The following is a 72,089-nucleotide window of genomic DNA, read 5'->3' as shown; positions in this document are numbered from 1 at the left end:
TAGCATACATTGTGAATCTCCCAATGGACTGTTCTGAGTTTTTTGATAGATCATAGGTTAACAAATTGTAAGGGAGAATGCTCTGGAGGGGAACCTAGGCTTTTAGCAGTACGTCCAAAGCATAGAGAGATGGAGACTAAGAATCAGGACAACAATGAACCTATGAAACTGGGGGGTTTATGCAGCCCCTTAACTACAGATGAAGGAGATCAAAGGAGAATGTTGAATCTGTGTCTGTATTGTGGAAATACAGGGCATTTCGCTTGTGAGTGGGCTGCCAAACCTAAAGGGATTCAAAAAAGGTTGCTGTAATATCTGATTTAATACAGGAAAACTAAAGAATCCTGCTGATATAGGGGTCAACCAGTTGAATAAGGTCTTAGTGCAGACCTCCACTTTTTGGCAAACACTTCAAATACAGTTCTACAACATTTCATTATTTTTGACATCTTGATACTGTCAAATCAACTGCAGAAGGTATTACCTATACTTTTAGATTCTGGAGCGACAGAAAACTTTTGAGCTAGGATTAGCCAGGTCTTCTACATATACCTCATGTTAAGAAGAAAGAACCAGTTAGTGCTGTGAATGGTTCCAAGCTCTCTTCCAGAATCATTACACATGAAACTGTTCCTATCACTCTTGTGTGTGCGAATGGGTATTCAGAGTCTATGACCTATGACCTCATGGACACACCCAACTTTTGTATTATTTTAGGGATCCCTTGGCTTCAACATCACAATCCATTCATAGATTGGTCCTGTCGTCTTGCCACCCTGGATTCCAATTTTTGTCAAAAGTATTGTTATAAGGAGTCAGAGAAAGTTGTGTCTCCTTTAAGGTGTGCAGCATTAATTCAAAAATACACAGCTCAGATGCCTGTAGAATACCAGAATGTTCACTATGCTTTGATGAACAAAAGGCTATGCAATTACCTCCCCACAGATAAAGATAGCAGCATAGTTTAATTATTGTCACAATGATTCCTTGCCATTAACGTTATGCTCTCTCAGAGTCAGAGACAAAATACCTTAAAAAATATCTGGAAGAATTAATAGCCCTGGGATTCATCCACTATTCTACCTCTCCAGCATCGTCATCACTCTTTTTTGTATCCAAGAAGAATGGTGAGTTAAGGGTGTGCATAGACCATACGTCCCTGAATAAGGTTACAGTCAATAACAGATATCCATTGCCTCTCATGCCACTCATGCTCGACCAGGTTCAAAAGTCCACGGTGTACACTGAATTAGATCTGCGAGGCCCATATCGCTTCCTCCATTTAAAAAAAGGCTATGAGTGGAAGACAGTTTTTCAAGCCAAATTTGTTTTGTCTAAATATACAGACATGCCTTTTGGCTTAAGTAATGCTCCTGCTGCGTTCCTGTATTTTATAAAAGAGGTGATGAAAGACCTACTGGACATTTGTGTAGTTGTATGCCACAATGTCATTCTCCTTTACTCTCAAATCATGAGTGAGTATATAGAACAGTTCAGAAAGGCTGTTGGAGTGTGGTTTATTAGTAGGGGTTGGTAGGTACCTACAACTAGTAATAAGGCCACAATCACAATATAAGGTCCAGTCAAGGTCTCAGTAAATTAATCTGTTACTCAACCCTCAGTAGATTGCTTAACTCAGGAGGCAGGTGTGTAAAACATTTAAAATCACCAATACTTTAAATAAGAAAGACAAAACACAAATAAAAATCCAACACCAATTTATAACAATAGGAAATATTTGTATCTCTCAAATGACACCAAAACAACGAAAATCCAATGTAGGGAACCAGAGATATAATTTGTTAACAAATAAATTAAAAAATGTGCTTTCTAGTGCTTGAAAACAATAGAAACAACCAGAGACATCTGGCCGCGCTGGGGCAGGACCAAGTCGCAATTTGAGGCCGACTGCTATGGAGTCCGTTTTGGATACACTGAGCGGGAATTCTCTGTCAAAGTTTTACCTTTGAACTGAGTCCTTTTTCTGGAGTTTCTTTCGTCGTTGGAAAGGGCTCCTCGTCAGCCCAGAATTCAATGCAGTATTGTCGGCTTGGCTCAGTTCGGGCTCCCAGTCAACTCCTGGAAGTCTCATCGACTGGGAAAAGCTCCAGAACTCAGCGGGATAAACCTGAATTTCGGGCTGAGTCATGGTTTGACATCAGCGGCTTGACTCTTGCCAACGGGTTGGTCACCTTATGGAGCTTTTTTTAAAAATTCTTCAATCTTCTCCAGAAGTTCACAACAACATTCTAATGGTCTAGAAGCTCTGAGATGGACTTTGAGATGTTGGGACTTTGTTTCTCAGAATGCATCTGGCACATCCTCAAAAGTCCAAATAAAGGTGGTCAACTTGGTCCTTCTTGATGGGGATGTTGCAGGGGATTCTCTTTTAAACTGTTGCTTTCAGGGACTCCACCCCTTCACTCTCTTGAAGCCAGGCAAAGCCTTTAGAGAAATAATTCCTCAGTGTGCATCAGGTGCAGTCATACTGTCATTCCCTCTTTCAGGACCAGTTAGGCTACCAAACCCTCTTCCTGCCTTTTGATCTGCAGTCTGCAGATCTCCACCCAAAACATGTCCCATTGCCTCAATGCTTGCTACATCACATCTCATTAAGGCACCTTGGCTTAGCCTGGCAGAGGCTGGCCAATCAGAGAAGGGTTATTAAAAGGCTGGATTTCGGCTTACAAAAATCAAAGCCCTATAACTTCTTTTCTGTGTTAGTTCTAACTATCGTTTTGAGTCCAAGCATTACATTTTTAGCTGTTTTCTAGCAATAGGTATCCTTTAATAAAGTATTCCCATTTTAGCCTTTGGAGCAAATGTACTCCAATGGGGAAAAATAAAATGGCAGTTTTTCCCTCACCAGGGCATTTAAAATATATTTTATAATGCGACTGCTTATAGCTACAAGGTCCCCTACTCTTGGGACATTTAGGGGAGACCTTAGGGATGACATATATAAAAAAAGGTAGTTTGAGACTTTGGCAGTACCTTTAATTCCAAAGTGGAATTTGCATATACAGTTCATTTAAAAGCAGGCTGAAAAGCAGAACTGGCTTTTAAGGTGACAGCATGCACAACAGTAGTACACACTTAAGTGCATTAAATCTGCTGGGCCTCTAAACCTACATGTTCTACCATAAACTGTGGACTCACGAGTAGGTTGCCTTGCCAAAATATAATTATGCTTACTTTGCATATACTTTTAATCAGAACCCAAGCCTTGGGTATGGTTAGCAGAGACCAGAGCACTCTCAGAGTCAGATGACCACCATCTAATAGTGTCAAATGGGGGCAAAAGGTAGGAGGGGGACAGCAAAAGAGCCCTAGTTTCTGGCACAACCGCCAAGGCAACAGACCAGGAGGTTCAGCCCAACCCTGGGAGAGTTTCCTTGGTCTGTCACGTGAGGAGGAAAGTGAAAAACACCAAGCTGTAAAATTGCATTGTCTACTCTGTCTTACATCCTCTTTCTGAGGTCACTTCCACCTGGAAGCTGATCAATCTCCACACTAATAGTACCCATTTTAAATTGAAACTTCCTCACAGCTGTTTCATTTCCTTCATCCCTGCTTAGTTTGGGTAGTGAGGTACCCACCTCGTTTATGCCTAACCTTGCTAAGGCAATGTCTAGCTTACCCACAGAGGTTACCCAACACTTGAGTAACCCCACCATGACCAACAGGGTCAGGAGGCCTAACTTACGTTTAGTCATGGGGTCTGCCTCCCATGCCAAGTACAGTGCTGCCATGAAGTCCAGCACCCAGCAGAGGCTTCGGACAGCTGTCATAATCCAGAACCACACCCTAAGCTCTCCACTGACATGTGGGTTTGCTGCTTTAGAGGTAACTGTGTGTTTCAGGAACCTCTCTTGCTTTTTAAAGTGTGGGGGCTACTGCATCCTGTGGCAGACCCCTTTCTTCCACTCTCCCTTCTGTCAGCACAGGGACAACACCCTGCTGCTGAACAGATAGCTGCCTGTCTGCTCCTGACTTCTATGTGGTCAAGTGAAGTCTCACCAGAGCCAACTTTGGGTTTCTCCCTTACTGAGACAGAAGACCCTTAGCACAATGGACCTCTCCTTAAGAGAGGCCTACTTTTCCTCTTCTTTGTTCCTTTCTTTTTGGACCCCACTCTCCTAACTGTAGGAGCTGGCTCTGCAGGATCTTTTTTGGGGGGGGGGTGCCCTGGGCGACCACCACATCTGGGATCAGACCAACGTCTTGGAGGTCATTGTCTGGAGTAAAACCCAAGGGGAGGTCAGAATTGACTACCACCTTATGATAGCTAAGGATACCATCCCTCTCCAGCGGCGCTATGGCTACATGCTTGGCTGTGACCTCACCTGGGGCCATCCTCACTCTTCTTGTTTCTCATGGCACATACTGATCTGGGGACACCAACCGGTCACTCACCATGGTGTAACTAGCACAGGTGTCTCTGAGGCCAGTGGTAGGAATCCCATTCACATGAATGGGGTGGAAGTGCCTCCTCCCACTCTCAGGTAACACCAGCTTACCATTTGGAACCCTTTCCAAGCACCATGCTATGAGGACCATTTCATCTGAGGATTCCTATTCCATGACTTCAATTGACAGCCCAGTGCTAACCACCCTCTTGGAACAGGTGGGGTCACCCCTGAAGTGACCTGACTGCTGACACTCAATACACAGCCTGTTACCCTAGTACCTTTTGATCCCTGGGTTCCCCTGCTTCTGCTTATCAGAACTGGGATGGGATCTACTCTCCTGATTTTTAGGGTTCCGTGCTAATGAACTAGTCTCTGTGGTGGGCCTACCACCTCCCTCCTTAGGATTTTGTAGGCTTAACCCCACTTCTTAGAGTCTCCCCCCTGGTAATGATGGGAAACCCGGGTTCTCATCCACTCATCAGCTGTCGTCCAGTGTTCGCCAGGACCAGACAACTTTGAGTTGACTAGGTACAGGTGCAACTTCTCTTGTACATAATGAATCAGGATGTGCTCTTTGAGAATGAAAATATACAGCCCCTCATATGTAATAACGTAACATACTAATGTGGTTACCTTTAATCGGTAGATGTATCACTAATACATCTACAGAGTCCTCCCATCACTGTGGGCTTAACTTTTGTGTGTCCCTGAACTTCACCGTATACTGTTCTTGGGTAAGACCAAATTTTTTGACTGGGCATTTTCTTATGTGTGGGTTCTGCTTCATCCCCCTCTAGGGTCAGGAGCCTAATCCTCCAAGCTAATAGAATAAACTCCCACAGAAGTGAACCCCAATATCTAAAGTGGACCTTCTCGTCCTAAAGGCCCTTTCAAATGCAATCAACCATTTGTCAATGTCTACATACATGGGAACTATTCACTTGGGAAGCCTGGGATCAAATTTGTAACCTCTTGGTATCTCAGCACCGTTTTTATTGTCATTGCTACCATTTCTTCTCTCTTCCTCTGTTGCCCACTTCTTGGCTGGTTCCAGTTTCTTCTTCTCTATAGCTATGGGTGCTAACTGAGCCTGAAGCTGTCTCTCCTCAAGGGACAGTTCTGGTTCCTCTGTGTGTGAGCCTCCCCTTCCTCCCCTAACTGAAAGTATGAACCTGGTACTGGAAGTATGGGACAGGTTGTCATCCTCTTCCTGCTGGAGGTTGTTGGAAGGGTCATCCTCTCTCTCCCCTTCATACTCTGGAGCTGTCTGCGTCCAGGCCTCAAGGGACTTAACTGCCTTCCTAATACCATTAGCAGCCGGTAGCCTCTTGGCCATACACTGTAACCTAAGCTCAACTATTGTGAGTTTGGACAGTCAAGCAAGATCCAGCTCCATAGTAACCCTCGTTTTGGGTCACTAGAAAAGGCACCAACTTGAACACAAATATTTTTTTTAGAAAAAGTACGTAATTAAAAACATTTGTCCAAATTTAAAAAATGTATGTAATTTAAACACAGCTATGTGTCCCACTGCCCCCCACAAATGTTGGAGAGTGGTTTATTAGTAGGTTGTGGTTGGTAGATACCCACCACTATTAGTAAGGCAACAATCACAATATAAGATCTAGTCAAATCTCAGTAAATTAACCCCCTGCTCAACCCCTGGCAGCTGACAATGAGCAGCCATGCTTAACATAGGAGACATGTTTAAAGAATTTAAAAACACCAATATATTATATAAGTAATACACAACACAGAATAACAATTTTAAGTATTTTTAATATTACACCAAAACAACAGAAATCCAGTGAAGCGAACCCGTAGATATGGATTTTTAAAGAATAAATAAAAAAAATGTGCCATCTAGTGCTTAAAAACCAATAGCACCAACTGGGGACATCTGGTCATGCTTGAATGGACCAAGTCACAATTTGAGGTTCAATTCAAAAGTCCATTTGAAGGTGGTCAGCTGCGTCTGTTTTGATAGAGATGTTGCAGGAGAAGATTTTTTTAAACTGTTGCTTTCAGGGAGCCCACACCTTCATTCTCTTGAAGCCAGGCAAAGTCCTTAGAGCTGTAGTTCCTCATTGTGCAGCAGATGCAATCATGCAGAATGGAGTCCTTTGGGGTGCAGGCTAGGTTTCCATCAGGGCAGCTCTTCTTCTCTTGTAGTTCAGGCAGTGATCTGCGTTGCTGGACAACGTTACTATGTTTTTCCAGTGTTCCTGGGCTGGCAGGCAGGGGGTACCCATGACCAGCGGGATGCAGGGTGCAACCCTCTGAGGTGACCGCTTCCTGCAAAGTGTGGCATAAATCAATACCAGGAAGCACTATTCTCCAAAGTCCAAGATGGAGAAACCCTCTCCTTAGGGTCAGGGTCTGGCTAAGAGATCCCACTGGTGTGGCCTCTTCTCCCTAACACTACCCTTCAAGCCCCTCTGTTAATCTAATTACTGGGGCTCACATCTGGCTGTGGTGACAGGATGTGGGGGTGAGCCCTGTTCTTAGCCTCTCATTCCCACTTTGAAGACCAGTTTGGCTACCCAGACGAATTCCTGCCTTTTGCTCTGCAGCTTGCAGATCTCCACCCACCAGATGTTCCATTGTCTAAATGCAGGCCACTTCACACCTCATTAGGGCAGCTGGGTGCAGCCTGGAAGAGGCTGGCAGATCAGAGAAGGGCTGCTGGAAGGCTGGATTTATTCTTTCATTTTGCGTCCAAGGAGGACATTTTAGCTCTTTTCTAGCAATAGGTATACTTTAATAAAGCACTCCTACGTTAGCCTGTGGAGCTACTGGAATAAAAATTAAATTGGCATGTGTTCCCTCACCAGGTAATATAAAACATATTTTATAATGTCACTGCTTATTGTTACAAGGCACCCTAACCCTGAGGCACTTAGGGGAGGCCTTATAGGTGACATATGTAACAATGAAGTAGTTTGAGACTTTGGAAGTGCCTTTAATTCCAAAGTCGACTTTTCAAATATATTTTATTTAAAAGCAGTCTGCATAGCAGAGTTTCCTTTTAAAGTGACAGCAGGCACCCCAGCAGTGCACAATTAAGTGTATTAGATCTGCTGGGCCCCTAAACCTGCATGCTTTAACATATACTACAATCTTACAGGTCGGTTGCCATGTCAATTATAATTATGCCTAATTCACAAATACTTTTAATCAGAGCACAGACCATGTGTCTGGTGAGCTGAGCCAAGGGCACCCTCAGGGACAGAAAACGGGTATCTAGTAGTTACAAATGGGGGGAAAATGTGGGGGGACAATGCAAAAATGCCCTGATTTCTCACAAAGGTACTGTGATGACTACAAGAAAATTACGTGTTTGTAAAACTGGACAAACGTAATTTCCACACAAAATCTGTTGAGTTCTTGGGATATTTCTTATTCACGTAAGATGTTTGCATGGATCAGAAATAGTTGCAGGCGAACTTGGATTAGCCAGCACCAACCTCAGTCAAAGATTTGCAAAGTTTTATGGGGTTTGCAAACTTTTACAGATGCTTTGTCACCTATTTCTCAGACATAGTAAACCCCGTAACCAGGCTTTTACAAAAAAAAGGTGCATTTTGTCTGGTCCCAGGAGGCCAATAATGCATTCAAACTACTCAAAGAGAAATTCACTACAACTCCGGTGCACAGACATCCAGATCACAATTTACCATACTTTATAGAGGCAGATGCCTCTCAGGTTGCCATAAGAGGTATTTTGTTACAACAAAACTGCATCATTGGACAAATGCATCCCATAGCCTTCTTTTAAATTTTTTTTCCATCTGAACAGATTAGATTAGATTTAAGGATTTATAGAGCGCATGGCTACCCGGAGGCTTCCCAGTTATAAAAGGTAGGTAAATCTCATATCAATGCCAAGGAGCTTCCTAAAAGGAAAATAGGAATGTCTTCAGTTTCTTACGAAAAGATAATTCTGAATGATCTTGACGAAATTTCGAAGGGAGAGTATTCCATAGGTATGCAGCTTTGACTGGAAAGGAATTGCCTCCACATCTAGTTTTCTTAAAGTGGAGCTTATGAGCAGAAGATCTAAGTGGCCTAGTCAGAACATAAAAGGACATACATTGACTAAGGAATCTGGGGCCCTTATTAAGCAAGGCTTTATGTCCCATGCAAAGAGCCTTAAAACTAACCTATTGCTTTATAGGAAGACAATGGAGGGAAATTAACGCAGGTTTGGCCGATGTATATCTAGGAGTATTTTTAAGTAGTCGTGCAGCAGCATTTTTCCCAACCTGCAGTCTCCTAATTACATAGCTTGGAGAGCTAAGGAAAAGGGAGTTGCCATAGCCTAAGTGAGACAATATTAAAGCTTGAATGAGGAGTCTTCTGGCCAAAAAAGGTAAAAGATTGATACTTTTCCTGAGGGTTCTTAATAAGCCAAAGCAGGATGCAGCAAGCTTTTTGGATTGGTGATCCATTGTGAGGCGAGGGTCTAACCCGAAGCCTAAGCTCTTTATATTATCCTTAGGGGGCAGAAGATATTTAGGGGCATATTTATACTCCGTTTGCGCCGAATGTGCGCCAAATATTTTGACGCACTTTCAGCGCAAACATTGCCCCATATTTAAACCCTGACGCCCGATCCGGCGCACCAGGAAAATGGCGCTATGTGCGCCAGTTTTTGGAAGCGGCACCCCGCCCTGCGTTAATGACATGCAGGGTAGGCGTTCCCGTCCAAAAACAGACGCACATAGCGGTGCGTGGTATTTATGCTTCAGAGCAAAAATCACTCCTGCGCGGCCGGCGGTGCAAAAAAATGGCGCAAAGCACGAATATCGTGAAATTTTAACGCCTGGGTCAGGGCAGGCGTTAAAATGGGGCAAACACACCTGTACTTAATCAGAACACACAGAACAAACAACAGAGCAGCAGAGCAGCAGAGCAGCAGAGCAGCAGAGCAGCAACAGGGAGACATGGAGGTGATTTTTCTTCAGCGTGCACGTAGACGCAGAGCTCTGCAGCAACAACAGCAGCCACAACAACAACAGCAGGGACCCCAAAGACAGCGCAGAAGGCAGGAGAGGATATTCCGCCCAAGAACAACCCTGCATGGCCTCAGGGAACGAGACATCATCCAGAGGTACCGGTTGAACTGGCAGGCCATTCAGCAGCTGCTGACAAATATTGAACAGCAATTGGCCCCCACTTTAGTGACTCCACGCACTATCCCAACAGAAACAAAGCTGCTTGCCGTACTTCACATGCTGGCAAGTGGCTCCTTTCAGACAACTGGTGCCCTGGTTGGTGGAATCTCACAACCATCTTTCTCCGCATTCCTGCCTAAAGTACTGGATGCCATCATTGGACTGACACCCCGCCACATCTGCTTCCCTAACACAGTGCAGAAGCAGCAGGAAACTAAACAGGGGTTCTACGCCATCAGTGGCTTTCCGCACGTCCTTGGTGCAATCGACTGCACACACGTACGCCTTGTGCCACCTGCTGCGAGTGAACACCTCTACCGCAACAGGAAGCACACACATTCCATCAACGTGCAGGCCATAGTCGATCACCAAGGACTGATCAGCAACATTGTGGCTAAATATCCTGGGAGTGTACATGACGCATTCATCTTCCGTCACAGCACCATCAACCAACACTTCCAGGATGGACGGTATGGCAATGGACTACTTGTTGGTAAGGACAAAAATCTACTTATATACTCACTGCACAGAAACCCTCTAGGATAAACAACCCATACACCACAATAGCAACACCTAGACAGGAACACACTGAGGTACTCACATCACTAGCCATGTTTCACAAGTCACCATTGAACCTCTCACACATTGGAATTTACTCTACAGCTTAGTGTGAAGACATTCATGACTGTGGTTGCCTAAATGTCACCTTGCAAATTGGAAGTCTCACAATAACCTGTACACTAATACAATGCATAACTTTTAAGGGATGGGATGGCCTGGGTATGTTCAATTTAACGTTTCTAATACACTTTCATGTTTCAACTCTGCATGGAACTATCATCACACCCCCAGTGAGGACACACGGACACCTGTGTCACAAGTCACAATGCAAGGGAGGGCACACTGTACTTGAGAAACTGATACATCCTGCTGACAAACAGTTAGCCAACAAACACTTGCTCAGCCAAGGAAAAAAAACAATGCCAAAGTTTCCACCAACAACCATAGGTTGTCACATTAGTGCACAAAATAGTCACAGACAACACAACACAACTACTTCCATCAAAGATACGTACAACAGTGCCTCCTACATCTAATTGATACCATTCTGTGTTTCTCTTTCAGCTGATCAGGGGTATGGCATCCAGCCTTGGATAATGACACCATATGGGAACCCAAATACTGCTGCTGAGCGGGCATACAATGACGCCCACAAGAGGACACGCAGCATTGTGGAGCGGACCTTTGGGATCCTAAAGTCAAGGTTCCGCTGCCTTGACATCACTGGCGGAAGCCTACTATACTCCCCAGAGATGGTCTGTAAGATCATACTCAATTGTGCCATATTACACAATATTTGTGTAAAAAGGAACATTCCCCTCCTTGAACCGGACCCAGACATGCCTGAGGATGATGATGAGGAGGATGCTGGCCTGCAACAGGAGGGGGAACAACCTAACACCGCAGCAGGAGTGCGTAGGCGCCAACAGCTTGTGAACAATTTTTTTACTTAAGTTATTATAATCACTTGTATTCCACACTTGTAAATAAACACAGATAACAAACACCACATCATGCTTTGGCCTATTCATTTCTGACCACCTTTAGTTTGAAATAGCTGAAGATGAATGTCGTCTCATTGATCAAGAATGCCATTAAAATTCATCACACCAAAAATAAACATCACAACTGTATGCACAGAGGGTAGGATGTGACATGATACATTACCATACACAGAGCCCAACAAGAGTACAAATGTGACAATTACACATGCCGGATCCAAACAACTGAAATAGTCTCTCATCCAGCCCAAAATTGGAGATCATTTGAAAGTCACATTACACGTGTTCAGAGACTGGGTGGGACCATCCATGTGTACGTGACCATGTCATCAATGGCTTCTCTCAAGTGTGTGATATGAGCAATACACAATAGCTACAACATCAGCTGCCACTAACTCAGGAGGAGACCTTGAAGTTACAGTGACAACATACACCCAGACAGGTGATAGTGGATCCACATTCCCACACACATGTACACATATGTCATACAATCAATCTAATATTTGAAAGTAGACCATCACAGTTGTGTCCCAGTCTGAACCTAGCAGGAAGATTGTAACATGACACTAAACCAGTTTATGCAGAAAGGGACACAGACAACCAAAATATTCTTCTCATTATCACATCGGGAACGCTGAGAGTCTTGCAAACATAGTCATAGGAAAATGGTATGCAAGTTTGCTCCAATTCATCATTACTGCAAACGTCAAATGGGCTAATGAGATCAATGAATGGTCAACAGTCATTCATACCATATGGCCTTACATTAGCCCGCTGCTGCAGGTTTGCCATGATATAATAAATATACTCCATGGATACAGTAGCTATTCTGGATGGTCAAATCCTAGGGTCCTGGGGGCCTAAGTCCACCTCTACCGCCCCCAAAACATACAAGAATCATGTACTTGTGAACTAAACACATGCATAAGGCACATGTGTGGCCTTCATGTCACAAGTCCAACACAAATCTGAAACACAAAATCATAATGGGACATGCTCAGCCCCATAAAAACTGAAAGTGACTCTCCCACTCCCTGTTAGGACTACAGATAAAAGCATCACCATCATAAATGTGGACACATTTTGGAGACGGAATACATAATGGTATCCCATCCATCATTTCAAAATAGCCATCAGCAATTACACCAAATATGTCGTCAAATATGGTCAATACATTAGTTAACGTATCCCAAACATTACAGTGTGAATGCCTTCTATACATAAAACAACGGACATGTGTCATATACAAACACATATGTGTATCACATCGCACCGTTTGACCATGACAAATCCCCTTTCCAAAGCTAAAAACATGAAGACATAAGGAAAAATTTGCTCCATATTCTACGCATACAGCATGGCCGTCATAATTTGTTCACGTACATGTGTGCACACAATGCAGAGTCAAATACAAATGTATCCAAAAGTGTCTTAATATTTTGCCAGCAAAGTATAATTTACATCCACAATATTTTTGACTCTGCATCATGTGCACTACTGTACGTGTAAAAAAAATGACGCCCATGCTGTATGCGTGGTAAAATTGACGCTACATGGACAATATGTTGGTCATCTCATGTACATTATAAAATATTAATATTCATATCATATTTTTTCACTCCGCATCATGTGCACTACTGTACGTGTAAAAAAAATGACGCCTATGCTGTATGCGTGGTAAAATTGACGCTACATGGACAATATGTTGGTCATCTCATGAACATTATAAAATATTAATATTCATATCATATTTTTTCACTCCGCATCATGTGCACTACTGTACGTGTAAAAAAAATGACGCCCATGCTGTATGCGTGGTAAAATTGACGCTACATGGACAATATGTTGGTCATCTCATGTACATTATAAAATATTAATATTCATATCATATTTTTTCACTCCGCATCATGTGCACTACTGTACGTGTAAAAAAAATGACGCCCATGCTGTATGCGTGGTAAAATTGACGCTACTTGGACAATATGTTGGTCAGCTCATGTACATTATAAAATATTAATAATCATCTCATATTTTTTCACTCTGCATCATGTGCACTGTAATGCGTCAAAAAAAAATGACGCACAACTGTGTATGCGTGAAAATATGACGCAAAACGGGAAAATAAAAAGGGCGGCCATTTTCTGCAGGAAGTGATGTAATAGGATATCCTGTTTACAAAATCTGTACTGGGAGTTAACTTTCACTTTCACTTTGCAGTCTCAGATTTATCTAGACTGTGTGGTTGTGTGAAAAGTGTTGTCCTGTGTTTTACTGCTTTTGTGTCCTGTGTGCCTTGTATTTTGTCTTAGTGTCAATCTATTATTGTTGTATAACATTGTCTCAGTCTGTTTAGTGTTATTTTGTCTATACCTGTGATAGTTTGTATTGTCAGTGGGAGTCTGTTGTGGGTAGCATAGTTTGGGGGGTTAGTTGGGCTATTTTTCTCCTTCTTCTTTTTCTTTCACACCTCTACCTTTCCCCATTTCCCACTTTTACTTTCATATTTATTTTGTCCAGCATTAGTCCTCTCAATATGTCAGGTAGGCCTCGCCTGTCCAGGATGGGTGAAGATGAATTGGGGGGGTTCCTATGGCTAGTAAGCCATTTCCTCCCACTAATGCTGGAAGCTGGGGGCCGTGTGATACAGGAGTATCACACGGAGGTGAGGAAAATCCGGTGGGAGAAGGTGCGCCATCACCTGGTCCGGGTCTACGGGAGTCTGAGAAATGTACACCAACTCAAGCACCGCTGGGCAGATCTGATCACCAGGGAACAGGACCTGCTGGACCACCTGGGACTCCGGATTGGTGGCCATGTTGGTGAGTAAAAATCTATTAAATGGGAATGATAGAAATCTGTGTGTGAACATGTGATGATTGTTAGCCAATCTGCAAAATAAGTAGCTGACTGTGTGTAATGCTAGGGAAACCTAGGCCCATGGTTATACACATAAATCCCCATATTTTGCAACACATGTACACGCAATAACAGCATTAAAATCCAACATCTATTTGTATTTTGCTAAGTCGCCCCCTCTCTGCGTCACAAAATGTTGCAAATGCTGCGCTACCAAGGTATACATATGTGTCCTAATGTGTATTTGTTGCAGAATGTGTATGAAGACCTATGCTACCAGTCCGATGGCTCATTTTTGCAACACATACCAGATGCCTGTAGCTGCATGTAATGTAGTGTTGCATTTGTGTCAGAAAAGCAACACGTGAACTGCTCTATTTGTACTCCACTGTTCATAATGGCCAGTGAGTAAGTCATGTAGAAACAACATACCTACATATGCAGACGCCATAGCTAGACAAAAAATTGGAAACACATGATGATGCTATATATGTGTGTTGCCTTCACGTCACATGAAGTTAGTCATGTTGTTCACACATATGTCACATGTGTGTCTGGTTGCTGTGTGTTGAACCTGTCCACATAGCCTGTTTGATTGTGAGTGGTCATGCAGTCCTCATGGAACCAGTTTTGGAATGTCTCTCTGGGATGCACATGCTGAGATGTATGGTTAACATTATTGTTGGGGCATACTAATGGAGGATTAACTTGGACGACACATGACTGTCCTGGCCACTGCATGAGTGTAGTAGGGTGTGACACTGGAGCAGGAGACTCATCCAATGATAATGTTGAATACAAAGTCATCCATGCAGGATGAGCATGTGTGAAAGTCTATCATTACCATGTCATATTCACACAGTGTCATTGTAACAGAAATTATTTGTCTGTTCACCCAGTCTGAGTATAATCTTTGTTTCATGCTTTACAGGTGGACCAGCCCCGTACACCGTGGGAGAGGTGGCCCATTTTGACGACCCGATACCTACAGTGAGTGTCGCCTGAGTGCTATTTACATTGTTTGGTAATAAAGCATGATGGATTACTGTGTGTTCAAGAGAATTCATGATTTGATGTGCTGGCCGTTCATTGGCTTTGTTGTTTTAGTGTGATATCAAGGCCCGTATTTAGGGGCATATTTATACTCCGTTTGCGCCGATTTTGCGCTCCCATGCCCCCAGGGACCCCCCTGCCACCCTTGCCCACCCCAGGAGGACACCCAAGGATGGAGGGACCCATCCCAGGGACATTCAGGTAAGTTCAGGTAAGTATAATTTTTTATTTTTTTTATATTTTTTTTTGGCATAGGGGGGCCTGATTTGTGCCCCCCTACATGCGTCAATGCCCAATGACCATGCCCAGGGGACATAAGTCCCCTGGGCATGGCCATTGGGCAAGGGGGCATGACTCCTGTCTTTACTAAGACAGGAGTCATGTAAATGGCGTCTGGGCGTCGTTAAAAATGGCGCAAATCGGGTGGAGGCGATTTTTTGGCGTCAACCTGACTTGCACCATTTTAAGACGCCCTAACGCCATTTTCCCCAACGCCGGCGCCGCCTGGTGTACGTGGTTTTTTTCCACGCACAGCAGGCAGCGCCGGTCTGCTAGCGCCGGGTAACGCCATTCAATAAATACGGCGCCCGCATGGCGCTTCAGAATGGCGTTAGCCGTCGCAAAACTTTTTGACGCTAAACTGCGTTAGCGCAGTTTAGCGTCAAAAAGTACAAGGCCCGTATTTATACTTTTTGACGCTAAACTGCGCTAACGCAGTTTAGCGTCAAAAAGTTTTGCGCCGGCTAACGCCATTCTGAAGCGCCATGCGGGCGCCATATTTATTGAATGGCGTTAGCCGGCGCTAGCAGACCGGCGCTGCCTGGTGTGCGTGTAAAAAAAACCACGTACACCAGGCAGCGCCGGCGTTGGGGAAAATGGCGTTAGGGCGTCTTAAAATGGTGCAAGTCAGGTTGACGCCAAAAAATCGCGTCCACCCGATTTGCGCCATTTTTAACGACGCCCAGACGCCATTTACATGACTCCTGTCTTAGTAAAGACAGGAGTCATGCCCCCTTGCCCAATGGCCATGCCCAGGGGACTTATGTCCCCTGGGCATGGTCATTGGGCATTGAGGCATGTAGGGGGGCACAAATCAGGCCCCCCATGCCAAAAAAAATATAACAAAAATTAAAAATTATACTTACCTGAACTTACCTGAATGTCCCTGGGATGGGTCCCTCCATCCTTGGGTGTCCTCCTGGGGTGGGCAAGGGTGGCAGGGGGGGTGCCTGGGGGCATGGGAGGGCAGCTGTGGGCTCAAAGGTCACTTAACGCCTGCCCTGACCCAGGCGCTAAAATCCGGCGCAAATGCGGGGTTTTTTGCCCCGCCCACTCCCGGGCGTGATTTTTGCCCGGGAGTATAAATACGACGCATTTGCGTCGCAGTCATTTTTTTAGACGGGAACGCCTACCTTGCATCTCATTAACGCAAGGAAGGCGTTCACGCAAAAAAATGACGCTCTTTCCTCATACTTTGGCGCTAGACGCGTCTAACGCCAAAGTATAAATATGGCGTTAGTTTTGCGCCGAATTTGCGTCGAAAAAAACGATGCAAATTCGGCGCAAACGGAGTATAAATATGCCCCCAAATTTGAATAATGTTTCTGTAAAGCAATACCTAGTCATCTCTCAGATTGAGGGGTTGTAGCCCATTCAATTAGGGCGGCAATTGGGAATGGTATGACTCATTTGGAATACACTGGTCAATGTTAGACTTGGTCAGGGACTTGCCATCAACTGAGTCTGCATATCAGACTGACAGTCTCCCAGATAGCTTAGGCACATGGATTTGATGACAAGTGTTTCTTCCTAGTTGAGGATGGACTGTGTACACTGTAGGTCGGATCTTCCAGGGCCATGTACTTCCACAAGGTGAACTCGAAGTGTATGTGACTTGAGTGCAATGGCCTAGGTGTTCAGTTGAATCATGTGAATGGGTGTTCTACCTCCTCTGTGTGTGTTGTTAACCATGCCTCACTAATAGTATGTTATGTTGGGCTAAGTCATATCATTTTGACATGTGTGGACCTGGGATGTGACAAGGTTGGGCTGACTACAACGTGTTGCTAGCCCTTCATAGTTGTTGTGTGTGAAGGCACATACTTGTTGAACTTTCTGTACACTCCTGGGTGTGCATTGAACATGGGATTGTTGGTTGTTCTTCCCACACCACCCACAAAGACTGGGATGTTACTGTGAAACAGGGTACCTAGGACTGTAGCAACCAGTATGTTACACGTACTTAGCACCTTTTGTGACTTGAGTTAGTACCTAGGGCCAGAGTGAGAAAAATGTCTACACGTTGCAAATGGCATAAATATATGTTTGTGATTTGCAAACGTCTGTTTCCTATTCCAAAATGTATTTGGTGGTCATGTACATATTAGGAAAATGCTTTTCAAAATGGAAATGATAAAGGGGTTTACCAGACCTACTTGCAAATCACAGTGGTAGGCAATCCCATTTGCAACCGAGTACGTGGTTGCAAAGTGAGTAGCTGTTATCATCCACTTGAAGTGGATGGTAACCAACTTGCTGACTGGAAGGGGTCCTCATTGTAAACCTTCACCTTTGTGAGTGGACCAAAATAATCCTGCACAAAACAGCCAGTGGTCTAAGGGACCAATAATTACCGTGAAAAATTCCTAGTTGAATTGTTGTGTTTTTAAACTAATTGCAGCTCATTTTCCTTTCAGGTAAACGGCCTACAGTTGGGGAAAAATTACTTGCTTCATTTAAAAGCAGTCACGTCTATGGATTTCTGCTGGTCCCAGCAGGCCTCCATCCCCGTGAGTGCCCATAGTCGCTACGGTGGGGCAACTTCGAACCCACATGATTGATGTTCATGAGGTGGGTTTTCGGGACCCCATAGCGACTCGCAGACGGTGTCAGAGACACCGTTCTGCTTTGCATAATTGCTAGTTGTTATTTCAAGATTCCTACATCTGACCCCTAGTGTGGACATATGATTCTGGGCCAGGGGTTCAATCTTAGCACACAACTAATTCCAAATGCCATTGAGTGAGGAGTGTGATTGTTATCACATAGAATGACATATGTAGTGAAGTCAGTATGCGGAAGAGCTGGTGCCATAATGTCTCATGCCTTAGGTATGATTTGGTTGAGTAGTTTAGGGTGATGTCATCCATCATGTAGAGACATGTATATGCTAGGTGTGATATGCCCTTAGGTATGCAGGATTCACATGTACTTCCTCTGAGCCTTTCCGTGAACTATGTTGTAACAATTGCTGCAAAAAATAAATTTCTAGTAATGGACAAATGACCCACGGTGGTATTCAACCCACTGTAAATTCAATGCTCAATATTTCCCTTTTCTCTTCACAGCTGCAAACCTGAGTGCCGCAGAGCGCAACCATTTCGAGCGCCGTGCAATGAGGTACAGCCACATCCTGCAGGTGCAGTGTGGGTATCGGAGGATGGCCCGCAGATATAATTCGGATCGGGCCTCCGGGGTGTGGTATGCCACACCACAGGCTCCCCCAACGGTGCCACCAACAACCACCGCCACTACATCCACCAGGTCTGCCCAAGGGGACACAGCAACGGACCAGGCATCTTCATCCAGACCTGGACCCAGCCGTGTGTTGGGAGCAGGGCTGTCAAGTGGCCACTCCACTCCAGCAACAACCTCCACCTCCACCGGCACCCAGACCAGCACTGACCCTCCTATTGACCCTGCAGACTTCCAGGCATTGTCCAGAAAATTGGACAGGTTGATCCGCAAGGTTGACAACCTTGCGGAGGACATGAATGAGGTGAAGAAGAAGGTGCGCTCCATCCGGCGCACACTACGGAGGGCAAAGCTGTAGTCATTTTGCCCTCCTGAACTTTTACCCCTCCCCTCTCACCTCTTTCCTTTTTCATACTGTTAGTTGGGTTTGGGGGGTTAGTTATAGGATAAGTATAGGAAATTAGCTTAGTTAGTGTTAGGTAAGAGGGTGGGGGGTCCTTATTCTTTCTATCTAATATTTTTGTGTGGGTGGGGGCAATGTTAGGATTCCTGTTTAATTAAAAAAATAAATAAAAAGGAAAAAAATTAAAAAAAAAAAAAATTAAAAAAAAATATATGTTTGTTTAGGATAGTATAGTATGTGTGTAGGTTAGTAAGTGTTGTCCTGCATGTGTCTTGTCTCTTAATGGTGGGTGGGGGGTTGATGTTTAGATCGTTTCGTTACATGTGTAGAGTAAGTTTAGCTTAGGTTAGTTAGGGACAGTTGTGGGTTAGTAGTAGTCAGGTTAGATCAGTGTAGGTTTACCTTTCCCTTAGTTGCCTCTTTTATTACTACTTTCAAATAAAAATTTTGTTAACCCTTTACCTGATGCGTTAGTTGCTACCTTTTCATAGCCTTGACATCAGTGTAGCAGAAAGTTTTAGTATGACATTTGTGTTCCATGCTCGCTATCCCCAGGCTAATGAGGTTTAACATGCCAGCTACCCGTGTGCTAACTTGGTAAGTATCCACCATGTGGGAGAGCCAACATTGGTAGTGTGCATTGATCATCAAGGTTTGGGGTTGGTATGTATCCTACTTCACAAAGAGTGCTTCCCGACTTGTTATTGTAGGTAAATAGATAGGTCGGACAGCATTGTGAAGTTCTGGGAGAGCTTTGTAGATGAGGATTTGTTCACACTCTTGTCTTGTTGCTGTCATTGCTGACCTACATCATGTGTGTACTGATTCAGCATGACTTTCCTTCATGGAAGTATACGCCGTAAGGGTGATTGATGCAGTGTAATTTGCTTATCATTCCTTTCATTTTACAGCATAATTTCCAATTTTAGTATCGCATGGTGCCTACATTTCTCAGCCACCATTAGTTGTCTAGAATAGCTGTAGATGGTGCATCATTCTGTCCAACACAGCATGATTGTGTGTGCTTAGTCCCTTCATCAGTTATTTTCCTCAGTATAGTGAAGCTATGATGCAATCCTGGCCACTGCACAGATGTTTCAGTATACATGAAATCAGGACAGTAGTATAGAGAATCTACATGGTTGCCACACAGCCACTTTGGAGTTATCTACTGCACAGTTGAAGTGTGAAATGACACAGAGACACAATAGGTGTGCAAGTGATATTTATTTGTAGGTGGTGTAATGCAAAATGTCCATTCACAATGTTAGCTGAGTCCGTTCTGGTGCATTCTTACATGGTGATCCTACAGACGGGGTGTGGATGATGCTCCTGACATGCTGGGGTGAGGTCACAGACGGTGCAGAGGAACATGAATTGCCAAATGGTAGGAGAGAGACATTCACTGGCAATGGGGACAAGTCATACAGTGGATTGCCGAACAGTCATTGAGGGTAGTTGTAGTGAGACTGGCATGTGTCAAAACGTAGGACCTTGGTCAGAGTAGGCCATGGTGCAGGGACTAGGGCTTCCGGGTACTCTTGCGTGTGAATGTTATCTGTTCCATGTCTTCTTCTTCTGATGTGTGTGTTGCCTGGTGTATCCTTGTTGTTGTTGGTTGGGAAGGGGCAACACACACCTCAGTGTTAGAAGACATGGAGGCAGACATCCCGGGGGCTGATCCCTGTCGAGTAATGAAGGGCAATACTGCAGCAAGGAGGGCCTGCTGGTTTTTCAGAATGGCAGCCACATCCCGATGGTAGGCAGCCAGGTCGGCCCTGAGGGGTTCTATGTTGCATTCGTGCACACGTTGACTGGCTTGCAGTTGGAGTTGTTGTGTCAACTGGATGACAGCTGTGCAGATTTCCTTCTGTGTTTTTAGAAGTTCCTCCAAGAGCGATGTTCTGGCTTGCATTGCAGCTGCCTGATCAGCAGTTGACAACATGCACGAACGCACCCCCTCAAGGCTGGCTGCCATAGTTTGCATCCCCACCCGCACCTCCTTGGCCAGCTCCCGCTGGACCCCAACGACAGTTCTTTCGAAGCTGGTGCCAGTGTCGTCAGAGTCCTCAGCTGTGTTGGAGCTGGCAGGTCTTACAATTGGGGTGGCGGGTGGTTCTACTGTGGTGGCTGCTTCTTCTGTGCTCCTCCTTGTGACTGAAGGTGGGGTTTGGAGGCTTGCAAGGACCATGTCAAGGGTCTCTTGTGGGAGGTTGATGGTCTCGTCATCCATGTCATCAGGGAACTCATGGACAGGCATATCGGCAGGAGATCCGTGTTCCTCTGCAATGAAACAGGGTACAATTAGTGTGTCTGTGTTGTGACAATTTTGCTTTAAGATACAAGCCTTTGGATGCCTTAACTTTGTACTCTGTGTTTGTCTTGGTATCTGCTGTCCGTCATAGGGCATTGTTGTAGGCCTATGGCCCACCTGTGTGTCACATGTATGCTATGGATCTTTCAGACATGTCTGCCAGGTCGCCTCTAGGTGTTGCTTTGTAATTATTTAGAAATAGGCGTTTTTTTGTCCTACTCCTCCCTCGGTGTTTCACTATTGTTATGGAGGGACATTTTGTTGGGTGGGCTCTCATTATCCTACATGTGATTCTTGGCTTTCTAGGCAGCAGGATAGCTAATGGTGTAGGGGACTAAGTTTGACCCACTTGTATATAACTCTGTCACCCAGATATTCAATTTAGCTCAGACTAACTAGCAGTGCCTCTGGTCTCCCACATCAAAGGAATGTTTAGACATCCGAGCGCATGACATCTTTGGAACTTCTCAGGGAAGTGGTGGTCACTCGGGTCCTACACATTTCTATCTTTTCCGGTATGTTCCCATACACAAATGACAAAGACAGTATTTGTTTGATATGAAGTTTCTTTGTACAACTGACTTGTAGGAATTTAGGTGTGAGCCCCAATAACCCAAACAATACACACTGTTAGAATTGAAATAGTCCGCAGGAGACTAATACATTAGTACACAACTATCATGGTGCCTAACAGTTTTTACTCTCCCTCTGCTTGTTCTATGTATAGCACAGCATGTTAAGTTTGGAGCTTGCCTGTCTGAATCACAGGGGAGACATCATCCCTCATATCAGAGGAATGGGCTGGGATCTGGTTGTGCATCAGCAGCAAGGCAGGCAGCATCTAGTTGTGAATTTATGTTTGGAAACTCCCCCATGCGTGTCTTGGGACGAGGAAGTGAATTTAAAAGACATATGTCATGGTGATGACAAGGTTTCCCTACGCAGAAATGCCAGACCTTCAACCCTACCACATCTATCAGCAACATACCAGACGGTATCCTTGACTGGGGCACAGAGTGAATATGTTCTGGCAAACTCCAGTGCAGACGTAGGCAAAACAGGGTGATTTGACTAATTAACAACACCCTAGGACTGACTATTTGCTACATTAACTGATAGGAAGGGCAATGAGAATCATTTAGTGCAAAGTGCTCTGAGGCTCTTAGATGTGAGCAAATGAGTATTAGTACATTCAGGGTAAGATGCACAAAGGCCTCCAGCCTGAGGCTAATGCGCAAAGTATACGTTTCACTTGCCACACTACACTTTGACTGACTGTGGGTGTTGTGACTGCCCTGCCAGCACACTTGCCTCTCAGGCCCTGCCCCATACACTTTTTATTCACATTGCATGAACTGTACATGTTACGTGGCATTACCTATGCATGTCAATGTTAGGATGTGGTATGGATGTAAACATTGTTGATGTTTGTATATGATGGGGTATAATGTGTGTCTTACTGGATTGGCCTGTTTATCGTATGAATGTCCTATTTTTTTGTAAGACTGTACAGATGTGTTTCAGTGACCAGTTGCCTGTGTCCCCTCCTCAATGTTGTTGTCTGAGCAGTATGACATTAGTGATGTAGCCTTGTTAGCCAGGCACGTGAGGGACCCTGACGTATGCAGCATGTGTGTGTCGTTAGTGCTGTGTGGCTCCTATTGCTGTTTACTTAGGGTTATGTATGTGTCAGTTATGGACATTCGGCATTTGAGTGTACTGGTACCTTTGTCTTATTTCTAGGAGTAATTGCAGATGTCATCCTCACCCCCTATTTTAGGTATGTATGTTCCAGGGTGGGGTTCCTGCCATTTGGTGCTATAGCTGCACAGAGATGAGAGGTGTTATTGTCAACTGTGGTGGCAGTTAAATTGCAGTTGTTGTATTTGCTACAGCATTACAGATAGGGACCTAGTTGATGGGGAATAGATTTTGCAAGACAAGTGCCTGGATGTGGATTTGAGGTAGTGTCCTTCCCACCTGTCACTGCTTTCCCTTGGCTCTCTTGTTGTAATTACAGGATGTCCCCGTGGGACTGTTGTGGTTGCTGTATTTTGTCGTGCCCCAGCTTCGGTCAGTACTGGGCATGCCCACCTGCCGTGCCCCTTTCCCCATGCCACTTCATATATGTGCTGACTTACATGCATTGTGTAGTAGGTATCCCCCCCTGCTTACAATCCTCATTATTGCATTTGAATTCCCCATGCGACTTACCCTGCATGTGCGTTGTGTCGTGGTAGTCTGCGCTGTCCAGTCCTTGAATCCCTGTGACGATCTCCTCCGGGATGACGGCTGCGACCATCTCCTCCATGTGGTCCAGGGCCTCCTGTTGTGCTGGACTCCCCCCTCCAGTCTGCATTGCTGCCTTCCTGTTCCTGGCCATTTTCTCTTTGGGCCTACGTTTGCAGTCATGCCAGCGTTTCTTACACTCGGTGACTGTCCGGCGTTCTTCAGCCACACTGTTAATCTTGTCCACAATTTGTTTCCAGATGGCCTCTCTCCTACTGAGTGGCAATTTTGAGGAGATGAAAAGTTGGTGCTGGTGTTCCGTCACCTCTTTCACCAGGATTTCCTGCTCCTCTGCACTGAAGCGACACTTTCTTTTTTTTTTAAATGTCCTGGGTCCTGTATGCTTCCTCCTGGCTGGTTCCTGGTCTGCTCTCATCCTCCTGGGGTCTGTTGGGGCATCTAGGATCCATTTTGGGTCTCCTCTCCTGAAAGGGCAGTTTTCGCGCAAAAATGTAACGCAATAGCGTGAAAAAAAACGGCGTTTTCACGATTGCGCTGTCGTAAATCGACCCACAGTGATGTGCGTCGCATTTACGTTGGTTTCCTTTACGACAGACCGACGCTGTATGCGTCACGAAATAATGACTCCCACCTGTTGGTTGCGCCGCCGTACATCAAAGTATAAATTTGACACCCGCATGGCGCTTCCAAATGGCGTTAGACGGCGCAATTTTTTTTGACGCAAAACTGCGTTGGCACAGTTTTGCGTCAAAAAGTATAAATATGGCCCTTAAAACCTTCCAAAAGTGGTGTCAAAGGATTGAGAAGGGTGTGATTGCCAATGCTCATTGCTTCCAACTTTTCATCGTTAAGTTTGAGTTTAGACTCGGTCATCCATTTAGCTACGTCCTCCGGACAAGATGAGAGATTAGACTGAGCAATGTTTCCAGAATTTGAGAGTGACACTACTAACTGAGTGTTGTCAGCATATGAAATCAAAGAAAGGCCATGAGGTTCCACAATTTTGGCCAAAGGAGAAAGATAGATATTCAAAAGAGTGGGACTCAATGAGGAGCCCTATGGAATGCCACAGGTAAAGGAGAACGTATTGGAATAGAATGCACGATCCAGAACTTGAAAAGTTCTATCTTTTAAAAATGAGGAAAACCAACACAGTGCGGAGCTTTTTATTCCTATAGCAGAGAGTCTTTGAAGGAGAATGTTATGATCTACAGTGTCAAAAGCGGAACTGAGATCTAATAAGATGATAGCTGCACGTCCGCCACGCCACAAACAGAAATATACAATAGCAACATGAGAACTATTGGCAATCAAGTTGTGTTTCCAAAAATGGTGGAAGTAACTATTAGGGGCGCAACATGCCATTACAATATATACTTATCATAAGAATCTCCAGCTCTTGTGATTGCTAAGCTGTGACCCCTAGACAAGTAAGATGGTTGTTGTTTTTCAGAGAATAACATTTCATTGTTACATTTCATCCAGGCATACAACAGACTAAGACTAACCTGTTATCCAAGTGAAGTTATTCGAACAAGATCTGGGAACAGACACCACAGACAATCATAGCGCCTGAATACATAATTGGTCTTTGTTAACAAGAATAATTTGTTAACAGAATTAGACAAAAGCATGAACCAGGAAGACTTAGATTTATAGTTAACAGATAAAGATAATCATGTTCATAACAACCTCCTGTATCATTATCATGGTACCACCTTATTAGATTCAACTAAAGAACTGAAACAAGAAGCATTAACTTGGTGTCATGGTACCCCAATAGCTGGTCATCCTGTATTCACAAGTCCCTAGCTAATTGTCAGTGATGGTTTTGGTGGTCTAGACTCTCCAATGATGTGCATGATTATGCCCAGACCTGCCCATCTGTTCTCAGAAAAAGGCTTCCCACACCACCCATGCGGGTCTGTTAAGAACCTTACCTGCAGGCCCACAATCATAGCATACAATAAGTGTAGATTTAATTACAGAATTGCCATGCTCCAACAGTTACAATGCTATTTGGGTAGTAGTTGACCTGTTTTCCAAAATGCCCCATTCTAACAAATATCCAGCGCCAAGAATCTTTCCACTCTATTTGTGCATCATATACTGCAATTACATCGTCTGCCCTCCGTCATTATTTCTGACAGAGGTCGGCAGGTCCTTTCCCAGTTTTGGTGCAGTCTATGCACATCTTAGTACATTGATACTTTACTCTCATCTGCTTATCACCCATAAATTGATGGGCAGACAGTGCAAGAAAATCAAGTACAGACTCTGCAATGTCTTTTAACCTCAACTATCAAGGAATGGGGGTCCTTATTAATTTTTGGAGAGTGTGCATACAATAATTCACTGCAAATGGTGTCCCTACACTCACAAAGTCCATTAAAGTGGGACTGGAGTTTGTGGGGGCACCTCTGCTAGTGCAAGGGTTCCCTCACACACAGGTACCTGCACCCTGCCCTCTGGGCTGAGAGGGCCTACAATAGGGGTGACTTATAGTGACCTGGTGCAGTGACCTATAGTGAAAACAGGTGTATGCACCCTGCTCATGCAGACTGCAATGGCAGGCCTGCAGAACCCGTTGCATGGACTTACTATAGGTTGCAAAATAACTGCTTCAGCCCATTGGGATCCCCTGGAACTCCAATGCCCTGGGTACCTATATACCATATTCTAGGGGCTTACATGGGGGCACCAGTATGTCAATTGTGGGATGAAATACAGAGTTTTGGGAGAGAGAGCATAATTACTGGGGTCCTCGTCAGCAGGATCCCAGTGAATACAGTCAAACATACTGACATCAGGCAGAAAAGGGGGTAGCCATGCCAAAAAAGATGGTACTTTCCTACAAAGGTGAAAAGCATTATTGTAGGAAAACATCAGAGTTGGAGACACTTTCTGTTAGAAATGGGGTCTTTGGTTGGCAGTCAGATTACCCCCTGTCTAAGCAAGGACCCTCACTCTAGTCAGGGTAAAAGAGAATCACCATCAGCTAACCCCCGCTCACCCCCTTGGTAGCTTGTCACATGCAGTAGACTTAACTTCAGAGTGCTAGGTGTAAAGTATTTGTACCAACACACATAGTAACTTAATGAAACCACTACAAAATGACATAACACAGGTTTAGAAAAATAGAAAATATTTATCTAAACAAAAGAAGACCAAAGCAACAAAAATCCAACAAACACAAGTCAAGTTATTGATTAAAAAGCAAAAAGAGTTTAAAATCTTTGAGAAAACAGGTAAGACACTGTTAGCGTTGAAAAGTACCTGGGTAGTGTCAAAATAACACGCTTGGGCGAGTGTGTGTCGAAAAAGGCAAGCGGTGCATCTATTTCTCACCTGCAAGCGAGCTTGTGCATCGTTTCTCCTTCTCTGGTCGGGCTGGCGTGCATAATTTTTCCTCCCCGCAGGGGAGCAATGCATCGATCCAGGCAGCACTCGGTTTCAGGCAGGCGGTGCGTTGTTTTTCTGAACCCAGCAAGGTTTGCGTCAAAAATCCTTCCGCACGGTCTTAGCAAAACCGCGCAATGTGGGTTGCAACGTTAACAGCCTCCGTCAGCGGGTGTGAGCATCGTTCTCAGCTCCTAGCGTCATTTTTCCACCGCGTCTCGGAAGATGCATCAAATTTTTCCCCGCGCAGCGGTCTGTGCATGGATTTTCACTTCTGTTCTGCCAGCTTCTTTTTTCAGGGTCCCAGGAACTGGATGGGCACCACTTGGAAGAAAGGCAACACAAAGTCTTCAGCTCTTCTCCAGGCAGAGGTTCTTCTTGATGTCGAGAAGTGATCTAAAGTCTGTGGTTTTGGGTGCTTTTCTTATACCCATTTTGCCCTTTGAAGTAGGCCTACTTCAAAGCAAAGTCTCTCTTGATTGTGAAATCCTGCCTTGCCCAGGCCAGGCCCCAGACACACACCAGGGGGTTGGAGACTGCATTGTGTGAGGGGAGGCACAGCCCTTTCAGGTGTGAGTGACCACTCCTCCCCTACCTCCTAGTACAGATTACTCATCAGGAAATGCATACTACACCCCAGCTCCCTTTGTGTCACTGTCTACTGAGAGGTGCAACCAGCCCAACTGTCAAACTGACCAAGACAGGGAATCCACAAAAAGGCAGAGTCACAGAAATGGTTTAAGCAAGAAAATGCCCACTGTCTAAAAGTGCCATTTTCAAACACACAATCTCTAAATCAACTTTACTAAAAGATGTATTTTTAAATTGTGAGCTTCAAGACCCCAAACTCTACATGTCTATCCGCTCCCAAAGGGAATCTACACTTTAATCATATTTAAAGGTTGCCCCCTGTTAACCTACGAGAGGGACAGGCCGTGCAACTGTGAAAAACAAATTTAGCAATTTTCGCTTTTAGGACATATAAAACACATTACTATATGTACTACCTTAACCATACACTGCAAGCTGTTCTTGGGGCTACCTAGGGCCTACCTTAGGGGTGTCGTACATGTAAGAAAAGGGAAGCTTTAGGCCTGGCAAGTGGATACACTTGCCAAGTCAAATTTACAGTTAAAAGTGCACACACAGACACTGCAGTGGCAGATCTGAGATATGATTACAGATCTACTGATGTGGGTGGCACACCCAGTGCTGCAATCCCGCTAGTAGCATTTGGTTTACCGGCCCTGGGCACCTCTAATGCACTTTACTAGGGACTTACTAGTATATCAAATATACAAATCATGGATAAACCAAGTATCCATACAATTTAGAGAGAGCATATGCACTTTAGCACTGGTTAGCAGTGGTAAAGTGCTCAGAGTTCAAAAGCCAACAGCAACAGGCCAGATAAAATAGGAGGCAGGAGGTAAAAAGATTGGGGATGACCCTGCATAAGCAAAAAAGTCCAACACTTTCACAGACTTGACATGAATCAGCACGCATTTTTGTTCGATATATAAAGAGATATATTGTGAACTTGTTCTCTCCCTAGTTAATACATGCATTTTGGTGAGCTCTTTCATGTAATGTTTTGGAGATTTGCACTTAATAATGTTGTGTATGTTTGCAACCAACGACTCAATAGTACCATACCCCATATTAGACAGATCAGAACTGATAGATTGTATCAGCGAAAATGAGAGCACTGTCCCCACAGTTATCTGCTTTGATTTTGAAATGACACACATGTAGCAACAATACAGGGGTCATACTTTCGTATCTATTCCACACAGTACTGAATAATGAATTAAACATTTTCTTCATCCATAATTAAGAACTACCTAAGTTGACAGACTCTGAGATACATGAAGGGGAACTGCCAATGGCCCAAGTAGACATTCCTAGTCCATGTTGCACTAACCCACCTTCATGCAAGTGTCAAAATACAAAACCCCGTGAGTCACAGAAAAATTATGTTCGCATATCACAACTTACAAATACGAAAATAAATCATCAGATTTTACAGCACAAATACTCTGGGCTTCAGAAAAAGCTACAATTAGGGGTTTACTGATGAAGAATTTGACAATCAACTGTAGAGAAGATACTATAGAACAACACAGGTAAGAACGATCAACAATAACCCTGAAGATACAATACACAATAAGTACAACACCAGAACTACAGAAATGAATACAAATAGGGAAAACAACACTGCGCTCGCTTTTCACAAGTAAAACTGAAAAAGCTGTTGTGCAGCTGGGTGGCTTTGTTGTCCTGAGTCCACTCTAGCATAGCGGATATCATCTTTGGATAGAAGAGTTTGTTCCTACTTCTGCTTTGGTGTAGTAGGGTTTGCCAGAAAGCCAAGGCCAGCATTAAATGTTTACTGGAGACTATTTTTGGCCTTTTTGTATGCCTGACATGAGGGTTCTCCTGTTAGGATGTAAGCCATCTTAGTAGTGCCAATATTGGGACAAGGGAGGACAAACCTATGAATGATAACCAACACACAAGACTTAGGGGGAAGCAGGAGGAATTAGAGATGCCATTCATGATGGATAGTCTAGTGAAAAGCCTCTGCTTGAATGCCAGATCTCTCCCTTAAAATGTGGTCCAACTCTAGGACCACTTCTCAGAGCAGGACAGGATGCTTCTTTTTAAATGGGAAATTCCTCCTTTTAAGGGATGGAACTGTGCTGTGGCGTATAGGCCTACTGGACTTACTGGCCCTGAGAAGGACTTTAGTTTAAAGTTGAGAGACTGCTTAGCTTCTAATTTCATCGGATCTGACCACTTTTTAGTGGTAGGTGATTTTAATTTTAATTTCAAGTATCGATCAGACCAATATGTGTTAAAGTTGAAAGAAGTATTTGAGACAGCGGAATCGACCCAGCAAATGGCACACCTTATTCATGCAGCTGGCCATACACTTGCCCTAATCTTTAGCAATTATAGTTCCAACAGGTCGATGACCCTTTCCCTTTAACTTAGATCAGTTGGTTGGATCACCAGCCCCATTCTCTCCTTAGGTTGAAGCAGAGCTTGTGGATTAAAGCAAATGAAGCTGCCCTTTGAGAGTCGCTCAGGCTACCCACAATAGTAGATTTTAGGAATATAGGTACAGCAGCTGTTAGGTACCACACTTCTATTGAGGATGCATTATACATAATTGCCCACTTAAAACTGATGACATCATTCTGTATGGCCAAATGTACACAGAAGAGCTAAGAAAAATAAAAAAGGGATGTAAAATACTATAACTTGCTTGGAAATTGTCAAAACTACTTAAGGACAATTTGAAATTTAACTTCACAGTAAAGGAGTACAATAAATACTTATAAGCAGCCAGAAAAATGTTTCTAGTTGATAGGATTGAATAATAGTTCTTCTGCTTCAAAAGTACTTTTTAACATTCTAAAAGCATCCACATATCCAGAGGCCTATGATATGGCTTTTCTAGCTTCCAGTGAACTCTATGAGATCTTGTCCTTGTTTTTTTTTCCAAAAAGGATTCTTGAAAGGCATGGGAACTTCGAACCCTAAGAGGAACCAAAGATTATTCTGTTTCCTCCTGAGCAGTCACTCTTACGTAACCTATTGAGCTTCCAGATATTCAGCAAAACCACCACTGAGGAAGTGGACATTATGAGCTCATCCATTGGATTCACTAGACGATCAATGCCCTTAGCATGTGACCTCCTATTTGTTTACTTTGTTTTCCTCTTATTTGCCATTAATGTTTAACTTTTCATTGAAGGCTGCTAGAATCCCAGAAGTGTGGAAACTTAATAATGTCCTTCCACTACTGAAGAAGCCATCTGCTGATCCTGCTATTCTGTCAAACCACCGTCCAAATTAGCTTCTGGCCTTCCCAGCCAAATTACTGGAAAATGTTATTAACAAACAGCTATCCCACTATGTGGAAGGCAACAATCTACCCTACCCTCTTCAGTCTGGCTTCAGGGTTGAACATAGCACAGATACTACTCTTTTGGTTGTTACTGATATAATCAGAACTAGCCTGGATGAGGTTAGACCTGCTGCACCCATTCTACTAGACCGCTCAATGGCTTTCAATGTGGTCTCCCATGGGGTCCTTCTAAAGTGGTGGTAAACTAGGAATGCATGCTACAGCATTGGCTTGAATTACCAAGTGATTTTCTGATCCTCAAAACTCAAGTCATCAATCTGCCACCATTTAGATCAGAGGCCTTTATTACTGGAGAGGAGGTGCCAGAAAGCTGGTCAACTCCTTTCAAGTTCTAGCTCGTAGCGGGTCTAACTGCAAACCAGAGACAATTGAGAAGGTGGAAAATCAAAAAAGTTCCTTAGATATCTGGCCTCAGGCTTATCTGGATCATTGGCACTGTAATAAGCTAAGAAAAATAAAAAAGGGATGTAAAATACTATAACTTGCTTGGAAATTGTCAAAACTACTTAAGGACAATTTGAAATTTAACTTCACAGTAAAGGAGTACAATAAATACTTATAAGCAGCCAGAAAAATGTTTCTAGTTGATAGGATTGAATAATAGTTCTTCTGCTTCAAAAGTACTTTTTAACATTCTAAAAGCATCCACATATCCAGAGGCCTATGATATGGCTTTTCTAGCTTCCAGTGAACTCTATGAGATCTTGTCCTTGTTTTTTTTTCCAAAAAGGATTCTTGAAAGGCATGGGAACTTCGAACCCTAAGAGGAACCAAAGATTATTCTGTTTCCTCCTGAGCAGTCACTCTTACGTAACCTATTGAGCTTCCAGATATTCAGCAAAACCACCACTGAGGAAGTGGACATTATGAGCTCATCCATTGGATTCACTAGACGATCAATGCCCTTAGCATGTGACCTCCTATTTGTTTACTTTGTTTTCCTCTTATTTGCCATTAATGTTTAACTTTTCATTGAAGGCTGCTAGAATCCCAGAAGTGTGGAAACTTACTAATGTCCTTCCACTACTGAAGAAGCCATCTGCTGATCCTGCTATTCTGTCAAACCACCGTCCAAATTAGCTTCTGGCCTTCCCAGCCAAATTACTGGAAAATGTTATTAACAAACAGCTATCCCACTATGTGGAAGGCAACAATCTACCCTACCCTCTTCAGTCTGGCTTCAGGGTTGAACATAGCACAGATACTACTCTTTTGGTTGTTACTGATATAATCAGAACTAGCCTGGATGAGGTTAGACCTGCTGCACCCATTCTACTAGACCGCTCAATGGCTTTCAATGTGGTCTCCCATGGGGTCCTTCTAAAGTGGTGGTAAACTAGGAATGCATGCTACAGCATTGGCTTGAATTACCAAGTGATTTTCTGATCCTCAAATCTCAAGTCATCAATCTGCCACCATTTAGATCAGAGGCCTTTATTACTGGAGAGGAGGTGCCAGAAAGCTGGTCAACTCCTTTCAAGTTCTAGCTCGTAGCGGGTCTAACTGCAAACCAGAGACAATTGAGAAGGTGGAAAATCAAAAAAGTTCCTTAGATATCTGGCCTCAGGCTTATCTGGATCATTGGCACTGTAATAAGCTTTTGTTTTCCATTTGTTCCTGTAAAAAATGGGCAACATTTAAAAATATTCTAAACCCATGACTCTTCTAGGTGAGCGAGGGACTGCTGCCCTTTACATTTAACCTTTTCTTCTAGAATGAATAGGCTCCTTCATACCCAGGATACACTTTAGAAGTGAGAGATTGAGCTTTATAAGTTATCATAATAAGATATGACATGACATGACATAATATAACAGAACGCTACCCACTTTTCCAGTGGTTCCTGTTTGCCTTACTTCAAACAGACTCAAAATCCCATATGTTGTGGGAATGCCAAGATGGCTGATGTCTTCACTCACACTAAACTTGGGTTCTGGGAGCTGAGGGTGTGTCTGAGAGGGAACTGTAGAAATCTCCAGTGTAATCCCATATATAATGCTAAAATTCATTTTGAAGCAGAGCCTAGACTCAAAACAAAGCAGGAGGCACACTCTAGTAAAACAAAGCAAGGTACTACATTGAGCAGACAGTAGATATATGGTTCTTTGGACGTGTTTGATCCACTTCAAGAACAACAAAAATGATATGCGCCACAGACAGGCCTGTTAGACAGGATTTGGCCATGTTGTGCCAATGGTATTCCCATAGCCCTTACACTGAATATTGTGCTGAGTGTAGAGGAGTCATCCCTGCCTAACGAGGTCGGCCTGTCAATGAAACTTACCTACTGCATAACTCCTGGGAGGAAGTTCACACCTCAGTGACATCTCGTTCTGGCAAATTGACCAGCTGCCAGAGGCTAATGCTAGTTAGCCTCTAGAAGGCTCAAGCAGGGAAAGGTTGCTTTCTAAAATATACCTTCCTTTTATAATCATTTAAAATCGGACTACACCACTGAATTGGCTTTTTAATACCTATTGAAATAGTGGTTTCATTATTTTCTAGCTGTTCCCCTTCTGGAGGTAACAGTAACACTATTTTAAGCTTAACTCTGGTTTTCTAAACAGTGAAAATAGTTTTGGGGGCCTTGTCGCTGTAAGGACATGGTAGCATTAATTGTGTAAATGTCTCACTTTTAAATGAAATGCAATCTTCCCTATGGACTGCAAGTTCTACTTATGTGTGACTTACTGATATTTAACAGAGATATTTTTCCCTTACAAAAGGTTATTTAGATAAGTCACACTGTTGGTTTTACACTGTTGTAGTCAGGTTACACAGGGCAGTCCTGAAGCCATGTTTTCAGTACCACTGTGGTGGACGGCACAATAGGTTCTGTTGTCCACAAATGGCATTTATTCCTGCACCATATTCTAAGGCCTCATGGGAATGTGAAATGTACTAGTCAGGTTTTAGGCCAATTTTAAGGTGTTTTAGGCGTCAGTGCAATATACACTGGGCGCTTGATAGAACTTGATAGCAGTTCTAGATTACCAGAAAGTGGGTCTAAAAAAAATTAAAAAATTGGGGTTGACCACCCAAAAAGGCGTCACTTTGCAACACCTGTTAATAAGGGTGTAATAGATCACATTAATGCTCTTTATGTGCGCAGTCATACAGCTGAGGAACAACTGGAAATAATAATTGACATTAAAGAATAATCCGGAACAATTGAAGACCTTCACACATAACAATTGTGAATTGATGGGCACAGTGAATGATAGTGAACACAGGGGGTCATTCTGACCCCGGCCGGCGGCGGTAGCCGCCGGCCTGGCTGGGACCGCCAGAAGACCGTACCACGGTCAAAAGACCGCGGCGGTCATTCTGGGTTTCCCACTGGGCTGGCGGGCGACCGCCAAAAGGCCGCCCGCCAGCCCAGTGGGAAACACCCTTCCACGATGAAGCCGGCTCCGAATGGAGCCGGCGGAGTGGAAGTTGTGCGACGGGTGCAGTAGCACCCGTCGCGAATTTCAGTGTCTGCTGAGCAGACACTGAAATTCAAAGTGGGGCCCTCTTACGGCATTGGCATGGGCACTGCAGGGGCCCCCAGGGGCCCCACGACACCCCTCACCGCCATCCTGTTCCTGGCAGTCGAAACTGCCAGGAACAGGATGGCGGTGAGGGGGTCGGAATCCCCATGTCGGCGCAGCAAGCTGCGCCGCCATGGAGGATTCCCATGGGCAGCGGAAAGTCGTGGTACACCGCCGACTTTCCGTTTGCCCAAAGGAGCACCGCCAGCCTGTTGGCGGTGCTCCCGCGGACCCCGGCCCTGGCGGTTTTTACCGCCAGGGTCGGAATGACCCCCACAGTAATTCAAAGCATAGTCAGAAGAACAATGGAACAGTACATGTGGGTCGTGAGCTCGTCAAGAGTGAACTGAGGTAGATGTAAATGTGGATAGCTAACTTGATCACGGATATAAAGAACGGCTGCCATAAAATATCGAGTTGCCATGACCAACGCCTTTTGCAATCGCAGAGTTAACCTGCAGGCTCGGACAAATACAATATCGATCATGACTCAGTTACTCGAAGAACAAAACGAGAATCAAACCTCTTTTTTTTGTAGGTAAGCAGAGGGCCAGGCTGAGAAATGTCACTTGAAAAGTGTCTTGTTCAGAAATGTCAGTTAATCAACAACATTCACCTTGCTCTGTCGAGTCTTGTCTTGAATGCGGTGCAGATCAACCTCAGAAGGATATTTCGGATGGAAAAGTTGACTGTTAACTAGAAAAATGTCACAGCATTCTCTCTGTTTTCTAAGACGTTTTTATAACTAATAAATCAAACCAGATTAAATCAAGTAAACATTGTCACACAGCATGTTGGTGTCTCATGCAATCTTCTGATCTGTCTCAGAGTTGATATTTTGTAACGCTTGCTACTCAGTATGAGAATAGAATATATATTTCAAGAGCTTGCAGAAGGCCTCTGCTAGACATATGTTTTCTTCATCTGATTTCAGTAGACCAAATGTGCTTTTAATGCAGATGTGTGTGTGGCATCCTGTCTCATTTGTTGTCCGGTGTGCTGCAGGATGAGCTTCAATACCTTAATCTGTAGGGGTCACGCAGAAAGTGATTCTTATAGAGGTGGGCCGTAAGGTTAATCTCTTGTACATCGGTGGATATCCCTTTGCGCTGCAATAGTGCCACCGCCGTATTTAAAGACTCGGCATTGCCTGGGTTTTGAAGTGCAGGGCCTCAGCAGGCCCGGTTTCAGAAATATGCAGCCAGTGGCCCATCTGCACACCAGCCACCAATAAAACAGTGCCGGAAAAGCCATGCTTTTCAGCCCGAGCTTTCCAACATTCATTTTCCTATCCACAACCTCTATAAAAGGCGTGCAGTTGCTAGCAAGAAAATGCACCGCATGCACTGGATAAATTTGCAGGTGTTGAGATTGCAATAATAAAACAAGCATTTTCAATGCAACGGGTCTCGCATTTGCTCGAGCTAGAGTTATTAGCTTTGTAAAGAAAAACAAAACGCTGCGCTGCGTTGAAAATTAACAGATAAAGTAGTCCGGACCCCCAGGCTGAAAACATTGAGCCTCATGTTTTTAGTAGTTTACAGCTGCTGTGTAGGTGGGCTAAACACCAGAAAAGGCATGACCTTTGCATGCCTTTCACAAATGAAAACAAGCATATTTTAAAAGGCAAGCCCACGCACCAATGTAAGTGACTGATGTGGCATGGGTGTGGTTTGAAGCCCAAAGAGAGATTACAGAATGGACAGAGTGCTTTGCGCTTGCCCATAAAAATAACAAAATAATAAAGTAATACTATTGCAAAGTGTACTGCATCATGCCACATAATTTGCCTTTTCTTGCCGCATAATTTGGCCCGCTCCTGATGCATAATTCCAGTGGGCCTGGGTATGGTAAACAAAGAAGCCAGCATGCCTGCTGCAACAGGGAAGAGCCGCCAGGTCCAGGTGGAGGAGACGTGACTGTTTGCTATGATGGCATGGCCCTTCCCCAGCTGATTATTTACTTTGTAATCAAATATTTTCTTTACTTTAACAGCTTCAAATTAAGCTGTAGCCATTGGCAGGGCCCTCACCCTGGTGGATGCTTAAAGAGCATGTTTTCAACCTCTTATCTCGTTGGAACTAGGAATCATTCAGTTTTTACTTCGTTCCTCTCATTCTATTAAGGAGACAATATGTCCCCATCGTATCCTTTCTTAACTCAGCAATTGCATATGCACAGCCAGCCTTTGGTTTCCTCTACTGAACACATGGCTGCACCGACACCCTCTTCCATATGTCTTTCACCCTCACCTTCCCTGCAGCCTTGCTTCTTTTCATGCTGTTTCCTTGAGTTTCCAAAGAGAAGAGCAGGGGCTTGTGGGATACTGAATACTAAATGAGCGGGACAGTAGCAGCTTGGGTCATTTAGTATTCAATATCCCGACGGCCCCTGCTCCTCTCGCTGATGTTGGCTTACTGAAAAGTGTGAAAGAAGCAAAGGCTGCTGGGATACTATAGACAGACAGACGGACACCTCTGGGCGCTCACTCTAACCTCCAGAGCATCCGGCTAGCTCTTAGGTCTGCTTGTGGTCCATGGGTGGGCACAAGGGTGAGCCTTGCCTCCTGCTGCTGGACCACCGCAGGACTGCTGGCTCTGTGCATGGAAGGCAGCCAGATCTATCTGTCCACATCAGCAATCACCCCACAACCATGTATATTCCATGTAATACGTCTTCAGCAGATCCAAGGGAACCCTCTACAGACCTAGGGGCATATTTATACTCTGCTTGCGTCGAATGTGCGTCAAACATTTTGACGCACATTCAGCGCAAACCCTGCCCCATATTTATACTTTGACGCCCGACCCCGCGGATGTCAAAATCCCACTATGTGCATCATTTTTTGGAAGGGGGAACCTGCCTTGCGTTAATGATATGCAAGGTAGGCGTTCCCTTCCAAAAAATGACTTTAGGCCTGTGCGCCTTATTTATACTCTGGTGTCATTTTGACGCACAGGAGGGGGTGGGCCTTAAAAAATGGCGCACAGCCTGATGGGCACCGTTTTTTAACGCCTGGGTCAGGCAGGCGTTAAGGGACCTGTGGGCTCGGAAGGAGCCCAGAGGTGCACTCCCCTGCCCCCAGGGACACCCCCTGCCACCTTTGCCCACCCCAGGAGGACACCCAAGGATGGAGGGACCCATCCCAGGGAAGTTGAGGTAAGTTGGGGTAAGTATTTTTTTCTGTTTTTTTTTAAGTGGCATAGGGGGGCCTGATTTGGGCCCCCCTACATGCCAAAATGCCCAATGAATATGCCCAGGGGACATAAGTGCCCTGGGCATGGCCATAGGGCAAGGGGGCATGACTCCTGTCTTTGCTAAGACAGGAGTCATGTCAATGGAGGTTGGGCGTAAAAAGAAACGGCGCAAGTCCAGTTTGAGGCCTGAGTTTTTTTGCCTCAGACCTGACTTGCACCATTTTTTGACGCACAACCCCCATTTTCCCATACGCCGGTGCTGCCTAGTGTGAGTCATTTTTTTTTTACGCAGACCAGTCCGCAGCGCCGGCTAACGTCATTCCATAAATAAGGCGCACGCATGGTGCGTTGGAATGGCGTTAGCCGGCGGTAAAAATTTGGATGCACAACTGCGTTGGCGCATTTGTGCGTCAAAAAGTATATATATGGCCCCTAGTTACACAAAAACATTGTAAGATTCTGCATGTCTTGGTTTGCCTGTGCGCGCGGCCCTCTGATGCCAGTTCTCAACTCCCTGACCGATATTTCAGAGGATCTCTGCAGCTAAAGCAGAACCCCCCTGAGCTATACATGGAAATCCGTGAGCTATATGTGACACTGGTGCGGTGCCTTAAGCCCCTGTTATTATATGACAACTCAAACCTGTGACTAGATTGCACAGACTTCTCCAGCAAATGCATTAACTAGCACATAGTTAAATGACCTTCTTGGGGTTCTGCCGCAATTGCAGTGCCCTAAAGGATTGGGGGACCACGGAACAGCCATGGTGTTTATAGGTAGTTGCAGAAAGGGTTACACCACAGTCATGTTATTCCTAGAAACTGACCTACCATGCGAAATACACAAACGACTATTTAATGTAGTCGAAGACATCCTTGAAGCATATAGCCATGACACAACCGCGTTATTTGCACCGTGTTTTTCCACAGAGGACAACACGAAGCAACCAGGCTTTTCACACCCAGGGCGAGATCCCGAGAGGCAGGAAAAACCAAGTGACCTACGGTGGGACAGAGTGGGAGACAAGATAACACGTGTCACATGCACGCGGACACGGCCAGCGAGCAAAAGAGAGGTTTTACTGCAGACTTAATTCGCTGAATGAGAAAGCGACAGAGAAAGCAAGTTTTATATATATATATATATATATATATATATATATATATATATAGAGAGAGAGAGAGAGAGAGAGAGAGAGAGACAGACAGAGAGAGAGGGCAACGCATGGAAAGGGGCACTAGCAGAACTAAGAAACAAAGAGAGCTATAGAGACAGAAATCCAAAGACAGAATGAGACAGAAGACAGACCCAGAGAGAATGTGACAGAGTGATGGAGAGACAGACAGAAAGAGGATGTCATAGATAGATAGATAGATAGATAGATAGATAGATAGATAGATAGATAGATAGATAGATAGATAATGCATGACATGAGCTAACCTCTAAACCTCTACCTAGAGACTTTCTTATATAGGCTAATTACAATACACCCTTTTTATTACATTATAACCACAGCAATCGTTCTCACAAAGCATGGAAGTGTTACATATATTTCTAAAGCGCAGACATAGTCACAATGTCGATAAAGTGCAAGGGATAGTGTAGAACATACAACCATAAAAAAGAGCCCCCTTTGACACATGAGATTAGACAGTGGTCATGTTTAAAGAGAGCTAATGATGGCTGTTCTAACGTGAAGTTTCCACTGAAGGGATAATTTGTAGGGTCACAACCACAAAACTTGCATGTTTGTTCTAAAATTGTATAAGATGAGTGTATTACCCAAGTGATGAGGTGCAGGTGTCCCCCTGAAGCGTACTTGAGAAAAGGCACATCAAAGAACCGTCTGTAAGCCGCGCTGGCCAGCATAACAGGTTTTCACACAATGTTGTGCAATAATGCGATCTATAAAGTGCTCTAAAGTTGACAATGATATGGTCAGCGCTATATACAACCACAAATAAAGGCTCTGAGGTGCCCAAAGGGATGTAGGCAGCAACCTCACAGAGGGGTCTGCTGGAGCGATGCCAGGTGAGACTAGGACCCCTGCCCCACCCGGCCCCGGGTCACTCTTACCTGGCCACTGCGGTAGGAAGACGCTGGTGAGTAGAGTAAGCAGGCGGGCGAAAGTCCTCATCCCACTTGAACGTCAGTCCCTGGGTGTAAACCAGGCCCACTGTGATCCGAGCGGTCCTCCCAAGCAGAGGCACTCCAGGCACTGGTAAAGGGTTGTCCCGTCAATGCACTTGAGCCCGGTGCCTCTTCAATATCTGAGATGTTCTCCACGCTAGATTCCAATGAGGACAACTCCTGTCGCCGTAGGGCTTCCCCCTGTCTATAGTCCTGTCTGGCTTGATCAAATCGCCTACTAAGTGTCAGAATACATCACATTGCATAGTCATTTTTATCCCGTAGGAATTTTCTCCTCTTCCTCAGTTTAATTTAATCTTCATATTTTTTTAAGTCGCTCATCCATTGATTCACAAAATTTATTGATTTCATCCTGTGCCTCATGCTGTCCCAAACTAGCCTTTAACTTCTCAATTTCTTCGCTAGTCTGTGTTAATTCTATTGCCGCATACTTGGATAAAAGTTCTAACATACTTTTGCATGTTGATGCCATCAAAAGCGACCATTCTTCCAATAGTTTCCCTAGAACATCTCACATATTGAAGAGGCACCGGGATCAAGTGCATTGACGGGACAACCCTTTACAACCTTGGAGGAATATCGTTTTTTACAAATGAGCTCAAGTCCACAGAGGAAACCCCTGCAAGGCAGGGAAGAAAGCGCAGGAATAGAAAGATCAGGATAGGTAGCATGTCAGCAAGGAAGCGAAAAACTAATTGGCAAAAATATACATCAGAACAGGAGGAAGAAATAATGAATGATAGAAAGCTGACAGTTGTGAATATCTCATCTCACACTTTATCACAGGATGAACCTAGTGTATTAGAATTAGGGTTATCTTTTTGCCCCACTGCCAGTTTCGATTATACAAAAACACGAATTGATATGTTCCATTTAACTAGGAAATTGAAGTTAATGAAAATCTTTACGCGACAAAAAGATGCAGTCACAACACAGACAGAGAAAGTGGAGAATATGGATGGTACTTCAGGATTAATGATCAGTGATATAGAAGGTCTAGCTGCCCTACGAGAATTAGAAATAGGTGAAAAAACATGGATAACAGATACTGAGTTATTGGGTGATCTGGATTTGCAGACAGACAGTACCAGTGGTAGCAGCTTTAAAGCTAAATCAAGATATAATCCAATATTGCCATATGATAACTTTGATGCTTTTCACGAAGCTGTGATCTTCGTTTTATTTAAATTGTGGAAGAAAGCGAACAATGTATTTGCACAAAATCTAACCCCAGGTCAAAGTTCAGCATTAATATCCCTAAACAAAGCATCTTCCTTTGTCATTAAACCAGCAGACAATGGGGGTAATGTCGTGTTATGGGATGCATTGAAATATCAAAAAGAAGACTAGAGACAATTGTTAGACTCAAATTGCTATGAGATATCCACTGTTTCAGCGTATCAGCAATCTATAAGCAGGTTCCATGATTTTTTGTCTGACAGTGTTAGCAGAGGTCTGCTTTTTGAGGACGAGTACAGGTTTTTACTGGTACGGAAACCATTGGCACCTTGCTTTTATCTGTTACCTAAGATACACAAGGATATCTGTAACCCTCCAGGCCCACCAATAGTTTCAGCGAGAGGTAGCCTTCTAGAAAATGCTTCTATTTACTTAGATCATTTCTTAAGTCTGTATGTATTTAATTTGAGTTCTTATTGCAGAGATACTATGGTTTTTTGACAAAAAATACAGGGTATCTCGTGGCAAACTCATTACATTATGGTGACTATAGATGTTGTATCTCTGTATACGTGCATTCCCCATGAGAAGGGAATTCAGGCGTGCAGACATTTTTTCAGAGACAAACCTATTAGACTCTTGGAACATTCTGAGTTACTTCTGAGCATGTTAAGGTTCTGTTTGGAAAATAATTTCTTTATATTTGAGGATTAGTGGTTTAAACAAACAACCAGGACTGCAACGGGGAGTTGCTTTGCTCTGAGTTATGCCTGTCTGTTTATGGGGTGGTGGGAAACACAATGGGTAATGGCTAATGAGAATTTGAAATGGTTCCAGCATATTATTTTCTGGGCACGATATATTGACGATATATTCATGATCTGGGATGGTTCTGAATCACTGTTATATGAATTTATGAATTCTTTACCAAATAACAGCTTGAATTAACAATTTTCATATAAAATACACAGACAGATCATGGAATTTTTAGATGTAGAGGTCAGTGTGGAAGAAGGCACATTACACACTAGATTGTTCAGGAAAACCACAGCGGGAAACAGTATCCTACATGCCGCAAGTCACCATTCACCCAGTGTTAAATGGAGCATTCCCTATGGGGAATTGCTTAGAGCAAAGAGGAACTGCAGTACACGACAAAGCTTTGACAGGGAACAAGAAACAATGATACAGAGGGTCAGATCCAGGGGATATCCGTATAAAATTATCAAGAACACCTGCCGTGAGGCAGAAGAAGTCCAAAGGGATAAGCTATTAGTTCCAAAAAAGAAGGATACTGACCTTAATTCCCCGAGATTTGTGACAACCTTTAATGCACACTCATTGGAAGTTAAAAAGATTCTTATGAAATATTGGCATCTAATTAATGCTGATAAAGTGATTGGTCAGTTAGTCAGCCCTCTACCGATGATAACATTTAAGAAAAGTAGCTCCTTGAGAGATATCTTGGTACATAGTTATGCAAGGAGAAAGAAGGGAACCTTTTTAGATACACAACTAGGTTTCTACAAATGTTCCAAATGTAAAGCATGCAGATATAGCACCAGTCGTAAACAGTATACATTACCCACGGGCAAGAAAGAGAAAATTAAGAAATTTATCAATTGTACTTCAGATTTTGCTATTTATGTTATTGAGTGCCCATGTGGGCTGCAATATGTTGGAAGCACAATTTTTCCCCTCAAAAAACGTATTTTAGAACACTGGAGAGCAATAGTGAATAAGGACATCACGTACCCAGTAGCGCGCCACTGCAACCCAGCACATGATGGAAAACTGGATAAGATGCAATTTTGGGGTTTTGACAGGGTAGTGGGTACCCCAAGGGGGGGGTGACAGAGAGAAACAATTGAGGAAGTTAGAATCAGAATACATTATTCGATTAAACTGTCCTTTCCCCTGGGGATTGAATAAGGATGAAGAACTTCATGTTCATATTGGATAGTCAGATATTGTTAAAAATTGGGAGAATTGGGTCAGGGTTTCAAAGTTTTGTATTTTTCAGTATTATTTTTTAATTTTGTTAGTAAAGTCATGTGATCACTCCACCAGTTCGATAACAATGTTGAAGATATTGACACATTGTTTACTAGGTTAACTTTGAAGATTGGATGAAAAATGGTGAATACTAGAGATGATTTGGGTAATTATTATTTCAAAATTAAAATAGACATAGAATGCACACGGCGATATATAAAAAAATAAAAAAATAAAATTTTCTATGTCTATGCAATGGATCAGTGGTTATATAAAGAGTAGAATGGGTCACATGACTCTAATACTTGGAGGGCCAAGGAGGAAGACCGTGATGGTTGAAAAGCGTCGCCCTAAATCTGTGATTTCTGAGTTACATGGATTGATATGAAATTTTGGATATAAATAAAGGACAGTAATCTGCATAGAGTGCCATCGTTCGAATTTTATGTGCATCATATATATATATATATATATATATATATATATATATATATAAAAAAATTCCTCCATTGTCACAACTGCTGCAGACCGTCCTCTAAGTAGGTCAGCAGTAATACTGTGCCTGGAGTGGTGAAAGGCTTTTGTCATTTTACAGCTGGGCAAGGATGGCACTGAGCCAATCCTATGCTTAAAGATTTTGATGTACAAATGTCAAAAGAATTTGGCCCTCATTACAACCCTGGTGGTCGGTGATAAAGTGGCGGTAATACTGCCAACAGGCTGGCGGTAACTACCGCCAAATTATGACCATGGCGGTGAGAACTCAGATAGACAGCCACTTTACCACACCGACCGCCAGGTCAGATGCAACAGCTACCACGGCAGTAGCCGCCTACAGCCAGGCAGAAGCCAATGTTCCACCCACTATATTAAGACAGATCAATCCACCACCATTTCCGGGGCGGTCCCAACAACATCAAAAGCCTGGCGGAAACACATCACAGAAGGGAAAGGACTCAACTTTGGAGACACAGGGAAGAACCATGCCGCCATGGAGCCTGAACTTCAAATATTCCCTATGATATTCTACATCTTGCTCCACCGCAAACACCAATGACGACGAAGATGACCACGGTGAGTACAGCCGCCTAGCACACAAGGGAAGGGGGAGGAAAACGAGAGTGACACACACACGCAACACACACACCCCCACCCTCAACACCATACACACAATCAGCTGCAGTAATAAAACATATTAACCCCTGTAGGAAGGTAGCCTCTTTCTAGCATTGTTACCCCCACTTTTGGCACATTTGTGAGTATAAGTCAGGGTGTTTTTACTGTCTCACTGGGAACCTGCTAGACAGGACCACAGTGCTCATAGTGAAAACTCGATTTGTCAGTGTGTTTTATAAGTCTCACTGGGACCCTGCTAGCCAGGGCCCCTGTGCTCATAGTTTGTGGCCTGTATGTGTATCCCTGTGTAGTGCCTAACTGTGTCACTGAGGCTCTGCTAACCAGAACCTCAGTGCTTATGCTCTCTCTGCTTTTAAAATTGTCACTGCATGGCTAGTAACCATTTTTACCAATTCTAATTGGCACACTGGAATACCCTTATAATCCTCTAGTATATGGTACCTAGGTACCCAGGGTATTGGGGTGCCAGGAGATCCCTATGGGCTGCAGCATTTATTTTGCCACCCATAGGGAGCTCAGAAAAATCTTACACAGGACTACCACTGCAGCCTGAGTGAAAAAAACACACACGCTATTTCACAGCCATTTTACACTCACTTAAGTAACTTATAAGCCACCTATATGTCTAACCCTCACTTAGTGAAGGTTGGGTGCAAACATACTAAGTGTGAGGGCACCCTGGCACTAGCCAAGGTGCCCCTACATAGTTCAGGGCAATTTCCCCGGACTTTGTGAGTGCGGGGACACCATTACACACGTGCACTACATATGGGTCAATGCCTAAATGTAGCTTCACAATGGTAACTCTGAATATGGCCATGTAACATGTCTAAGATCATGGAATTTCCCCCCCATGCCAAATCTGGTATTGGGGTGCCAATCCCATGCATCCCCGGGGCTCCAGCATGGACCCTATGTACTGCCAAATCAGCTCTCTGGGGTTTTTACTGCAGCTATCGCTGCTGCCAACCCACAGACAGGCTTCTGCCCTCTTGGGGTCCGGGCAGCCTAGTCCCAAAAAGGCAGAACAAAGGATTTCCTCTGAGAGAGGGTGTTACACCCTCTCCCTTTGGAAATAGGTGTTAAGGGCCTGAGAGGAGTAGCCTCTCCTGGCCTCTGGGAATGCTTTGAAGGGCACAGATGGTGCCCTCCCAGCATAAACCAGTCTACACCGGTAGACCACCAGTGACCACTCCCCATTCCATCACCACCTCAGGGGTGGTGCCCAGAGCTCCTCCAGTGTGTCCCATACCTCTGCCATCTTGAATGCAGAGGTGTAAGGGCACAGTGGAGGCCTCTGAGTTGCCAGTGCCAGCAGGTGACATCAGAGACCCCTCCTGATAGGTACATTACCTGACTAGGTGGCCAATCCTTCTTTGAGGGCTATTTAGGGTCTGTCATGTGGGCTTTTCCTCAGATAACAAATGCAAGAGCTCACCAGAGTTCCTCTGCATCTCCCTCTTCGACTTCTGCCAAGGATCGATCGCTGACTGCTCCAGGACGCCTGCAAACCTGCAACAAAGTAGCAAGAAGACTACCAGTGACATTGTAGCGCCTAATCCTGCTGGCTTTCTCGACTGTTTCCTGGTGGTGCATGCTCTGGGGGCTGTCTGCTTTCACCCTGCACTGGAAGCCAAGAAAAATTCTCCCGTGGGTCAACGGAATCTTTCCCCTGCTAACGCAGGCACCAAACTTCGCCTTCACCGGTCCTCTGGGTCCCCTCTTATCGTGACGAGCGTGATCCCTTGTACACAGGAGCTGGATCCAAGTGACTCCGACAGTCCAGTGGTCCATCTGTCCAAATTTGGTGGAGGTAAGTCCTTGCCTTCCCATGCCAGACAGTAATTCTGTATACTGCGTGAACTGCAGCTGCTAGGGCTTGCAAGGAATCCTTCGTGCACAGCACAGCCCAGGTCCCCAGCACTCCGTCCTGCATTGCTCAACTCGCTGAGTTGACAACCGGCTTCGTGGGACCCTCCTTTGTAGTGTTGAGACAACCACTGTGCTCAGTTTTCTTGAACCCATGTTCAAGTACTTCTGCGGGTGCTGCCTGCTTCTGTGTGGGTTCTCTGTGTTGCTGAGTGCCCCCTCTGTCTCCTCCTCCAAGGGGCGACCTCCTGGTCCTTCCTGGGCCCGGGCAGCACCCATTTTCTTTAACTGCAACCTTTGCAGCTAGCAAGGCTTGTTTGCAGTCTTGCTGCGTGGAAACAACTCTGCATCCTCCAGCACGCAGTGAGACATCTTCTGGGCAAAGGAGAAGTTCCAGGCATCTTTCGTTGTTGCAGAATCTTCAGCTTCTTCCACCTGGAGGCAGCCATTTTGCACCTTCATCTGGGGTTTAGTGGGCTCCTGCCCCCCCTAGACACTTTTGTGACTCTGGGACTTGGTCTCCTTCCTTTACAGGTCCTCAGGTCCAGGAATCCATGATCAGTGCTTTGTAGTCAGTTGTGGTCTTTGCAGAAACTCCTATCACGACTTTAGAGTGTTTCTGGGGAAATAGGGTCACTTTACTCCTACTTTTCAGGGTCTTGGGGTGGGGTATCTTGGACACCCTTAGTGTTTTCTCACACTCCCAGCCACCCTCTACACACTCCACTAGGCCTGGGGTCCCTAAGTGGTTTGCATTGCACTTTCTTAGTACATGGTTTGTGTTGCCCCAAGGCCTATTGCATCCTATTGTATTTTAAAGTGTTTACATTACTTTTCTAACTGATCCTGGGGAGGCTGGGGTTGGTGGGTGTCTTACCCACTGGTTCTGGAGGGGGCATCGTCCCTGTGCTCTAGATCCTGGGGAGTGCAAAGTCACAGTCTCTCAGCTGGGTGTCATACCCACAGGATTTGTAGGGGGCAGGCCCCACAGTAGCCCATGGAGGCAGGACTACATACCGTCTGCCAGCAGTGACGACTGCTCAGTGGTGATAGTGTTGCTGATGCAGCCGCTGGTGGGGGGAGACTTCAGCCCATCCCCTGCAGTCTTGGACGGCTGCCCACTACTGGTGGTGGTGCTACTGCTGGTGGTGGGGGGAGGCTCCAGCCCATCCCCTGCAGCCTTGGATGGCTTCACAACCATTGCTGGTGGTGAGGGGTCCATCTGAGTCCCTGCATCAGGCCCCTTGTCCTTCCCGCCTAGTGGTGCAGGCCCCTTGCCCTTCCTGGCAGCACTTGGAGTAGGCTCCTTGCCCTTCCGGGCAGCAGCTGGGGCAGGCTACTTGCCCTTCCGGGCAGCAGCTGGGGCAGGCTCCTTTCCCTCCTGGGCAGCAGCTTAGGCAGGCACACTTTCTTTGAGGCTGGCTAGTGCCCTGGATCATTTCCCACCACGAGTGGGAGTGGAGACTACTGGGCCCGTGGACTGGGTGGCTGAGGTGCCTGGGTTTTTGCCACCCTAGCTGGACGTGGAGGATGGGGGGTAGGGAAGAGGTCAATGGTGGAGAGGAAAAGCTTCTTAGGGACATTGGGGCTGGAAGAGGGAGAAGATTTGGGAGTGGAGGAAGAGGGAGTGGTTGTAGGAGGTGTCTGTCTGCTGTGTTTGGATGCAGGTGCATGGGCTGTATGCTGTTGTGAGGTGGATGGCTGTTGGGTGTATGAGTGCTTGTGTTTGTGTACCTTGGGAGGGGGTGACAGACACAGTGGGAGAGGACACAAGGGATGTGTGTATGGGTGTTGTAAAGGTGTCTGCAAGTGAGGTGTGTGTTCTGCTAGGTGTGGTGGTGATGCTGATAGTGCTGGGGATGTAGTGCATTCAGGTGTGAGTGTAGACGCAACTGTGAGGGAGGTAGAGGAGGAGGGGGAAACAGTGGAGGCAGTGAATGTTGGTGTGTCTGCATCTGGATGGTTTTTGTGTTAGTGCCTGTGGGATGTTGTGTGGTGCTTGTGTTTGCCTGTGCCACTCTTGTGGGTTGTCCTGTGTGCATGCTCGTCTGCATGTGTACTTGGGATAGGTTGGGGAATGGGATTGGAAGAGGAATTTGGAGGGGGGAACAGTAGAAACAGGGACAATGGCTGCCATCAGATCAGAGAGGAGGCCAGAGCCTGGATTGATCTATGTTGGGCCACCAAGCCAGTGTGAATGCTCTCCAGAAATGCATTTGCCTGTTGCATTTGGGCTGCCAGCTCCTGGATGGGATTCACAATGGTTGACTGCCCAACAGAGATGAATCTCAGGAGGTCAATAGCATCCTCACTCAGGGCAGCAGGGCTAACTGGGGCAGGGTCTGAGGTGCCTGAGGTGAAGGAGATGCCCGCCCTCCTGGGTGAGCGGGAATGGGAAACATGATGAGGGGCTGCTGGGAGGGTGGTGCTGGTACGGGGTGTGTTGCATGTACCTGCAGCTGGGGTGGTCACATAGGTGTCCGCCACAACCAGGCAGCTTCCAACGGAGGAGGTATCTGTGTCCGAACTGTCCCATCCAGTCTCCGCTATGGTGCTCCCCTTGGCCTCTGTCCCACTGGGGCCCCCAGCGTCGATGGACTGTGCCTCCTCGGTCCTGTGGGATGCAGCTCCCTCCATTGCCGGTGCCTCTGCTCGTCCGCCAGATGATGCTAATGCACATAAGGACAGGATGACAAAACAAAAAGGGGAGGAGAGAGACAAAAGATACACTTGGTCAGTGGCTGCACCAACACCACCGTTGGTGTACATACCACTGTCACACACTGGGAACAGCCCTACACACCATGCAATGCACTACCTGTGCTAATGGTAGCCACTGGGGCATGGGGAGGGGCACATACTGCCAAATGCAGCACACCTTGGACCCACACAGCCCTGACCAGTTGTGGATGCCTACAAGCTGGGTAGCAGGATTATCACTTCAGAACCCTGGCCACCATGGTATCTACTTTGTAATGTCAGGCCTGGCATAGGGGCACCCACTGACACACATCCCCCACCCGGGTACCCCCTACCATGCATAAGTAGTGATGATGGACACTGTACCCTTGTGGCTGCTCTGATGCCCTCAAGCGCCCATCCAGCTCCGGATAGGCCACCACCAGTATGCCGGCCATCGGGGGTCAGGGTTCATAGGGCACCCCTTCTTTGTTTGGAGGCCATCCCCAGCTGGGCCTCCGATGTCTTCCGTGCCCAGCGTCTCAGGTCCTCCCACCATTTCCGACAGTGGATGCTCCGCTTGCCGTAGACCCCCAGGGTCCGCACATCCTTGACAATTGCACGCCATATACCCTTCTTTTGATGGACGCTGACCTGCAGAGAAATACACACAGGAAATGGTATCAGTCAGACCATCCTGCCTGTTACACTTTGGGCACACACAGGGCCCAGCACACAAGCTGCACGCCGCCCAGGGGACATCCACTAAACCCCCTACACGAGGCCTTCACACACACCATTCCATGCATTCATGCCACATGCATTGTGCTCACAGTGTACTCACTTGTTGGTCTGGAGGCCCATACAGCAGTCCGTAACTGGGGTAGGACCCCATCCACCAGTCACTCCAACTCGCCAAGGTGAAGGCAGGGGCCCTTTCCCCAGTCACACAAGCCATGCTTGGTTCCAGACACAGGTCACAGCAGCACATGGAGTATAGGTCCTCTCCTGTTGAAGGTCAGGTAGCAAATGAGCGATCAGATGATAAATGGCGGTCACGTCCCCAGCGGTGCATACCGTCACCGCCGGCGTACATCACCATTGGCCACTGTACCTCATAGGACCCAATGTTATCCATTGAGGAGTTGCACAGCGGTTCATGACCGCCTCCCGCAACGGCACAGAACGTCAGAGGAATTACCTTACTTCCACCTGTCCCTCCACACAGGACAGGCAAACACCATTTCAGTGGGAGGGGTGCAGGCCCTGCATAATAACTGCATCACAGTTCAAAATAGGACATACAGACAAATACCACTTTCCCATTACAAATTAACATCATGCATTGTACTGTTGTGGCTACAATGTTCAGTTTGTGACTGGCTCCTCACTCTTTTGCCCCATAGATTGCTACTGCTGTGAATGAATAGGAGATGGAGACATACCCAGTGTTCAGACCTCTGGTGGACTTGGCAACAATGGAGGACAGGCACATTATCCTCACCTATTGACTTGACAGGGCCAGAATCACGGAGCTGTGAGCCTGACCTGATATCTCCTATCCGTCACCCCACTGGGATCCTCCCTCTTGTGCAAGTCCTATCTGTGCTCCATTTCTTGGCAACTGGTTCTTTCCAATTGACAGTGGGCTTGGCAGCAGGAATGTCACATCCACTGTTCTCAATAGTGCTGACAAGATTGTTGTCTGCCCTGATTAAACACATGTGCAGCTGCATTGTTTTCCCCCAGGTTGAAGATTTGGTCACAGTGAAGGCTGACTTCTATGTAATGGGACATATCCGCAACATAATTGGGGCAATTGATGGAACACATATTGTATTTGTCCCCCCCGGAAATATGAACAGATGTTCAGAAATCGGAAACGTTTTCACTCCATGAATGTGCAGATGGTGTGCTTGGCAGACCAGTACATCTCCCATGTCAATGCTAAGTATACAGGGTCTGTGCATGATGCCTTTATCCTGAGGAATAGCAGCATCCCACATGTGATGGCCCACCTAGAGAGGCACCGGTAGTGGCTAATAGGTGAGCCCTGTTTCCACCCAGTAGATGTTGGTGTATGGGTATGCTGTGGGCCATATAGGATAGTGTGTGGCTAAATGTTGTCACTCGATATTTGCAGGTGACTCAGGTTACCCTAACCTATCATGGCTACTGCCTGCTGTGAGGAATGCCAGGACAAGGGCAGAAGAAAGTTACAATGAGGCACATGGGTGAACAAGAAGGATTATTGAACGTACCTTTGGCCGCCTGAAGGCCAGGTTCTGGTGCCTCCATCTAATAGGTGGATCCCTGTGCTACTCACCGAAGGAGGTTTGCCAGATAATGGTTGCAAGCTGCATGTTCCACAACCTTGCCTTGAGATGCCATGTGCCTTTTCTGCAAGAGAAGGAGGCTGGAGATGGCCGTGTAGCAGCAGTGGACCCTGAGGGCAGTGAGGATGAGGAGGCAGAGGATGAGGATGCGGGCAACAGAACTGCAGTGACTTGACAATATTTCCAATGACACAGGTAAGACAGTGTTACTTAACATTTCATTGTCAGTTTGGGAATTATCTATGGCACTGGCATGCTGTTAATTCCCACTTCTATGCCCACTTACTGAACTCTTTGGCAACTAATTTTGCAGATGTTGGTGCCCCACTATCACTCCTGGTGTGATCACTGCAGCCAAAAACAGGTCTTTACTATGTCAACATTACTGTACAGTTGAATTGCAATGTTTGAACCTTGTTAAACTAATAAATACTTACAACTTTTGACATACTCCATACTTGTATTTTTTCAAAGTGTGTTTATTGAAGTACTAAGAAGAAGAGGGGCAAGTGCAATGGGATGGGGTGATGATGGAGGAAAGTCCAGGATAGTGTTCCAGTTTATTTGTAGCACAGGTATATTGTCCAAGGGGACATAGGAAGGGGAGCAATGGCAGTTGAAGGTGGACAGGGTGACAGAGTTGGACACAAGGGTGACAATCAGGAGGGTCTCATTTCCTGGTGGGGGTCTTGGCAATAGTCTCTGGCTTCTGCCTGGATCGCAGGGAACATTTGCGGAGTGGTTCTCCTTCTACAGGGGGAGGGGTGCTGGTGGCCGGTTGGTCCTGTGGCGGGGCCTCCTGTCCACTAGCGGCAGCGGAGGTGGAAGGCAGTTCAGATGTCTGGCTACTGGCTGCATCCAGATGGTCTGAACATCACTGACAATACCACTTGATTTCTGGATATCTGAAGAATTCTCAGGACTGCATTGATTCCACATTCCAATTGGAATCATCACTCATGATGCTTTTTGAAAAGCCAGCAGTGTTAGCTGAGCAGCCATCGAGCAAACCAATGTGTACTACCTGAGGAAGGCAGATATATTTTTGTTCTTTGGTGAGATCATCTGTTTGAGTCACTTCTTTCTTGGACATATATATATATATATATATATATATATATATATATATATATATATATATATATATATATATATATATATATTTATTTATATATACAATTATTTTTATTATTGTTTATTTTTTAATTTAATTTAATTATTTATATTTTGAATTTCATTTGTAGATTTAGTTTTTTTATCTACTACAGTAGGACTAGAGTAATAATAAATAGATATGTAAATACATAGTAAGGGACTATGACCCTCATTAGGACCCTGGCAGACGACGGTCCTTTTCCCCATAATATGACATTGGCCATGTGGCTCAAATGACATCACTGATGACATCACTGATGACATAAACCCACAATTATGAGTGTTATCTTAAAGTTACTGAGTGTTAAATGTGTATATTAAGGTAAGTTGCTGTGGCAGTACTTTCGTGAATAAGTGAGTGTGTGAGTGGCATATAGAAGAGTGAGTGCACATGTGAGAAAGTATATACTTGAGTAAGCGGTTGTGTTGGTTTTTGCATGGATGAGTGAGTGGTTGTTTTAGTGATTATATGGATAGGTGAGTGGCTGTGTGAGTATCTGTATGAGTGAGTGAGTGTGTGTGTAAATTGCAGTTACACAAGTGTCTGTGTGGGTGAGTGATGGGGTAGTTACCTGGCTGTATGGATGAGAGTGTGATTGTGTAAGTGGCTGTGTGGGTAAGTGACTGGTTGTGTGAGTGGCTGTATTAATAAGCAAGTTAGTGTGAGAGAGTTTGTATGACAGACTATGGGCCTGATTCTAAGCTTGGCGGGCGGCGGGAGCCGCCCGCCAAGCGGGAACCGCCAGAAGACCGTCCCGCGGTCAAAAGACCGCGGCGGTCATTCTGGGTTTCCCACTGGGCTGGCGGGCAACCGCCAAAAGTCCGCCCGCCAGCCCAGTGGGAAACACCCTTCCCACGAGGAAGCCGGCTCCGAATGGAGCCGGCGGAGTGGGAAGATGCGACGGGTGCAGTTGCACCCGTCGCGAATTTCAGTGTCTGCAAAGCAGACACTGAAATTCTTTGTGGGGCCCTCTTACGGGGGCCCCTGCAGTGCCCATGCCATTGGCATGGGCACTGCAGGGGCCCCCAGGGGCCCAACGACACCCCATACCGCCATCCTGATCCTGGCGGGCGACCCGCCAGGAACAGGATGGCGGTATGGGGTGTCAGAATCCCCATGGCGGATTCCCATGGGCAGCGGAAAGTCGGCTGTACCGCCGCGGTCAGAATGCCCGGCGGAGCACCGCCAGCCTGTTGGCGGTGCTACCGCCGACCCCCGCCCTGGCGGTATTTACCGCCAGGGTCAGAATGACCCCCTATGTGCTTGTCTTATTGACTGTATATGTCAGTGAGTGAGTACATTTGTTAGTATATGTATGAGTATGTGAGTAGGTGTCCGAGTGACTGTATGGGAGATAGAGTAGGTGTGTCAGTAGCTATGTGGATGACTGACTCAGTGTGTCAATGGCTGTGACTGTATGGCTCTTTGAATTGGTATGTCAGTGGTTGTGTGGGAGTGGATGTTGTAATCAGTGATGTCATTGGTGATGTCATTTGATATGTCACAAGTGATGTCATATGAGATGTCATCAGTGATGTCACTGACCATGTCATGACTGATGTAATATGTGAGGTTGTAAGCAGTGCATTACAGGGGCACAAGTTATAGTTAGCTCACGTAAGTATAGCTGCTGAATTTCTTTGGTTTTGTACAAATGAAATGTGAGCCCAACTCTAACTTCCTTGTAACCTTTGCTTTTTTCCGTGAATTTCTAAAGTTTTTTTACTTCTGTTTCCTAACCATAACGTCCCTGTAAGATTTGGTTTTTTTCAGTGAATTTCTTATGTTTTTGTTATTCTATATCCTAACTATAATGTCCTTGTTACCTTTGGTTTTTGACAGAATTTGTGAGTTTTTTTTTAACATGAAGTAATGTAATTAAAATACGATAATCAAACCGATATAAGGATTGGATCTAGTGATTTGTGACACAGGAAAGAGCTTAAGGATTTCTAATTATTTTTATTTGGGGAACATATTTATTTTATAGTGTATATATTTTTTTTAATTTTGGAAGTCGCGTACCAATCGCAAACCTCTGCGATGGTTACGTGACTCCAGAGGTGTACTTTGACTACTGCAATAAAACCTAACTAGCCTGTTTGAACATTTACATTTCCAGACATGGTTTTCTAACAACTTTATAATTATATTGAATAAGTAAAGAAATTGGAGGTTTTTGATGGTTTTAGAGAAAATTGCTGAGTCACGATGCCACTGTGTATCTTGCCTGGATGTATTTCTGCTATTGGGGTGGGTATGCTACTCCGGCGTTTAAGAAAAAAATCTAAATAACATAACACACACTTCTAAAGTTTAATTTAATGAAGGATGTGATAAAAAAAAAAACACTACTGGTTTAAAAATTATCAATTTCTAAAGTCATTTTAATATACTTTACGGAGACATGACCTGTACACGACGGTGCCACGTAGTGGTCACACACACCATGTGACATAGTAAACATTTCTTCTCATAGGTGGAACACCTTTCTATCAATAATACAGAAAGCTCCCACCTCTTTCCCCCATCATTTTGGGTGAGTAAACACAAGTGCACACTTCTACTGAGACAGTTGCAGATTGGATTGAGCCTTCTTTCTTTTTGGATTTTTCTTACCAGCAAATAAATTACATCTGCTGCAGAAAATGTCCAAGAGGAAGAACAGAATATAATTGTGGAAGAAGTAAAACAAGAAGAGTCTCCAAAAAAGAAGGGACAAAGCATTATCTGGGAGCTATTCAGTTTCTTAGATGGGCAAAAAAAAGTAAAGGCTCACAAAGTCACCTGCAATATATGCCAAAAGGTACTTTCAAGGGGCAGTGAGAGACAAATACAGCTGCGGTACAACCAGTTTGTACAAACACCTTAGCAAAATTCATTATACTCGATTGGTGGGAGCCGAAATGAAGAGGTTGGAGACAGAAAAAGGAACAATATCTTCTTCAAACAACCAGCAAGAAACATCATCCAACACTACTAATGTTTCTTCTGTGCCAACTATAATTCCAGTGTTCTCCAAAGTTGGAATATTTTGTCCAACATACAGTGCCACTCTAAGTGTAGGAGAGCAAGCAGTCCCTACACTTGTGCAAATAATAAATGTATATAAATGTTAATTTATTTTTTTATATTGGGCATTTCACAGTTTGTGATTTTTTTCTTCTCGCTGTTGCAAGCTATGTTCTTTTTTTCTGTAAAATATAAAAAAACATCAAAAATATTACAAAATTGTTTCACAAGTACAAAAAAAACCACAAAAATGTTTCAAAAACACAAAAAGTTATTGTTAGGACCATCTCTTTTACTTTAAAAATGGGTGACTGAATGGGTGCATGAGTGCATTTATTGGTGAGTAACTGGATGTGTAACTGGTGGTATGGTTGAGTGACTGGATGTGTGAGTGGTTGTATGGATGAGGAATGGATGTATGAGTGTCTGTATGGGTGAGTGAATGGGTACATGAGTGGCTGTATGGGTGAGGCTGCGGGTGCATGCATGCCTGTATTGATGAGTGAGTGGGTGTGTAAGTGAATTTATGGGTGAGCGAGTGGGTGTGTAGGAGGGTGTGTGGGTGAGCGAATGGGTGCATGAGTGTCTGTATGGGTAAGTGAATGGGTGCATGAGCGTCTGTATGGGTGCGCAAGTGGGTGCATGAGTAACTGTATAGGTGAGTGACTGGGTGTATACGTGTCTATATGGGTGGATGAGTGCATGAGTGGATACATGGGTGAATGAATGGGTGCATGAGTGTCTGTGTGGGCGAGTGAATGGGTACATGAGTGTCTCCATGTGTGAGTAAGTGGGTGCACAAGTAACTGTATTGGTGAGTAACTGCGTGTGCAAGTGTCTATGTGGGTGAGTGAATGTGAGCATGAGTGGCTGTATGGATGAGTGAATGGGTGCATAAGTGCCTGTATGGATAAGTGACTGGCTGTATAAGTGGTTGTATGGGTGAATGAGTGGATGCAAGAGTGTCTGTATGAGTGAATGGGTGCACGAGTGTCTGTACTGATGAGTGAGTGGGTGCATGAGGGACTGTACGGGTGACTGGGTGCAAAAGTATATATGATCATGTGAATGAGTGCATGAGTGGCAGTATGGGTGAATGAAAGAGTGCATGAGTGCCTTTATGGGTGTCACTGAGTGTGCAAATGGTTGTATGGGCGAGTGAGTGGGTGCATCAGGGGTTAATGTGTGAGTGAATGGGTGCATGAGTGTCTGTATGGATGAGTGAGTATGTGCATGAGTGACTGTATGAATGAGTGACTGGGTACTTAAGCATTTTTATGGGTGAGAGTATTAGTGCATGAGTGACTGCAGGGGTAAGTTAATGGGTGCATGAGTGCCTGCATGGTTGAGTGACTGGGCGTGTATGTAGTTGTATGGGTAAGTGAGTGGGTGCATGAGTGTCTGTATGAGTGAGTGAATGGGTGCATGAATGACTGTATGGGTGAGTGACTGGGTGTGTAAGTGTCTGTATGGATGAGTGAGTTAATGCATGAGTGACTATATGGGTGAGTGAATGGGTCATCAAGGGTTAATGGGTGAGTGAATGGGTGTATGAGTCTCTATATGGGTGAGTGAGTGGGTGCATGAGTGACTGTGTGGGTGAGTGACTGTGTGCGTAAGTCTCTGTATGGGTGAGTTAATAAGTGCATGAGTGCTGTATGGGTGAGTAAATGGGTGGATGAGTGCCTGTATGGGTGAGTGACTGGGTGTGTAAGTGGTTCTGTGGGTGAGTGAGTGGGTGCATGAGGGGGTGTATGGGTCAGCGAATAGGTGCATCGGGTCAAAGGGTGAGTGAATGGGTGAATGAAGGTCTGTATGGGTGAGTGAGGAGGTGCATAAGTGACTGTATGGGCGAGTGACTTGGTGATTGAGAGAATCTGTGTGGGTGAGTGAATGGGCGCTTCAGTAGCTGTATGAATGAGTGTCTTGGTGTATAAGTAGGTGTATGGGTGAGTGACTGAGTGCATAAGTTCCTGTATGGATGAGTGATAGGATGTTTGAGTGAATCAGTGGGTGCCTATCTGACTGTATGGGAGAGTGAATGGATGCATTAATGGCTATATGAGTGAGTCAATGGATGCATGATGGGCTGAATGGGTGAGTGAATGGGTGCATAAGTGACTTTATAGGTGAGTGACTGGCTGCGTTAGAATATGTATGGATTATCCATTAATGAACGAACATTTAAATACCTACCCGCATTACTGCCGAAACAATGTCCTTTTATCTTATTTGAATAGAAAGAAGACAAATAATAGTTAAGCTTTGATATAATTATTATATCTATTAAAATTATTGATCCGTAGTATAAAAATTATTATCAAAAACAAAATATAAGCAACATTTGTATATTTAATATGGCAATAATACATATAATATATATACATTTTACATTTCCTTGTCCTCTTTTTTCAGCTTCTATACTTTTTCACTATAAAAGAAGTGTGTATAATTGAACAGTGGGGGGCAGTCGTATGGATTTGAAAAAAAAAACATAAGCACATAGCACATTATTTAAAAATAACAATATTATGGATGACAGTAATAACGTCACTTGAAATAACTGTGATTTGCACTCACTCTTATTTATAAAAAAAATGCACCTAAACTACAGTTACTATACTTAAGAAAAGTATGGATCCTAAAAACATGTTGATTATTATCATATTATATTATGAACATGCTCATCCAGAGTTCATTTTTCCATAGCTTTTCTTGACATCACCCTTGATGGGCCACATTATGGGGGTTATTCTAACTTTGGAGGAGTGTTAATCCGTCCCAAAAGTGACGGTAAAGTGACGGATATACCACCAGCCGTATTACGAGTTCCATAGGATATAATGGACTCGTAATACGGCTGGTGGTAAATCCGTCACTTTTCCGTCACTTTTGGGACGGATTAACACCTCCTCCAAAGTTAGAATAACCCCCTATATCTTAACCCGTGGTGATCAATGTATAGAGAAGGCTATATACCTGTCTTTTACTGAAAAAATGTGAATACATTTCATGCGCACAATACTTTTTCACATCTTTATGACGACATTACCCCTTGTTAGGCCGAATGATGACTTAAGCAGTAATAATCAAAATAGAAAGAAGGCTGTATCCAATATTGTCCCACTCATCCGCCTTAGAACTTTGGTTGAAGAAACAATAAACAAGAATTATGAAGTTTGAAAAATAGGTTTTGTTTGAACTGCAGAGCGATTTCATTACATTCTGCCCATATAGTTAAAGTCTTTAACTATACAGTATAAGGATATGTAGTATATATGCCTTTATGGAAGATGACAGCCAACGTACAATATGTTCTACTAGAAATTGATATCTGTCTAGCTTTAAAGTTTGTAATCTCTGTGTCAAATTTTGCTCCATCAGCTCTACATTGTTGAAACATTGCTATGATATATTTGACACTCCTCTGTATAACCAAAATAGAGAATACATTTGATTACAGGTTGGACAAGTCATATTTTGATCACTCCTTTTTATTAATTAATGGAAAGACACAATTTTAGTATCTGGTGGAGTTAAGTACAGAAATCGCTCAGACTGGATTTGAGTGGTAGATGAAAAAGAGCAATCTTCACATTCATGTTTCCATGTATAACTCAGTCCAAATATATAATCAATATTTACATTGTCTTCCTCTAAAACCCCAAGGATTACCATGATAAATTCCTATGCATCTTGTTGAGTGTTTAGCATAAATACTATAGATCCACTATATGTGTCTACTAGTTCGTGAATGCCTGAAGCAGAATGTATTACACTTCTGTAATGAGATAAGCGTTGAAGGCAATTAACTAATTCTCTGCACAATGTGTTACGTGTTTTTTCTTGGATTGTATTTACAACATGTTGTAAATGGAAGGAAACATGAGAAAAAAATTAGCATAGCAGTCAACACCAGTAGTGTTATCCATCTGGTAACCTTACAATATCTCCATCCTTTTCCAGTTTTCTTTTCTTCACACCTTGTTCCTTAGCTTTGGTTTTTCTCTTTTCTATAACCTTTTTTGATTGTTTTGTCAGTTTCTGCTTAGGACATAATACCCATTTTTCATAAACAGGATACTGTCTTGAATGAGTAGCATATTTTCTTCTTAATCTGTTATACTCACTCACACAATTTACATCTGCAGTAAGCTTCTTTTCCTTAAAATCAACTAGAAACAAACCAGATAATGTTCTACCTCCTGACAATGCTGGGCATGACATTCCTTCTTTAAACTGTACTTCCGTAAATGCAGCATCAACAATTGAACCTTACAGCATATGCAAGACAGACTGGAAACTGTTTTCTTTGAATATACAAATCTTTCACAAGCAAAACGCATACAACAAATTGTCCAATTTGCTTAATTCCATCAATCTGATCAAACTTTAAAGCTAAGACTTCAATCTCATCAAACTTTACCCATGGCACCATTTACCAATCCTTTTTCAAGATTTTAATTATGTCTCAGAATTACTCTACAGTTTTTACAGAAACGTAAACACTTCTCTAATCCAGCAGTCTTGGATACAGATTTCCCCAAAGAGTTTAATGTATCTTGTAATTTTTCATGGAATAGTAAAGTTACTCCTTGATGTTCCATTTTGTCAACAGCAGTAATCCCAAAATGTCTTCATTACTCAGTTTTAGTAGTTCTTCACTAAATACAGCACACTATTGAAGTTTAGGCATCAAGGAAATTATGGGTTTTCCCTTCCCCCATTTACAAAAGTTATACATTAACTATGCTGCTGTTTAGTTAGAGCCAAACATGTTCTTAATAAGTCGACTGTCCAAAATCAGTTTTCTTTCCTCTGTCAGAATTCCTACTCTAACATCCTTTAGAATGTTTCCATACTCCATGTCAGAGGCTTGGCACATATTTTCCACAAGTTCCTTGTATTCTAAATATTGCCAAATGTTTACATTGCAATACTTCCTAATGAGTTTCAAGTGTCTTAATGAGAAAGAGTATTGAAAACAGGCTTTCCTTTTACAGGAGTAAGTTGTAGTAGTTCTCAAAAAACAATCAAAATACTCTCCCCCAAACAAGATGTCATATTCAGTGTTTAATACCTCTTGCATTCTTAGGTCAACACAAGCAAGCATTAGATTCTAAGCCATGCTTACCGAATCAATTATCAAAAGCTTCATTTTTTTTAGAACTCTTGCTACCTCATGACAAGCTTCACCAGATAACTTATGTTATTGCCACGTTCAACTGGTAGCATTCGTAGTCTATGTAGAGTACTTCCTTTGATATTATGTGCAGCCAGTCCAGTAGGTGCTGTTACTACACACAATAAGTTGAAATCTGTAGCCTTTTGTAGGTAATTAGAAATAATTGCAATTAAAAAAACGAATTTCAGCCACCAGCATGATCACTGACATACAATAGTATTGGTTTGAATGAGGAGCAACTGCATTCTTTCTTCTCATGAAGAAATCCATGTTCTATTTTGTCTCTTAATTGAATATAAATATCTTGCTGTTCGTTGTTGAGTTGTCCAACTAACTGTTCCAGATCTACAGATTCCTGTTTAGCTTGTTCCACTGCAGTTTCCACTTCATTCATAGCTATTGCAGCCTCACGTTCAATAATAGGTTGTCCAAGAGGATCTTGACTTACAATTATGGAACTGTGGCTGCTTTGAGAGCTACCCTTAGCTACCCCAGCAGCTGCCATTTCTTCCTGCTGGATCTCATCATTTAAAATGTGTAAATAATTATTTGAAATATGGGATAATGAATAGTATCTTTCACAGCATTAAAAGAATCTTCGTAGAACTCATAATTTCCAAGTAATTCCAATTCACTACGCCAAGGTATGAATATTTGAGGAAGAGTTAAATATAAAAATTCTCTTTCTCAGGCATTTGACAGCTAAGTTTTCAGTTGTTAAAAGGTCTTCTTTTCCATGTTTTACTATACAACCACCACATCCATGCACTGCATATTTCTCTTCTTTTAGGTTTTCACTTACAGTACTTCTATATCCTTAGTTTTGAATAATTTCATCAAGGCACTTGTCATCTAAATGTTGACTTCTTCTTGGATGGTATGTATCCAACATATTTTATATTATTATATACTTCTTCCTGGTTCAATCTCTGTCAGGTACTTAATTTCAGGGAAAAACTTTAATACTCTGTTTCTTGTAGTAGATAGACCAAGACTTACCCAAACATTCTCGTTTTGACAATTTTTTTTACTTTCTGTGACTGATTTTGTACTCCTCATTTTGCAAGCATTTCAGTTTCCCAAAAACATTTTTAAAACTTTGTTTGATTTTCTTACCAGCAGCTCTGTAGTCTTTAGTGACATTGTATACATGTTGTTTTTTTTTTCTGACTTGCAAGTAGGTAATATAATTTCCTCAATTTCTTATTTTGTGTTTCTTTGGCAGTTTTGGTGTGTCTTGTAATGCAGGAATAGATCTCTAAAAATAAAAGATTACCGAAATGTATACTCAGCATTTACCACTCAATTTTATATTATAACCATATATCTGTTATCATATCTCTGACTCTCTGATTCATTGCTTCAGGTTTTGAATGAATGTGTGCTTCACTGTGGTACAATGTATATCAATGTATGCTTGAGTATCCTCTCACCTACATTAGTGTTTCTCCAGGTATATTAGTCCATACATAACTGTGACCCTGGGTTTATCAGCATATGTATTAATCTATGCCTAGGAGTATGTTTGCATACATAAATATATGCATCCTAGTTGTACTGTATAGATTAGAATCTAAGTGGGTGTATCCGTTTATGCATAAGTGTGTTGTATGTGTTAGTGTGTACATAATCCTGTACATAGTGTTTTACTAAATCCATCAGACTGTTATTATGTTGAAGCCACATAATTATCATGCATTCTCAGCTCCCTGTCTTTTCTTTTTCCATCTCAGCTGCATTTTGCAGCACACAAAGAAATAGGAGATTGCCTCTCACGATTGATTTTGTTGAGGATGGAATAATTTCCTGCACACAAAACAAACCATTGCCACAACACAGGCAGCCCTGCATCATGGTGAAAGGCTGTCTGCATCAGTACTAGCCAGGAATTTCGGCATTGTCGCAAAGATAAAGTACAGACATTCACTCTATCTTGTGCAAACAGTACAGTTCTGACATGTTGAAGTGGAGCAGGGCAACTCTACAAAGCAATTGCTACACTGCTTTGTAGCATAGGCCTGGTGAATGAGGCCCTCTATGTCTTTCATTGTAAGCATATACCATACTTCCTATAAATAATGTACATCCTAGTTCAGATGTAGCCTCTATGTAGGGAAATATAAACTGAAGTCTTTCTAAGATTTCAAATAGAAACTCAACTTGCAAGTTCAAGTGTGCATAAATATCTATAGTATTCAATCTTGTACTTTTTCAATTTTTCATTCAATAAAACAAATCATACATTACTACATATACTACAAATATACTACATATATAAATAAATTTTTCAAAACATCTATACCTATGCCTTACTTAAAATAGTTTTATGTATATCATATACACTTTTATCACTTTTGTTTTCAAACACAGCTTGGTTTAAAACTAATGCTGTCATTTGCTGTCATTTGAATATCTGTTAGTAGCTTTCATGGAGAGATAAAATACTGTCACAACACACCTTCCACTCTTTCTTTTAACAATGAAATCTCAAAATAGGAATGGTAGCCCACTCTCAGTCTGAGTAACCAGTAATGGCAAACTGTTCACCTTTGCTCTCACTGATACTGTCCTAATTATCTAATCACAAACTGCATTATAGCTTTTCTTTATGCTGTGCCACATCTGAATGGTTACTGGTTGTTAACCCTTTCTTGTCTTTTACAGTAAGAAGCCCAATCTGCTACTGTGTGCTCTTGGAGCTGCAACTCTATCATGGCATCCAGCACGACCCCTGTGTAACCTCATGACGGAGTCAAAACTCCAGTCGGGGTTTGAAAATATATTTCCCATTATCTTTTTCCACAATTTCTTCAACATTTTATATCCTGTGATATCACTGAATTGGAAACATTATTCATTATATTTCTTTGTATAAGAAACATCTCTTATTTAAATAAATGTATGTGTCCTTTAACAGTTCACCTTCCGCCCACACTCTTTCACCTCAGCTGCCATAGCAACTTCCTTTAGAAGACTGAACTGTAGCAGTAGTTCGGAAATTAATTGCATTCTTTTTTACCAGCATACTAGCTTCAATTTCTTCTATAGCAGGTGTGGTTGACTATTACAGATTACTAGCATATCAACAGTGGCTTTACTTCATTATGAAAAAATAAGAGCCAATCACTGATTGGCTGCCTTACTATTTTACACTACAACCTAATTTGTTTATCTACTAATTTATAAACAATATTCAATCAAAATTATGTTTTTTTTTAAATCCATTCTCCCTCCATTTAACTACCTCACATTTAGAAAACTCCATCATTCAGCTGCAGCATTCTGTGTGCTACTTCTACTTCTTTTCAAAATGTTCAGAGTACAGGTTGTAGATTGTGGGTCACAGCTATGTTTATTGGGCTAGTGATTCTGCTAGAAAGAGTGGCATTAACAGGGACATGGGATTGCCTAATGTGGCTATTACTTTGGTTGGCTAAAGAGGGTCAAAGTGGCAGCAATTTCTTCCATTGGTTGAAAGCATTAGACCACATTAGAGATTGCCAACCCCATCACCTCATGATTGTGCACTGTGGTGGTAATGTCCTGGGCACACTGACTGGGGTAGGACTGGAAATCCTAATGAAGGATACCTTTGTTCAATTATTTAACCTTTTCCCTCACACTGCCTTTGTTTTCTCCAATATATGCCAGAGGCAGAAATGAAAGTGGTCAACTGAATTCTTTCCACAAATAGACAAAGCCAGGAAACATTTTAATACAACTGTTTCAGCATTTCTCAGAGACCATAACATGGGCTCAATATACAATAATATCCTGCACTTTAACATGAATATGATGTATAGAAAAGATAGTGTTCACTTCACAGATGACAGTGAAAGACTGTTTCTGAGCAACTTAAAGCTCACTCGTATATGTACTAATCATATACACACAACACACACAAAGGCTCTTCTTAAAGCCACCCTATACCCCAAACACTATTTAAATTTAAAGACAAATCGGATTATTTTTTTTAACAAAAAGGAGTCACAACTCCATCGTAGATTCACAAATTAAAAAGCACAAATTCAATGCACAAAACCCAACTTACTTTTCATATGTTTTTTCTTTGACTCTCCATGTAGCAGTTCATTTTGGAATACTTCAGTGGAAGTGTAATTGGGTATATTTATGGATGCATGAGTGGGAAAGTGCATAAGTGTGTGACTGGGTCAGTGAGTGGGTATCTTAGTGGGTCTGTGAGTGGACCTATGAGTGTCTGAGTGGGTGTGTGAGTGTGTGAGTATGTCTGTGAGTGGGTGTATGAGTGTCAATGAGTCTGTGAGTGGGTGCATTAGTGTCTCAGTGTATCCGTGAGTGGGTGTACAAGTGTCAGTCGGTCTGTGAGTGGGTACATGAGTGTGTGACTGGGTCTGTGAGTGTGTATCTGAGTGGGTCTGTGAGTGGGTGTGTCAGAGTGTCTATAACTGTCAGTGGGTTTGTGAGTGGGTGCATGAGTGTATAACTGGGCCTGTGGGTGGGCATCTAAGTGTTTGAATGCATCTGTGAGTGGTGGCAACAGTGCCTGAGTGGGTATGTGAGTGGGTGTGTGAGTATCTGTGAGTGGGTGTATAAGTGTCAGTGGGTCTGTGAGTGGGTGCATGAGTGTGTGACTGGGTCTGTGAGTAGGTGTCTAAGTGTCTGAGTGCATCTGTGAGAGGGTGTGTAAGTGTGAGTGGGTTTGCGAGTGGGCTTGTGAGAGTCTGAGTGGGTCTGTGAGTGGGTGTATAAGTGCCAGTGAGTTCAGGAGTGTGTGACTGGGTCTGTGAGTGTGGGTGTGTCTGAGTGGGTCAGTTAGTGGGTGTGTGAGTGTCTGAGTGGGTCTGTCAGTGGGTGTATGAGTGTCACTTGCTCTGCAAGTGGGTGCTTGAGGGCCTGAGTGGGTCTGTGAGTGGGTGCATCAGAGTCTGAGTGGGTCAGTGAGTGGGTGTAAAAGTGTCAGTGGATCTGTCACTGGGTGCATGAGTGTGTGATTGGGTCTGTAAGTAGGTATCTGAGTGGGTTGGTGAATGGGTGTGTAAGAGCCTGAGTGGGTCTGTGAGTAGGAGTATAAGTGTCAGTGGGACTGTGAGTGGGTGCATGAATGTGTGATTGGGTCTGTGAGTGGGCATCTAAGTGGATGATTGAATCTGTGAGTGGATAGGTGAGTGTCTAAGTGGGTATGTCAGTGGGTGTGTGAGTGTCTCAGTGCATCTGTGAGGGGGTCTATCAGTGTCCCTGGATCTGTAATTGGGTGCAAAAGGGTCTAGGTGGATCTTTGACTGCATGTGTACGTGTTAGCGGGCCTGTGAGTGGGCACATGAGTGTGTGGCTGGGTCTGTGAGTGTGTGAGTGGTTTTTTTCAGTGAGTTTGTGAGTGTCTGAATGACTTGTGAGTGTGTGTACAAGTTTCAGTGGGTCTGTGAGTGGGTGCATGAGTGTGTGACTGGGTCTGTGAGTGGGTATCCACGTGTCTAAGTACATCTGTGAGTAGGTGAATGAGTGTCACTGGGTCTGTGAGTGGGTGCATGAGGGCCTCAGTGGGTCTCTGACTAGGTGAATGAGTGTAGGTGGGTCTGTGAGTGGGCACATGAGTGTGTGGCTGGGTCTGTGAGTGTGTGAGTGGGTTTTTTCAGTGAGTGCGTGAGTGTCTGAATGAGGCTGTGAGTGGGTGTACAAGTTTCAGTGGGTCTGTGAGTGGCTGCATCAGTGTGTGACTGGGTCTGTGAGTGGGTATCTAAGTGTCTGAGGACATCTGTGAGTAGGTGAATGAGTGTCACTGGGTCTGTGAGTGGGTGCATGAGGTTCTCAGTGGGTCTCTGACTAGGTGAATGAGTGTAGGTGGGTCTGTGAGTGGGTCCATGAGTGTATGACTGGGTCTCTGAGTATGTACCTACGTGTCTGAGTAAGTCTGTGAGAGTGTGTCTGAGTGGGTCTGTGAGTGGGTGTGTGACTGTCTGAGTCGGTCTGTTAGTGGGAGCATGAGGGTCTCAGTGGGCCTCTGAGTGGGTGTATAAGTGTCAGTGGGTCTCTGAGTGGGTACATGAGTGTGTGACTGGGTCTGTGAGTGCATGTGTGAGTGTTGGAGTGAGTCTGTGAGTGGGTGTATTAGTGTCAGTGGGTCTGTGAGTGGGTGCATGAGTGTGTTACTGGGTTTGTGAGTGAGTATCCAAGTGTCTGAGTACATTTGTGAGTGTCTGAATGGGTCTGTAAGTGGCAGTGTGAGTGTCTTAGTGGGTCTGTGAGTGGGTATATGAGTGTCACTGTGTCTGTGAGTGGGTGCATGAGGGTCTCAGTGGGTCTCTGACTATGTGTATAAGTGTCAATGGGTCTGTGAGTGGGTACATGAGTGTGTGATGGTCTGTGAGTGTGTTTGAGTGTCTAAGTGGGTGTGTGAGTGGGTGTGTGAGTGTCTGAATGAGTGAGTGAGTCGGTGTATAAGTGTCAGTATAAATGGGTGTGTGAGAGGCTGAGTGGGTCTGTGAGTAGGTGTATAAGTGTCAGTAGGTCTGTGAGTGGGTGCATGCGTGCGTGACTGGGCTTGTGAGTGGGTATCCAGGTGTCTGAGCATGTCTGTGAGTGTGTGTGTGTGTTTGAGGGGGTGTGTGAGTGGGTGTGTGAGTGGGTGTGTGAGTGGGTGCATAAGAATCTTAATGGTTCTCTGAGTGTCTGTAAAAAGTAATTGGGTTTGTCAGTATGTGCATGAGTGTGTGACTGGGTCTGTGAGTGGGTATCTCTGAGTGTCTCAGTGGGTCTGTGAGAGGGTGTATAAGTGCCATTGGGTCTGTGAGTGGGTGCATGAGGTCATGACTGGGTCTGTGAGTGGGTATCTAAGTTTCCGTGTGTGTCTGTGATTGGGTGTTTGAATGTCTCAGTGCATCTGTGAGTGGGTGTATGGGTGTCACTGGGTCTGTGTATGGGTGCATGAGGGTCTCGGTGGGTCACTGATTGGGTGTATAAGTGTCAGTGGGTCTGTGGGTGGGTACATGAGTGTGTCACTGGGTCTGTGAGTGTGTGTTTGAGTGGGTCTGTGAGTCGGTGTGTGTGTCTGAGTGGGTCTGTGAGTGGGTGTATGAGTGTCACTGGGTCTGTAAGTGGGTGCATAAAAGTCTAAATGGGTATCTTAGTGGGTGTATTAGTGTCAGTGGGGCTGTGAGTGAGTGCATAAGTGTGTGTCTGAGTCTATGAGTGGGTATCTGAGTGTCTGAGTGTGTCTGTGAGTGTGTGTGATTGTTTTAGTGGCTCTGAGAATGGGTGGGTGAGTGTCTGAGTCAGTCTGTGAGTGGGTTTATGAGTGTCACTGGGCCTGTGAGTGGGTGCTTGAGGGTCTGTGTGAGTCTGTGAGTGGGTGTGTAAGAGTCTGAGTGGGTCTGTGAGTGGACGCATGAGTGCATGACCGAGTCTGTGAGTGGGTATATAAGTGTCTGAGTATGTCTGTGATTGGGTGTTTCAGTGTCTCAGCGCATCTGTGAGTGGATGTTTGAGTGCCCTTGAGTCTGTGATTGGGTGCATGAGGGTCTCAGATTGGGTGTATAAGTGTCAGTGGGTCTGTGAGTGGGTACATGAGTGTGCATCTGGTTCTGTGAGTGTGTGTGTGAGTGTCTGAGTGGGTCTGTGAGTCGCTGTGTAAGTGTCTTAGTGAGTCTGTAAGTGGGTGTCTGAGTGTCACTGCATCTGTGAGTGGGTGTTTGAGGGTCTGACTGGGTCTGTGAGTGAGTGCAGAAGAGTCTAAGTGGGTCTGTTAGTGGGTGTATAACTGTCAGTAGGTTGGTGAGTGAGTGCATGAGTGTGTGTCTGTGAGTGTGAGTGAGTGTTTGAGTGGGTCTTTGAATGGGCTGGTGAGTGTGAGTTGGTCTGTGAGTGGGTGTATGAGTGTCACTGGGTCTGTGAGTGGGTGTTTGAGGGTCTGAGTGGGTCTGTTTGTGGGTGTATAAGTGTCAGTGGATCTGTGAGGAGTGCATGAGTTTGACTGGCTCTGTGAGTGGGTATGTGAGTGTCTGATTGGGTATGCAAGTGTGTGTCTGAGTGGGTCAGTGAATGGATATGTGATTGTCTAAGTGCATCTGTGACTTTGTGTGTGAATGTCTGAGTGGGTCTGTGAGTTGGTGCATGAATATCACTGGGATTGTGAGTGGGTGCCCGACTGTCTGAGTGGGTCTGTGAGTGGGTGCATATGGTCAGAGTGGGTCTGTAAATGAGTGAGTGTGTGTCTGAGTGGGTCTGACAGTGTGTTTAACCGTGAGTATGTGAATATATATCTTTTATTTCCTTATTGGCAGTGTTACACTGCGGGCCATATTGAGCACTGCAACAGAGTCGCAACTCCATGATTGTCAAAAAAAGGTGTTTTAAATTTAAATCTTGAACTCATCCATGACCTAAAGCACTTCTTGTAGCCTATTGCGCAGCAACTTGAAAGGGGATACACTCATCACATGATGTGGGGGGGTCACCAGATAGTTCCATGTTTTCTTCTTAAAAATGTCTCAATCTGTATCTCAATCTGTACCCCAGATGACAATGCTTTTTGCACCCCTTCTTTAAGAAGAAATCTAATAACTCGCTCAACAAGACCATTGGGGGTAGGCGAGTATATAGCAATTGGATATGTTTGATGTGATGGCTGTCCACAAATTGTCTCATCTGATAAGACTTGACATTTATGCTATTATCTGTAATTATTTCTCTTGGGGCCTTCAATCTCAAATCTCAAAAATCTTTTCTAGGAACAAAATGTCTGAACTAGTGTCTGGTGAAGTAATAAAATCAAAACAGTACCACTTTGAAAAGGAGTCAACCAGAACAACCATGTACCTCTTACTATTTGACAGAAAATGAAAAGGCCCCTCAAAATCAAGTGATACTTTAACCCAGGCGCCATCAGGCATTGGAATAGTACATAACTTTCTGACATTTTCCATTGTTTTTCATAAACTAAACACATCTCACAATCAGGCATCCAATTTTTTACTTGGGCCTTCATAACTGACCACCAATACAATTGTTTAGGGTTGCTTATGGTAGCTGTTATTCCAACATGACCTCCATGTGAACAGTTAAACAAAGGCTTTCTCAAACTCAAGGGTGGAGCCAGAAGATCATGTCTCAATAGAAAGCCATTCACAATGGACAATTCATCAGCCACTTGAGAACATGTCTTTAAACTAGATTCCAGATTTCTTTCCTTGGGTCATCCTTCTCATACAAACATACACACTCTTTGCAATAAAGCATCTTTATGCAGAGCTTCTAACCATTCATTTTTCAAAATAGAACAATCATGACTGGTGCTTTCATTGCCAATAAGAGCCACAATACATCCCATATCGTCCACCAATCCATCCGAGACATCAGCATCCAAAGGCATCCTGGACAGGCATCTAGTCTTTGTATTTTTTGCCTCCTGGTTAATCCTAAAATTGTGTTCCTGAAACTTAGAAGAATGTTTTACCAATCTTGCAGAACCCTTGCCAGTGCCTTTGCCATTCTGCATGCATATCAAGGGTATGTGATCTGTAAACACCTCAAATGTAGTACCCCACAAAAAAAATCTACATTTTTCAATAACCCAGGAACATGCCAATGCTTCTCTCTCAATGGTGCTGTAATTGGACTCAGTGTCAAAGGATACCGTATGTTCTTTAATGCCCACTCATTTGGGCAAAGTGGCACCCAAACCTAGTTGGCTGGCATCCATCATTAGAAAACAGGGTTTACCAGCAGTAAATTGGTGCGGAAGTGATAAGGGATTTGATTTACAAAAATGCTCCATCTGCTTCATCAGAAACAAATCAATGTCTGTCCCTTTTTGAGAAGGAGCCTCAGTGATTGCACCACTAAGGCATACCAGTGAATCAAGCATGAATAGTACTCACAAAGACCTAGGAACAAACATAATGTGCCCTTGTTGTTCGGTTGCATGGTGTCTTGAATAGCTTGAGCTAGTGACATTTTAGGTTTAATGCTTTGATCGGATATACAATGCCCCAAATAGTCCAATTGATTCGCAAGAAATGTAAATTTTTCCTTTCTTAAGGTAGTGCCAACAACTTGAAACGTGCATAAACACTTTCAAGGATTAAATTGTGCTCCCTGACACTTTCTGCAAAAATCAGAACATTGCCCTGAAAAGCCTGAACACCAGGAATTCCCATCAATATGGTGTCCATAATCTTTTGGAACACACTTACTGCAGATGCTAAACCAAATGGCATCCTCATGAATTGGCATGCACCAAAGAGCGTAATAAATGTGGAAACATCGTGACTCTCTGCAGCAAACTGCATTTGATGGTAAGCAGATCTTAGATCTAACAGCAAGAACACCTTGGATCCCTTAAAGTTGGCTAAAGTTTCCTGCACCTCTGGTACAGGATGGTAATTGATAACAATGTTCTTAATTAATGTGTGGAGATTCACATATAAGGAAATCTCACCTGTCTTTTCCTGACAATCCCTACTGGACTGACCCATTCTGAGGGTTCAGTGGAATGAATCATTCCATCCTCACACAAAATATCTAATGAGTGATTAAGTTCTGATGTGGCTTTCATTGGAATAGGTCTGACTTTGTGTACAATGGGCACAGCTGTCTCTGAGTTTTATAAGGTGTTCACATTTAGTAATATTCCCAATATTATAAGTAAAAATACCAAATAATTTACAAACAACTCTGTCTACGACTGTGTCATCATCAGATTCAATGAATAAAATATGAGTGTCTGTCACAACAACAGGTTTATCAGAACCTGCAAAAAACATCATGCCACGCCTGACTTCGGTCTGCCCGCCTTTGATGTTTCTGCCCGTTACTGCCACATATATTTTGCCGACCACTGTTCTACCAAGACAAATAAGGACATCAATGAAATAACCTAACATGTCTATGTCCTGCTGTCCAAATGCTTTATGGATAATATCAGTTTCACTCAATGATGTAGTATTCCATTTGTCTCTGTACAAAGAATCTGAAATGATCTTAATTGGTGCTCCTGAATCTGCTGTGATATTAAGTGTCACCTCTCCGATGAGAGCCTGGCACCAAGACCTTCTAGATCAATCAATCAGGGAATTTGTAAAGCGCACTACTCACCCGTGAGGATCTCAAGGCGATGAGGTGGGGGACTGCTACTGCTCGAACAGCCAAGTCTTGAGATGTCTTCAGAAGGTAAGGAGTTCCTTGGTATGACGCAGATGGGTGGGAATAGTGTTTTATGTCTTGGCGGCGAGGTCCGAGAATGATCTGCCACCGGTGACTGTTCTGCAGATGCGTGGGACGGTGGCAAGGGCAAGGCTGGCAGAGCGAAGCTGTTGGGTCGGGGTATAGAAGGAGAGCCATCTTTTGAAGTATTCTGGTCCGGTGTTGTGCAGTGCCTTGTGAGCAGGGGTGAGGAGTTTGAAGGTGATTCACTTGTTGACGGGGAGCCCATGCAGGTCTCTCTGGTGGGTTGTGATGTGGAAGTGGCAGGGGATGTCCAGGATGAGGCGTGCGGAGGTGTTCTGCATGCGTTGCAGTCTTTTCTGGAGCTTGGCCGTGGTTCTTCCATAGAGGGCATTGCCATAGTCCAGTTTGCTGCTTAAAAGGGCTTGGGTGATCTGGGGATCTATTTGTAGATCATCTGAAGCATGCGGAGGGTGTTGAAGCAGGAGGAAGAGATGGCGTTGACTTGCTGGGTCATAGACAGTGAAGAGTCCAGGATGAATCCCAGGTTGTGTGCGTGGTCGGTGGGTGTCAGTGCGGTTCCCAGTGTGGCAGGCCACCAGGAGTTGTCCCATGCAGAGGGGGTGGAGCCGAAGATGAGGACCTCAGTCTTGTCGGAATTCAGTTTAAAGCAGCTGTTCTTCA

Source organism: Pleurodeles waltl, chromosome 1_1 (genome assembly GCF_031143425.1).
Source record: "Pleurodeles waltl isolate 20211129_DDA chromosome 1_1, aPleWal1.hap1.20221129, whole genome shotgun sequence".
In the NCBI taxonomy this organism is placed as follows: Eukaryota; Metazoa; Chordata; class Amphibia; order Caudata; family Salamandridae; genus Pleurodeles; species Pleurodeles waltl.
Note: the sequence above shows the minus strand (reverse complement) of the source record.